This window comes from Phaseolus vulgaris, chromosome 5 (genome assembly GCF_051622355.1).
Source record: "Phaseolus vulgaris cultivar YP4 chromosome 5, ASM5162235v1, whole genome shotgun sequence".
NCBI classification, from domain to species: Eukaryota; Viridiplantae; Streptophyta; class Magnoliopsida; order Fabales; family Fabaceae; genus Phaseolus; species Phaseolus vulgaris.
The window spans coordinates 37,520,118-37,574,883 of record NC_143502.1 but is presented as its reverse complement, the minus strand read 5'-3'; the positions used below and the strand labels follow the sequence as shown (position 1 = coordinate 37,574,883).

General features: G+C 31.3%; 3 protein-coding genes and 1 pseudogene across 4 annotated transcripts; all 4 read left to right on the top strand.

Moving 5' to 3' along the window:
• Positions 1 to 9,914: 9,914 nt before the first annotated feature.
• Positions 9,915 to 11,325, top strand: LOC137835615 (F-box protein At2g27310). The gene has a single exon (XM_068644202.2). It carries the CDS (start codon positions 10,092 to 10,094, stop codon positions 11,085 to 11,087), a length of 996 nt encoding a protein of 331 aa, XP_068500303.2. The 5' UTR covers positions 9,915 to 10,091; the 3' UTR covers positions 11,088 to 11,325.
• Positions 11,326 to 14,323: 2,998 nt separating this feature from the next.
• LOC137835613 (NAC domain-containing protein 40) lies at positions 14,324 to 17,280 on the top strand. Its single transcript, XM_068644200.2, has 4 exons — positions 14,324 to 14,912; positions 15,912 to 16,165; positions 16,367 to 16,669; positions 16,761 to 17,280. The coding sequence occupies exons 1-4, from the start codon at positions 14,723 to 14,725 to the stop codon at positions 17,109 to 17,111; spliced, it is 1,098 nt and encodes a 365-aa protein (XP_068500301.2). The 5' UTR covers positions 14,324 to 14,722; the 3' UTR covers positions 17,112 to 17,280.
• A 365-nt stretch (positions 17,281 to 17,645) lies between these two features.
• Positions 17,646 to 20,880, top strand: LOC137835614 (uncharacterized). The gene is made up of 3 exons (XM_068644201.2): positions 17,646 to 17,928; positions 18,103 to 18,285; positions 20,510 to 20,880. The coding sequence occupies exons 2-3, from the start codon at positions 18,127 to 18,129 to the stop codon at positions 20,675 to 20,677; spliced, it is 327 nt and encodes a 108-aa protein (XP_068500302.2). The 5' UTR covers positions 17,646 to 17,928; positions 18,103 to 18,126; the 3' UTR covers positions 20,678 to 20,880.
• A 10,718-nt stretch (positions 20,881 to 31,598) lies between these two features.
• On the top strand, positions 31,599 to 32,456 carry LOC137835612 (protein GL2-INTERACTING REPRESSOR 1 pseudogene; annotated as a pseudogene). Its single transcript, XR_011085105.2, has 2 exons — positions 31,599 to 31,737; positions 31,832 to 32,456. The product of XR_011085105.2 is annotated as a protein GL2-INTERACTING REPRESSOR 1 pseudogene (transcript).
• Positions 32,457 to 54,766: the final 22,310 nt, after the last annotated feature.

Here is a 54,766-nt window from a genome sequence, read left to right as displayed (position 1 = left end):
GCAGGAAGGATTTGTCTCGCTATTTTATCTTGCAAAGAAAACTGGCAAAGTGTGGACTGTTTCTTTCTACAACTCCATTTGTTCTTGTGTCATCCTTTACAAAATATGAAAATACCTTTTTATCTTTCTTGTGCTACTCCATAAATTTATAAAATCTGGAAGCAATTTTAAAAATTATATGTATTCTGAATTACTTTGAAAGGTAATCTCATATTCTAAATAGCTTATAGATTATGTAATCAATAATATATTTTTTATAAAATGGTATTTCGGATTACATAATTTGGAAATAGCTTCTGGATTAATCTCATGTTATTTGGATTATGTAATCTGGAAACTAATCACACAAGAAAAAAAAAAATCTTTGAATTATGTAATTTAGAAGCTAATTTCATTTTAGGAAAGACTTTTAAATTATATAATCTGGAAACTAATTACGCATATGAAAAAAAAACTTTTAGATTACATAATCCGGAACCGGAAGCTAATTACAAATATGGAAAAAGACTTTCAGATTACGTAATCTGAAATATTACAGAAGAACATTTTTGGAATACAAAAATTTATGGGGTTGACAAAAGAGTGTATGGAGGTGCAGGAAGAAGCAGTCCAAAACGTGTCAGCTAGCCCAATTCAGCCTGTCCAATCTTTAGCCCGATATAAGCAGGCCTGTCCTTGGTGGGCTGGTCCACCAGTCAACAATATAAATGATTGGATTTCTAATAAAAGAAATTATTAGCATTCCATTTTTATATTGAATTTGATTATAATTAATTTAGAAGTAAATATTATTTATTAATTTTTATAAATTAGACAGTGACAAACAAACATTATATAAGAAATTGACTGTCTAAGTTATTATAAACACTATTCTGTTCGCATATATAGTGTAACTAAAAATTGTATATAAGTTTTCACTGAATTCATTAACAAATATAAGATATTAGAAAACACATAATAGCAAATTAAATGATATTTTGATAACCATTTAAATTGAAAGATATTTTTGGTGGTTTGTTTCTTTTTCATAAATAAATAATCAATTTGATCCTTTAACCATTGAGATGTAGATTGATAGGTTCTTAAATAAATCTTTTTTTTGACAAATGATTTTTTTTTTAAAAAAAATTCGAAACTCTTAACAAAAGTCTACATTAACATTTAAATATTATGGTGACACATCTCTCCCTCCTAAGTTTCTGCCTCCTGAGTATGACACATAATGAAACGAGTCTTAGATATACATTCTTCAATAATTGATTATTTTCATTATAAATTTTTCTGTCACTTTTAAATTATTTTCCAATAATCACTCTCGTAAACCAACCCAAATCTCTCATCACAAATTGATGTAATTTAAATGTTTAGAGTTAATTAAACTAAAATAAAATATACAAAATTAAGTGTTTCAATCTCAACTTCATAATATATAATTGGTGTAAATCTCCCTTTATAAGTCAAGTTTTATAAGATTGAGTTATACTTAAAATTCACTGTTTAATATAATATCATAGTCATTTAAAATTTATCACAATGAGAGTTTATTAAATCTATTATGTCACTCGCTATCGAATCACCTTAAATGTATAATTTCACACGAGTTGGTAGAGGAGAGTGTATTGAAAATTTCATCTAAATTAAATATTAAAACATTTTATAATATATAAGTGAAAACAAACTTCATTTTATAAATCAGTCGGTTGAGATCTACCTTTTAATATTAATTAATATTAAGTAATAAATAAAAAAACAAATTACTATTTAAATCATCGAAAATTGTATTGGTTTGGATTAGCTTTGTTTGGAAGAGGTGCTTCTTCAAAGAAAAAGTCCAATCCAACGTAGCAACATGCAGTGACAACTTTTTTGTGCAGGCATGGTTTCTTTGACTCTTCTTCCAGTTGCTTCACGGTCTGAATTAGTGTTTGAATAATTTAAAATTAACTGTAACTGATTGTAATCAAATTAATTTTGAATGGAAAAACATGATTAAAATGTGACTTTCAGTGTATCTCTAATAAAAACGCAACCATAATGATTTAAATTAAATCATCTCCCAACCAAAAAAAATCTTAATGAATACTGAATGAAAACTTTTTCAATGAATTCAAAGAATGATTCAGTGGTCAAATGATTATCCATGTATTGAAAGGTAGAATAGTTAATTGAGTATTTAAAAGAAAAAAAAAGAGTTGAGTCCATAAAGTACTACCATGCATAAATTTGCTCTCTCATTTCAAACGTCTTGAGTTCATTGAAAGTGTTGGTAAGTGCAAATTGGAAGGGTTTAGTAGGAACCCTAATTTTCAGAATTAAGATGAACTTGAAAGGGTTGGTAGATTAAAAAAATGAAAACACTTGACAAAGGAGTTTGAACAGAATGGATGAGATTTGCATTCGTAGTTGTGTTCTAACTCATTCCAACCTTTTGTGGTGACACAACAGCTGGTTGCATCATCATCATCAACTGTAGTGTAATTGACGAAAAAATATAAAAGGTTTTATGAGAACCGCCATTAAAAAAATGTTGAACACATATTCATATCTTAAAGTTTGAAAGAGATAGGTTGAATTTATTGAGGTGGTGTTGTCTAGAAGGATGATTCAATTCCAGTATGATGGTGCCGCTCGTTGTTCAAACAAGGGTCACAATTTTGGTAGTAGACAAATTAAGCACTTTACTTACTTTAATTATGTTTTAAAGATGTTTAAATTTTATTTTATAAGTAGATGTGAGATTGAGTTAGATTTAAATTTATTTTAGTAAAAAAAATTATTAAATGAAAATTATTTTTAAAAATTAAAATAATTAGTTATTATTTAATTAAATTAGAGATTATTATATAAATTGTACTGGTAGGCTAAAACCGAGAGGTTTAGGCCGAGAACAACATATTAAGTAACCAAGGAGGGATAAGGTTAAAACCGAGAGGTTTAAACCGAGAGCGAAAAAGATATATGTTAAAGAATAAAATAAAATATAAATATTATTATAAAAATGAAACCCAATTAAGTTAAAAACCTACAGGAGGGGTGTGTGAATAATAAAAAGGTATAAAAAGAAAGTCCAACAGAAAAGGGGAAAAGCCCATTAAGGAAACCCTATAAATAGAAGTTCAGAATAAGAAAAAGGTAAGAGTGATTTTATCTTATGAATATTAAACCTTTTCTAACTTTGGCATCGGAGCGACTTGCAGGTACCCCCACCTGTCGTGAGGAGAAGCCGAGAGCACCAGCCGAGAGGAGAAGCCGAGAGTTCATGTCATAAAGAGAAACCAAGCATCCAGCCCAAGATAGTATCCAACCCAAGATAGTGCCCAGCCCAAGATTGAAGGATTAGTCTTGTTAACCTAGTTCGAGTGTTCTTGGTCCCTGTTGTAAGAACATAAATTAAAAAATTATTTGTATGGAAAGTAGTTTTTATTATTAATAAAAAATTTATAAAATAATTTTTAAATTTTGTATCTATTTTAATTATTTATTATTTTAGATTTTAAATTAGTCTTTATTAATTTTTTAGAGATTAATAAAAAAATCTAATATTAATAACTAAAATTTTTGTAACTAATTCAAAAATCAATCTAAAAATTATTTTATATTAATAAATTTTTTAATTAATAATAAAAATCATTTTTTATATTAATAAAGTTTTAGTATTTAAGATAATATCTATTTTAGTAAAAAATACTAATTATTTTAGTCTTTAAGATAATATCTATTTTTATCTCTATGTTTGATTACTATTTCCTGATATTTTTTAATATTTAAAATTTATTCTAATGAAAATTTATTAAATTTTTTATATTATTATTTTTATTAGATTTATTATATCATTAGTTATTAAACTGTTATTAAATTATTCATAAATATTATATTTATCATATGTCATGTATAAGTGACTAGTCTTTTGAAAAATAAGTTAAATTTAAAATTAAAGATCTTTTAAAAAATTGTAATGTTACAAGTGAGTTTTCAAAACTAACAAGATGTGAGAGGAACTCAATAAGATATTAATGTCATTCTCAATTTAAAATCTAAAAAAAAAATAGGTTTATAAGTTTTTTATATACTATTTGACTTTTTACACGTGTAACTTAGAGTATAATTGAGTGAGTTACTAAACTTACATGTTAACAGTGTTTAATATTGGTTAATTAGATTTTGAAAATGGTGTTTCATTCATTAATTACTACTAATGGAACCGGTTTGGCCGACCACAAAAATCTACTCATCTCACATTTCTGACTTTTCATTGGTCCAAACAAACCTTAACCTCCTGCACTCAAAACATTCACATTCACATTCACATTACACCAATATTAAACACAAACACAAATTTAACACTTTGTTCCTTCTTCAACTCTTCTTCTCCATCTTTCTTACACCAGAAATTTCAAAAACCATACGCCTTTAACATCTGCTACAACTTGTAAATCAAAGATGCCTTACAAATACATACCAATTTTATCAGTTAGATTCCAAAGAAAAAAAAATCAAAAAATTAAATTAGTATATTTAGTTAATTTTTTTATGGTGATGTATGCCTTATTTTATTTTTATAACTACTGATGACATTGCTTTCTTATTATCTTATTTTATTCAAATATAAGTGCTCACTAATAATAAAGTAATAGTAATACTTACTAGTGTGACTTTTTTAATGAAATTACTTTTAGTAATACAATTTTTTTTCATAAACATGATTAACTAGTATCTAATTAAGATGAAACTTGGACACTGATAAATTCAATATATTAATCTTTTGTGTGCAACTTTTTATCGTTTTTAGAGGTATCATATATTTATTTGTGTAATTCTCTTAAACATTTTAGTGATACAGCGTGTAAGTGAAGTTTGATATGTCATGTATTTTTTTTTCAAAGTTAAAATATCATATGAAATTATATTCCAATCCATTTACAGTAACATAATAATATTTTTTATTATTTATGGATTGTTATTTTTAATAAAATATATTATTTTTTAATTTAGTATATATTAAGTATGGAAGTATCTTATCCTAATAAATTGTATTGTTTATATTTTTGAAATATAGTATTTTAAATGCTATGTTGCATAAATTTTAAGGAATTTGTTTGCGTGAAGTAAATCTCAATTTTTCGTTTGAGATTTAATAAAAAAATTCACGTATTTAGCTTCAAATATTTACTTTTTTTTTTATAAAAATAAGGGAAGGGAGTAGTAACACTTATTATAATACATTTTTAATAGTTTTTAGTATGAATGATAGTTTTTAGTATGAATGGTTAATCTATATTTCAAACTATAATCATTAATAATTTTAAAAAATTTCTAGTTGATATACATAAAAAAATAGTCTTACTAACATTGATTGAAAAAATCCTCACAAATATCAATCGATACTGAGATTTACATACATGTTGACAAACCTTAATTCCAATTAATCACATATAGAACATACATATGAATTAAAGTTGGATTAATTCAACAAAAAATAGTGATGATTATAAGAAATGAGTGGAAGAATTTATATAGTTTTCATAACGTAATGTGAATAGTAGTGATGATGAAGTAAGAACGATGTGTCCTTGCATGAATTGTTTGAATAGAAGAATGTTGCACATCACCAAACATATGGAGCACATTCTATGTGATAGTTTTCTTCAAGATTATATAACATGGAGATGACATGGTGAATTATTAAATTAGTCAAAAGTGTGTCAAACTAAGGACTTTAGTGACTTTACTATGAAAGCCAATTAGAGGACATAACTTGTGATGCTGGAATAGAATATTTTGTTCAAACACTTGTATATAAAATATATGTATAGATATGGAGAGACTCTATTGTATCCTAGTTTGACTAACTTCACACGATTATCAGTGATGTGAAAGATGATGGAGAGACAATCAACAAGTGGATGAGACAAGAAAGATACATGCATGTTTTAATGATAGTATTTTATGTACAAAAGAGTTTGAAGAGTTGAGTTAAAAGAATGTCCCAAATTGAATTTTCAATTTACAAGGTTAAAGAAAATTATCAAGACAACAATGAAAAGATGGCAAAGGATGGACCCTTTGTAAAAGTTTGTTCCTTTTCAATAATTCCAAGGTTTAAGTGTTTGTTTATGAATTCAAATGACGCTAAAAAACTTAAGTGACACATAGATGAGAGGAAATGTAAGGAACTACTCTGTCACTCAATTGATTTTTTTCAATGAAAGAACATTGAAAATGAACGTCTATAGTTTGGGAATAAATAAGTAAATCCTAAGTTTGGACTAAATATAAATGGAACGAATATGTTTGGTAATTTAAATGTTAATTATAGTTCATGACTTGTTTTTCTTATGATTTACAACTTAATTCTAGGTTTGTGTATGAAATGAAAATATATGATGATCTTTAGTGGAAAATAGTCAAGAAATGATATAAGTGTGTATTTTAGTTCTTTTATTAAAAATTATTGTTGTTGTGTGATGAGTAGATTAAATCACACTAGTAGTTCAAATTTAAATTGTCCTTATGATTTACTTTTTATAAAAACAAGGAAAGGTAGTAGTAACACTTAATTATAGTGAATATTGAATTATTCTGATGAATAATTTGGAAATATTAATATAATACATTTTTAATAATTTTTAGTAGGAATGGTTAATCTACATTTCACATATTTCATGATATTTAGATTGCACCACAAGAAATTGTCCATTTACATACCGATTATTACATACGGATTTGAATCCGTATGTAAAGTGAGAATTACATACGGATATTTACATACAGATTTAATTCAATATGTAAATAGACATTACATACAGGTTTTTCCGTATATAAGAATAAAAGTGATTACATACGATTTTTTTCGTATAAAAGAATAAAAGTGATTACATACAGATATTTACATACAAATTTAAATTAGTATGTAAATAGACGTTATATACAAATTTTTTCGTATGTAAGCCAAAAGCGATTACATACAGATTTAATCAGTATATAACTTTGGCCCCATGAAGCGGGAATAATTACATACGGATTGTATCCGTATATAAAGTATTACATACAAAATATTTTTAATAATTGTAATAATAATAATATTGATATTAATATTTTATTAATATTAACAATAACAATATTAATATTAATGATAATATTAATATTAATAATAATATTAATAATAATAATAATAATATTAATAATTATTTATTATAATATTATTAATGTTAATATTAATAATATTTATATTATGAATAATATTAATAATATAAATGATAATAATAATAATAATAAGTATAATAAAAATCATAATATGACAAAAGAACTTGTTTGGTGTAGTGGTGCAAAATAGTCAAGAAATGATATAAGTGTGTATCTTAGTTCATTTATTAAAAATTATTGTTGTTGTGTGATGAGTAGATTAAAATGTTGGATGAGTTTTTCAATGAGTCTTTTGAGATGTGTGTCATGTCATTTTGTATAATTAATGAATTTCCTACGTATTGGAACTTGTCAAATTACATCGTGAAAGATCATAAAGCATGCAATATGTGTGAAGAAAATACGTTGTATGAGTAGTTGAAACAGAAGGAAGACAAAAATCTTTAACAATCAAGATTTCTAAAAAGGTTTCATACATATTGAAAATTGTGAAAAACTTTGAATTGCCATAAGAGAATGACATTTGTAACATTCCATTAACCAATGTTAAGATTTATGAAAAGATCAACATATTATTGTTATTTTTGGAAAAGCAAAAAATAAGACAATTGCAATTAACATATGAAAGAAGATGTTCATCTTCTTTAATCTCTTGTATTGGTGCAAGTTACAAGTTAAATAAAGTATATATCTAATACACTTGGAGGAATATGTGTGTAATAACTTAATTAGAACATTTATCAACATCAAAGGTAAGACATAAGATAATTCAAATGCTTGTATGGATTTGAATATGCAAGAGGAGTTGATGCCAAGGGAAATAAGTAAGCATATATGTTTTCTCTAAAAAGAAGAAAACAAGTTTTGGTTAATATTTTAAAGGCATCAAAGTCCAACAATAATACTCTTCAAATATTAAGAGTCATGTATTTATGATGGATTTGAAACTAGCTAGTCTAAAGTTTCATAATTGTCCTAGTGTAACAATAATTGTTTGTGACTATTAGTAAAATTTTGATAAAATATTACAAAAAAAAATATTTTAATGACGGTTAAAAAGGTCATATAAAGAAGGTTTTGAACTGTCGTTATTGTGAGTGTCATTATAAATCAATTGTTTATAACGACGATTTTATGACTAATGTAAAAGCTATCATTTTGTCAAATAAATGATTTTTTTTTTAAAAAGACACATATAACGATAGTTCTGGTCTAGAATCGTAGTTATAAATGTTTTTAGTGGACTTTTAAAGATGAATCCAATTCGAATCGTCATTATAAATGTATTTTTTTAAAAATATTTTATTATTATATACTCACTCTAATCTTGCATAAAATATTAAATTTTCAGAACAATAATACATTAAATATCATAATTTAAATATAAAAATCTATAAAAAGTTCTATAAATTTAATTAATTAAATAAATTAAATATAAGTTATTTATATTTAAATCAATATAATTATAATTTAAAATATCCAGTCGTTAAAAAGGTATAAATTTAAAACAAGCTGAATTTGCATGATAATTAAGAAGGTTTTGAACCTCTATCTTCAAGCATAATTAATAGGAATTAACTTTATTAATTGTATATACTATACACCGAGTGAGTCCTCAAGTAACTCCATGAATATTAATGATCACAAAAATTGACTAAAATACTACAGAGAAATTATCAAATAAAAACTAAAAAGTTTCAGTAGCTATATACACAAATTCAGTTGCTAATTCCTTCCTTTTTGTGTCGCTGAAATCAAATCCGTTACTAATAGCAAGCAATTCTATGGTCACTGGAGTGATATTATATATGTTGCTAATTAATTGTTGAGTTACACTAATAACCAATCAATCGCGCTAGAAAATAGTAATGATAAACTTGTTAAGGTATTTATTTTATTCAAAAAATTGACAAAATAACACGATTGTTGTTGTTTTTAAAGAAATATTTATTATTAACAAAAATTAAATAATATATTTTTTTTCAAATGTATTATTAAAATATTTATTAATAAAAATAAAGATGAAGTATATATAGAATTAAAAAAAGAATGGGAACAAAAATGGATGACCGAAAGTGAGGTTGGATAAGGTTGGTTTCTTTTATTTTCTGGAAATGATGGAGGAGGTTGTTGGATGGACCATCATCATGTGTTGGAATAACAAACAAACATTTCTATAATTAACAATATATTTTTTTTTCCATCTCATTTCTGTTTTGCGTACTCATTCATATCCTTTATTCGAAAAAACTCAATAAAATCAAAATCTTATCTTATTTAAATTATATTACTTTAAAAAAATGAAATAAAAGGAAAAAATAAACAGAACAGAACATTAATACAGTTTATATTGATTTTAGATGTTTGAAAAAATAGTTTTATATACTGAATGACGTAGTTATCTGTTATTTAAATGTGATGATTCAGTTGAGTCAAACAAAATTACATTACGCAAGTTTATGAAAATAGAAATAGAGAAAGAAAAGGCACGCTGTAAAGCACAAACAAAATGTTTATTGTTATATAAATGAGTCCACTTGAGATGGCTTATAAAAAAGGTATAAAATATTGTAACATAAAATATTAAGAAAGGAAGTGAGACCCCTTATTTGGAGTTTGAAGAGTATCTAAAGAGAAATAAAAGTATGGTTTATAAAATAAAAAAATGTAGAAGCCAAATATGGAGTGGTTTGAATAGTTAGATGAGTATCTAGAATGACACACTTGATTTGACCCTACTCTCATCTCAACTTGTTGTTATGCTAAAAAAAAAGTCACCAAGACAACTCTATATATCACCAATCCCAATCCTAATCCTTCACATGCACACATTACACACACTCAAACATCAATCATAAAACTATATATCACTTATCCTTCTCACTGCAACCAATCAACTACACTTTCTATTTCCTTATTCTTACTTTTTTTCTCTTCCCATCACACCCATGGACACAACTTCTTTCTCTTCTTCTTCTTCTTCTTCTTCATCCAACATAACAACCCTCCACCCCGACATCATTCAATCCCACATCCTTAATCGCCTCGACGCTCCCACCCTCGCCTCCGCATCCTCCACCACCCTCCACCTGCGCCGGCTCTGCACCGATCAACACCTCTGGCGGAACATCTGCGCCGCCACCTGGCCCTCTCTCAACCAACCCCGTGCCGCTGACCTCATCGCTACCTTCCCCGCCGCCCACCGCTCTGTCTTCTCCGACTCCTTTCCCTCCATCCACCACTCCCCTTCTCCCCACCCCACCCCAACGCGGCCGCCGCCGGAGCTTGTATCCGCCGTGGACCTCTACTACAAGGGCAAACCCGTCTTTTCGCGCGTCATCACAACCGATACCCAAAAGGGCTGGTTCCTCTCCTCCCCGCTCTGGGTGGACCTCCTCGACCCCAACGAGGTGGTCCCCACTCCCTTGATATTCGCGAAGTGCGAGGAGGAATCTTCGCGGCTGGCCCACCTAGAGCAGAATCTGGGGCTGAGCTGGATCGTCATCGACCCGACGGGGAAGCGCGCGGCGAACCTCTCGAGCCGGCGGCCGGTGGCGGCGCGGCGGCACTGGCTGACGGGGGATCTGGAGGTTTCGTTCGCGGTGACCATGGAGACTGTCCAGTGCGTTATAAGGGTGACGTGCTTCGGGAAGGCCGGGGGGGCTATGCACGTGAGGGAGGTGGGCCTGATGATGGAGGACACGGAGGGGAGACACGTGATTGGCAGGGACAGTTTCGTAATTTTGCAAGACGCCATGGCGAACGGCGAGAGACGAAAACCTGATCCCGAAGAAGCCAGAGCAAGGTTCGAGAAATTCTGCCGCCTGAAGAAAGATATCAGAGAGAGAAAAGTACGGAGAGACAATGCAATGGACATGGTTGCCATGTTGGTCTCTTTCACCGTTTTCGTTTCACTCTTTTGGTTCATGGTCTTTGGCTTTTGACCAAAGAAACAGCTTTTGTGTTTGTTCTTTGGGGTTGGTCGGTTGCACTTACGCCAGCTTGGACGGAAAAGGTAAAGCAAAAGGGACACTTGAATAGAAACGTTAAGCGGAGAAGATACAGCATATACGACACAACAACGTGTGTATTTTATTCCACTTACTTAATTCATTTTTTCTTTTGACCAATACCATGTCACCTAATTCCTTTATATAAATTTATACATATTTTTACCATAAATTTATAAATTTAAATTCATTCAGGTTTACTGGTTTGAGGTTATAGATTAGTATTTTTTTTATGTGGGTTAAAAGTGCAATAACCTTTCTTAACTGATGATTTAATGATTAAGGTAAAACACATGGAAGTGTGTCTTGAATTCCTAAGAATTGCGATATTGTGGTGTTACGCGTCACTCTTTGACCGTTCAAAAATTTCTCCCTGGTTCGACTAGGATTTGGCTGATTGAGAAGTGGTGAATGTGGAAGTAACTAAGAAATTTTTTTCCCGGCCTTTATGCTGATCACGATATTTATGGTTCAAGTTCTGACTTTTAGTCTCCCTACAAGTTGGTGAAGTTTGAAGATGATTGAAAGGAAAAATATCTTTGACACTCTCAACACAACTTTCATTTGAAAATAAATAAATTGATATAATAATATTTTACCTTTGAAAATAAATTAAATATAATTAAAATATTAATTTATTGGATTGTAAAATTAAAATATTAATTTATTAAATTATGAAGCGGAAGAATTTTAAGTATCAACATTGAAAATATGGTAATACAAAAGAAAATATGAGAAATGATTTTTTAATAATCTTTAAAATTATATACAATTCTTATATTAAAATAATTATATTAAAATAATAGTATTAGAAGTTAAAACATGATTATATAAAAAATTGTAGTTGTCAGCATATCATTATTCAAAAGTGTGTTCATAATACTATACATAATATTATACATCCAATTAAGATGTTTGGTAAGATTTCGTTAAAATATAATGTCTTAAATTTAAGATTTAACCACTATAATTAATTATATATGTATTTTTAATCAAAATAATACATTAAATTATTTTATTAATTTAAAATATTTAACAAGTTTTCTTAAAAAAAAAAATAATGAAGTAAAATTGTACCTAATAAATACAAATTCAATACGATTCTATATAAATGAAGTTGTATATGAGAAATACAAGTTATTAACATCTTGCATAACTCCTTTTTTTTCACATGTATAATTTTAATTTTAGTGTAATTATTATTTGCTAATTAAAATTGTATAATTAAATACGATTTCCTTAAAAAAAAATACCCACTCAGCATTTACCCAAAGTTTATATATGTAATGTACGTTTTCTTTGTAAATTTGAAAAACCGTGAATGACAATTTCTTTAAAATTGATCGTATTTCCCATACACAATTTGTCCAATTCTAAAAAAAAAAAAAAGTTACTCATTTAAAAAAAATATGAAATCAAATTACACTATTTTTGAAAAAAAACCCTAAACAAATCAATAAACACATAAAACGTCTTACCTTTTATTATATTCTCTAAGAGCTTTTTCTTTATCATCTAGTTGTATCAGTCATGTTGCTTAACAAAACGTGTAACTGTATTTATGACTTTTGGGTTTATTACAACAAATATGTATGAAGTCTTTCAATAAATATTTTCTTTATACGTATTTAATTATTTAAATAGCAAAACACAATTTTGTAAACATTATTTTATCAACGAAATCTATCAATCTTAACCTTCATAAAATTATATATTTTTATTTTGCAAATACATTTATGTTATAAATTTCTTTAATACTTTCACTTATGTTGTAAATAACATATTATTCGACATAGATAATTGATTTTTGAAATTTAATATTATAGTATGATAATATTTATTGATTTTTTTTTTACCTTTGTCTCTTCATTTGATTATTTTTTAATATTTTATATAGGTCAAAATATTAAAACTTTTTAAAATAAACTATTTAAAAAATAAATTGTATAATAAAATAAAATAAATATTTATATTATTATAAACTCAACATACATCACACTATTTTATTCATAACATATACGGAAGTATCGCCTATAACTTTCATATCTCACATTTTGAGTTACTCTTCATAAACAATTTATTACTATTTTTTTTGGTGTTTTTTCATCAGCAAATGTGAATATAATTTCATATATACTAGAAAAAAGAGAGAAATATTTTCTGTAAAGATAGTTTCATCATGTTAAATTATTCATCATAGAATCTGTGTTAAATTTTTATAAACTACTTGAACTCCCATGCTTTGTGGTCCCTGACTTTGCCTTCGTCCAAACACTCCGTACGCACTTCTCACACAGGATTGTACGTGTCGCATCAAACACCTTTTTCTCTTTTTTTATTCCTTCTGGTACAATATTGATTGTTTCTTCCTCCACCTATTCAAGATATTGTTCTTCCACTTTCTTAAATTTTTGTATTTTTTAAAACTTTTTATATAATATTTTGGATTAACTAAAACTCATTTTTTAAATTTGTAATTAGCTTCTTAATTATGTAATCTAGAAGTTTGTTATTTAGATGCATGATTAGTTTTCAGATTATATAATTCAAAAGTTAGTGTAAAATTTAGAATTTTGGATTATATAATCTAAAATACCATTTTGGATTATGTAATTTGAGGTGACACAGGGATAAAAATATATTTTCATGTTTTGTATGGAGTGTTAGAATAACATATATGGAGGTGCAAAAAGAAACGGTCTACGACATTTGGTTATACATATATGCTATGGACCTACATCATATGTCCAAATTAAAACAGATCTTTATTCTCGATTTGGGCTTGCTATTCACATACCATCTTTTTGTTCGCACCGCCCAGATATTTTTGTAATCATTTTGAAAAAAATGTCCATCACCAAACTAATTTTTTACAGCATAAAACTGTAGCAAACATATTTAGGTTATTATTGTACGGTCACTCAGAGTAAAGACGAGTGAGCGTAAATACAGAAGCTGCTAATTTTTGGCTTCACGTGTAACGTTAAGTATTTTTTTGGAAGACAGAGAGAGATTTAGCAAGTTAAAATTGTTGATTTGAAACCTAGGACGCAAGCAAAGAGTAACCTTTGTTTAAGGTTAAGTTTTGTGCATGAAAAGTAAGTTTTGAATATGAACGAAGAGTGAGAGAAGAAAGAATAAAATATAAAAGAAGTGTGAGAATGAGGAAGTGCTAGAAGCAAGAAGAAGTGAAGTGAGTGTTGAATGAATAAAACGGTGGGAGAGTTTGAAGAGAGGATATAAAAAGAGAGAAAGAGGGAGGGCACGTGACAAGAAGGAGATGGAAGCGAACCTTGGTTACCTCACCTCTCCACTTCTTCATACATTCTTGGCCGACTCTCTCAAAAGCTCTACCACCACGCCAGAACCCGTGGCAGCTTGCGTGCCACACACAGCCAAGCAAAGCATTCAACCTCCCAAACACAGCCACCCCTCCTCCCAAGGAATAACTCCTCCACCACCAACCCTGTTCCTTTATAATCATGAACAACCTTAACCTTAAATCCTAGCTTCCTTTTCTTTACTCTTTTCTCTCGCCGATTGCTTCGCCACAAACACACCACTTGATCATGGAAGGGGTTTCCAGGGAAGCCCACATGTCAATCGCAGCTTCTTCCATGTTTCCTGGCTTCAGATTCTGCCCCACCGATGAGGAGTTGATTTCTTATTACCTTAGGAAGAAGTTGGACGGCCATGAAGAGAGTGTTCAAGTCATTTCTGAGGTTGAGCTCTGTAAATACGAGCCTTGGGATTTACCAGGTTAATACTCTCTCTCTTTCTCTCTCTGTTCATTTCTGAATCCAAGCTTTTTGTTCATTGTTTGCCCCTGATTTCATGTGTCTTCACTTATTACTATTAGTTTTCGCATAATGTGAAGCAGAGTCTTAGATTATTGTCTAGTTTTTTCAATACACCTTCTTAGGTAGAGAAATTGTTTGGTAATTTTAGTCTTAACTAATGTCTATATCCATATGACATGTAATAAGTCGGAAGCTGAAAAACTTGAATACTGTCATACACGTATTGGTCATAGTTATCGACGTATGGGGTCCAAGACAAGACAACCCTGTTAGGTTTAGATGGTAGATAATTTGATACCATTTTAGATTTTGAAACACATCTCATTTTCAAAAACTGAGGTTGGTGATTTCAGTACAAGTAAGTTAGTTTTGGTATAATTGAAAGAAGAGGTTTTCAATTGTTGACTAGAGACAGTTGGTGCTGAGAAATAGAAAATAAAAATAATCCATGTGGGGTGGGTGGGAACTTCTAGGTTGTGTTGTGTGTGAGTAGGACAGTGACAACTAAATCGAAATTTGTCAACTTTATATACTAATACAAGTTTTTCAAAACTTCTTTCTTATGCAAGGCTCAAGGTGAACAGGGGCATTCCACCTAATTTGAGCATTGCGTGAATTTGAATTGAAGTGCTGATCATTGTGTTGAACCCCTATGTAAAACCCACACATATTTTACATGAATCAATTTGCCTGCAGTGTTAAAATTGTTAAAAGCAAAATTGGGTTAATGCTAAAACACGTTTCTCCTTCATTATTGACTTCTTTCATGCTAAAGTGAAAACAGAACAACCAGAAAGAAACCAAGATATGTAAATTGAGTTTGTCTGTTTACACTGAAAAACTGATATTCATTTTCTAATAAATATAGAAAACAGCATGTAAAAGTTTAAAATTGTTAAGCATGTTTAGATCCGCCCCCAATTGATTTGACTTACTAATAATACTGGTTTGAAACCAGCCAAATCGTTCATTCAATCAGATAATGAATGGTTCTTCTTCTCTCCCCGTGGAAGAAAGTACCCAAATGGTTCACAAAGTAAAAGGGCAACTGAATGTGGATATTGGAAGGCCACCGGAAAAGAGCGTAATGTAAAGTCAGGTTCTAACTTTATAGGAACAAAGAGGACTCTGGTGTTTCACTTGGGGCGTGCACCTAAAGGGGAGAGGACTGAATGGATTATGCACGAGTACTGCATCAATGACAGGTCTCAGGTGAATACTTGTTACATTGTTCGAAGAGAAATGTTAGTAACATATTCCTTTAGAGATTGAATTTTTTTGAAAACTAGCTGCGAAACTCTTCGAATAAGAAATGAGACTCATAGTATACTGAATTTCAATCCTATTATGCGAAGACAGCATAAGTCACTTGACTCGGATTCATGGATTCTTTGTTGTACTATGTATTTGCAGGATTCTTTGGTCATTTGTCGGCTGAAGAGGAACACAGAATTCCGTTTGAGCGATCATTCGAACAGAGCTTCTTCAAGTCAAAGGCATCCCGTGAATTCACACGAAAGTGGTTGTGCCATCTCAGAAGGTGGTGGTATAGATCAAAGGGATGTTTGTGAGCAGGACAAAGAGGTAGGATGTAGCTCCAAGAGGAGCAGTAGCAGTTACGGTTCTCCTTCGAATGAGCAAATTGATTCTGTCTCGGAATCGAATCATCGACCAGTTAATGAAGCTACATTGACAGCATCTTCAGATCAACCAAAGGTACATATATATATATATTATTAGTAGAGAAGTTAATTGGTTTTACATTGATGGAGAATTTTATCCATTTGTTTGGGGTGTTACATTGCAGGAGGTGTATGAAGAGGATTGTTATGCTGAGATACTAAAGGATGATATCATAAAATTAGACGAATCATCAATCTCGGGAGAGGGTCACACACGAGCAGAGGAACCTGCACAAATGAATCCTGCACAAGGCACAGCACAGAGGAGAATAAGATTAAGAGTTAGGAATTCAAAGCGTTCTTCTCCTGCAGTAGTCGGTTTCCCAAGCACAGTAATGCAGTCGTCAAGGAGTAGCTTCTTCTTTGGAATAACAAACAGTTTGGTGGCACTTGTTTTCTTGCTTTTCACTTTGATATTTTTGGTGTTTGTTGGGTGGAGTGAAACAAGTGATTTGTTAACGGGGTGTAATTTATGATCAGTGCTAGTCTTTTAGATTTTGTGTACAAATGAATAGGGTTTGTAGTGGATGAGGTTTCGGAATTTGGGAAGGATTCTATATCATGAAAAGCATAAGGATCTTTTTCAATATATAAAAATATATTGCAAACGTGCCAACAAATCTATCACATCACAATTTTTGTTCACTCAATTTGTATATATGAAGTTGTAACATGTCTCTTGTCTCTTAAATAGTGTATTAGTGTATTCACAGTATTAAATATAAAAAACTAAAACATATATATATATATATATAAATATTTATTTATTTATATAGTTTTACATTTTAGAGATTAGAGATTATATATATATATATCGAGTGTCTGTCCTACATAAATTTCTATTTTATCAATAATTCAAACAATTGTTTTTTACAACAGTAAAATTATAAACTCTCATTTGTAAAATACAAATATTGATTTAACCTAAAGTAAAGGATTGTGGTGGAAATAATAAAAACAAATAATTAGTTAGAAGTGGGTATAGGGTAGCATTGGGTGTTCCCAGGCGCATCGAATCAGGGCTTTGATCTTACATAGTAAAATGGTAGAGAGAGAAAAGAGAAGTGGAAAGTTGAAAGAGAGAGAAGATCGAGGTGCAGTGCAGTTTTTGGGTAGACTTCTGGCCATTACTGGTAAAAAATCTCTTAACTTCCAAATTTGATTTGCCTACTGCGTCACTTCCTCTGTTCCCAATTCATTCGACAAATTGCTTTTTCCCATTTCCCCTAACCTCGCACTACCAACTGTTACCAACCGATAATGAATTTAGGGTTTTCTTCCTCACATCCATCTGTAAGTCTTCCTCTTCTTCCTCCTACTGCAAACTTAATTGCACTTATTTGCTCATAGTGATTTCTGTGTGATTCCACGATCGCAGTAACCCTAATTTCAATGCTAATTTTAGGAATCACGAATTGAACTAATTGAGTGTGTTTTTGTGGCTAATTGACTTTGAATGTTGAGCAGGTGCTAGCTCTGTAATCAGGAACCATGTCGAGGCCCATGTTGCTTGTCTTCTTGCTGATTATACTTATAATCACCTCGCAGTTCGAGTGGAAGCAGCAGCTTGTGGCCGAAGTTGACTCCAACCCCAACGTATCTCAGAAGCAGCATCAGATTTCTAAGGCTGAAGAAACCGTCAAGGAGAAGGTCTTATGCTTTAAATTATAACTCCATTGATATAACCAGTAGCTTGTGTTGTTTTACGTAGCATCTGTCTCGTGTGGTGTTCTTATTTTGGTCATTTGTCTACAGTTTTGATTTGTGCTGCTTTTTATTCTGTACCTTGCTTGACGTACATTTCAATTAAATAATCAAGTAAGGAAATTTTTCCCACTGAGAGAAGTGTTGAGATTGTAGCACAGGTTATTGTTGCTACGGTAATTTATTTGTTTGGATGAGTGTTTATGTACATGGTTGTGTTAGGTTGGATCTATTCATGCAGTTATGCTTTACATGAATTTTGTATTGCAGTAGGTTCAAAGTGCTCAACCATGTTCCTTTTGTTGTCACTCATTCTTTATTATCAAATATTTTGGTGATTTTTTCGAGGGATAAAGGGGAGTTTGGTGTTCACTTTTCAAGAATCGTTCTATTGTAGTCTTGTACTCTTTCCCCTTAAAAGAAGAATAACACCTGAAAAATCAGTTGAGACAATATGTATCCACAATTTTATAAATTTCATGAAATCAAGATGAGTAATCTGACCTTAGTAGCATGTAAGGAACCTGTAATTAAAAAATAACACAACTATATTCTTATCTGCACTTTTATTATTAATAATATCAATGAAGGAGTGCTTTCGAGTTGTAGAACATTGTATGTAGGAAGAAGATGCAGAAAGGAATTGGGTGAAGAAAGGGAGGGATAGTGGAATACTTTCCAAGCGTACTCTCTCACTTCCATTCATTTAGTGCTTTAACCCTCCCTGCATCAATCAAAATCCCTATCGTTGGTATTAGTTGCTTTGTTTTTTAGCAAAATAAAACACGGAAAGTTTTATGCCTTTTTGTGGTTTATGGGAGGTTTCCAACTTCCAACTTATCATTCTGTCTTAAAAGAGTTGCATTTTTAACGTGACACAAAATGAGATGACAGTTTTATTGTGGCTTATTTTCATTGTGCATAACTAACTAGTATTATATTCACAAACTGTCCTCAATTTTTACCCCATTTATCATGTTATAATTTCTCTATAATTCAGATTAAGAAGTGATGAGTATTATTTACTGAGAGAAACGGAGCTAAGCACCTCACAGCATAGAAAATAAACTAGGAAAGAATAAATTCCAACAATAGTACATGTAGTTGCTTATTCTGACACGTGGACTGGAAAAATCTGTTCTTCACACTGAAAAAACCTCCCCCAATACCCAACTTCAATCTTGCACCAGTTGAGCCAGCTTCATCAATGTCCCAGGTCTGCTGAACTACGGTTCAGATTTATATAGTTGTTTGTCATCCAGACAGCCTGGACATTACTAAGCACCTCTTAGTCAGCTTGACTTCGCAGAGCGATGAGCTTGAACTGCTCTTGTGCTCTTCATGGATTTTGTTTGCTTTAAGCTCATTAATAATTAATGTAATTGACCCAATAGTGATCTCTTGAAAGTGAGCAACGAGGCGCACTTAGTTCTCCCTCTTTTGAAACTAGCATCATATCCTCCAAACAAATTGCACCTGCCACCACCATGTCATCTGTATCACCCAGCCTGGTATATCCATATGGATCTTCACGTGTGAAATAAGGTACCTCAAGCCCTTTTACTCCAGTCCTTCTGATCTTTCTCTTTGAAATGAGCCAGACTCGCACATAGATTTTTCATAATCTCCCCCATTGACTTTCAAAGAGCTTCCTGCCACTTACCCTGTATATGTCATCCTTCATTTCAAAGCTTTAACTTGACCTTTCATCCTCATAGATACCATTCAGCTCCTAGGACCAGGAGCTCTGGTACCACACTCAACTGAGATTAAGAAGTGATGTGCATTATTTATTTTGATAAACGGAGCCTAACTCCCTATAGCGGTGAAAATCAACTAGAAACCAGGAAAGATCAAATTTTAGCTATTGTCACCCAACGGTGCACTCCACCAGTCTTGTATCCTGAATGCACGTGTCCCATTCAGTTATGATTCCTCCTTGTTTCCACAAATTGCGTTCCCGTTTTTCTCGTTTCTGTTATCTTCTTCATCTTCCAGATTCCCCAAATCTATCTCTAAACCAATATTACCATCGGCCATTTCCATCTATTAACATGAATTATGTGTCTATCCCTTGCTGCCAAAAATTACGACATAATTGTCCCATACTATGCTATTTTAATCGGATATTTACTGCTGTTTTTCTTGAAATGGATGTTCTTGGCCGCAGATTATTTTAGTTCAAGAGAAGAATATTCGAAGATTGAATGAGCTAGTGCGGCATCTCCGGGAACAACTGCTACAGTGTAGAGGACGCAATGGAACTATGAATGGCACTGTAAGCCCTCTAGCTGAGCGGATTCTTGAGCTTGAGCGACAACAAATTTTAGAGGGTTAATCAAACGCAGCAAGTGCGGTAACGATGTTCTTCGTTATGCTCAAGCTGTGAAGTTGTTCCTTAAATCATTTGGAGGGAACGTGGTAGAAGATTTGGTCCTTTGTTTGATTAACATTTTTAACTCTATACAATGAAAATTGCAGTGTTCGAATGTTGGTAACAAAGTTGTTGAATGGTATATAAATATTATCTTATACTGGTTAGATCGTTTCTGTTGTTTAACATTTTCATTTTCTCTCTTGATTTCTACTACTGCCATAGTACCATCCCTTTCGCACATATCAGGTTAGCAGTACATGAATAATCCAAATCTTATTAACCAAATATGGGTGGAAATACTGGTTAAATCAAACAGACGGACTTATTTCACCCATTTAACCCATCCAAAAAATGAAAACAAAATTGTTGGTTTGTCATTTTTTTATGATATTTTAGATTTAAAGTATTTTTCATTGATGACTAGTTCCTGCTTCTTACTGATCAACTTAATTGACTGTTTTTGATTAGATATCTTCATCAATAAGATTTAAGCTCATAATATTTCTTTAACAAATTTGAGTTTAGTTTTTATTTTATCTACGATATTTAAACTCCAAAGAGATCTTGTTTCAATATAGTTTCACTTCATCCTACAATATTTGATATGTTTGAGACAACTTCTCTATTCTTGGCGTTGTTTAATGTTTACTTTTGTCGCTGTAAATTTGTAATTAAATCAATGTAACGAACCTATTTACTTCTTCAATCTTTCGTCGATGATTTAAAAAAAAAGAAAATACTTCACATTATTCATTTTCGTGTTAGCAGGAAGAAAACATACATACATATAATGGCAGCCAATATCCAAGTAATTTGATTTTGATTTGTATTAGTATGAAATAATCCCAAGTGGGTATATATATATATATATACACACACACAAAGCTTCATTAAACTTTAGCTGTATAACCGTACAATGACTACCTGATCTCTCGGATTAACCATTGTGTATATAACGATAGACAAGAAATAAAATTAATATAAACGGAAAACGTGGAAAGATAATAAATTCTAAAATGGTAAATTCTGAAATTACAGTTTGATCACAGGGCAACTTTCAAATGACATAATTTTAGATTCAAACCTATGACACACAAAATTAGCAATTTATTTGGTGCATTCACAAAACATAAAAAAAATCATCATCAGTGCATTAATTATTCGACTACTAACAGTACTAAGTTTGCTAACGCATCAATTTTCAGTCTCGAAAAACTGTAAATACTAAAATAAGAAAAAGACAATTATTTTTCAGAAAGACGTTATATTGAAATAAAGAGTGTATGCCTGGCCATGTTTAAAGTAATATCTCCTATGAAAGGATGATGATTTTTTTTATCTTTTATCTGTTTATTGTTTAACCTTAATCGTTGAATATAAATGAGTGAGAATATTAATTTTGCCATTGTTTATTGGGATGAGAAGGAATGAAAACAATTTTTTGCCAGTGTCACATAAAAGAATCCCTTAAAAATGGGGGAAATTGTTGTTGTATTTTTGCTTTCTTATACTTAATGATTTTTCAGAAAAATAAAAAAAAAGTACATATAAATGTTCAATTTCTTTGGTTAATTTAAAACTTTAAATTTACTTATATATTTTCCTTCACTCTTCCACCTCATCTAGATCAATGAAGAGTAAAATGCCTCACTTTTTTTTTGTTTTATTTATTTCTATCTATATAAACAATATATTTTTTATTTTTTTTATTTCTTTCTTATTGATTTAACTGTTTTGGACCACTTTTCACACACTTGTCCATATTTGGATAAAAAAAGTAGATTCATGAACAAGCTCTAAAAGGTCGGGTTTAGTAACACATCAACGAACATTTCAATTTTGAAAAGACGTATGTTAAATAACATATCAACGAACATCTCAGTGCAATAAATTTTCTTTTCTATTTTCTCAGTTGTTTGAGACTCGTTCGTTTGATTCTCTGTATTTGCATTACAAGTTTGGTATAATAATGTAATTGGAAAAAAAGTGTGTTATCGAAAGCAAAGGAAAGAATGAGTGTATCACTTTTTGATTCCAAATCTCCTTTTAAACTTACGGGTGAAGTTTTAATTATTCTTAAATATGAACAAACTATAAATGGTTTTATGACCAAATAACTCTTATTTTATTATTTAAATGTGATTGAATTCATAAAGCAAATATGTGAATTACTCATAAAGCAAATATGTATAGTTAATAGCTATAAACATTTGTAAGCATTGTTTGAAATAAATGTATCATAAATTTCCAAGTCATCAAATTAACTCAATCTTGACTTCATATTCTCTGTCAAGTTTTTGGTAGAAATAAAGAAAAACATTATAAAATTTAAGAAATATTTAAGAGACTCAATTTAATGTTTTTCAGGATAATCATAGAATTAAGATACTTCTACTTAAAATAGAAAATAATAGAGTTTGTGAGTAAAATATAGAATTTATCAAATAGTTTATAAGTTTTCTTTTTGGAAGATGAGTATGGACCACCATAAAAATTTGATGGGTCATATATAATTTAGGAGATTCTTTATATAATTTACTTTTAATTTATTATTATATAAGTATGATTTGTTTCAAATGAGTTATAATCCGAAAGATGTAAATAAATTATACAACATCTAACATCTTGATTTATGAGGAAATAAGGCTTAAAAAAAAGTCAAATTATTCCGTTAATCATGTAAGACACCAAGAAAATCAAAGTGTTAAAAAGAAATTTATGAAGGAACATGATAAGGATAAATAGTCATTAAAAAGTAATGAGACTCGAGTACACATCCAAAAGAAAGCATAAAAAATAACAATTTCCATTTTTGTGAGAAATTAGGACCCTCCATGCAGTGGTCAGAGCACTGGGGAATGCTTTAACCTGTCACAATTGTTTGAAGAAACCCTCAGAACAGACAAAAGCGTGATTTTCCAAGCATTTGTACGTGGATTTTACCGTGAACTCTTCTGTAGGTTCCCCACCCCATACAAGGACGTCATCTTCCTCCCTATTAAGAGAATTCGAGGAGATACTCTTAAGCAATTCAAGTTCTTGTGTAGTTTCTCATTCAAAACTTTTCCTCCTCCACCTTAATCTCCAGCGCCACACTGATTCTTCCCATCCCCCAACCTCACCCACCATCAGTCTCCGATCCAGTGTTAGAGAATACAATCTAAGATACTGGGATAAAAGGTTATTCCTTCCAATTTTGGGTGGAGCTGCCTTTGTCCAGATTCTGCTCGATATTTTGAAACTTAGATATCCTTCCACTTTCCTTCTTCATTATTTGCTAACCTCCATTTCCATTTTTCCAGAAGAGCATAATTAAATTTTTTTATGTCTTTAATCCTCATACCACCTTCCTCTATGAGTTTACTGACATTTTTCCAGCTAACCCAAAAAATGAGTCTTTTATCTCTTCCCCAACCCCATAGAAACCTCCTTTAGATACTAGCAATGCGATTATACACTGATACATGAGTTTTGAAGAAAGATAAATAGAAGAGGGACACAACGGTTATAACCGACTTGATGGGAGAATTGTAAAAGAAACTATAAAATTAACTTGATGGGAGAATTAATTTTTAGATTTTTATATTAGCAAATAAGGTTTCTTTATTGACATAAGTATATTTTCATAAAGTTTTACCCATGAAAAAGAGAAGAGAAAGGATAAGAGAGAGAACGAGAGGGTATATAAAAGAGTCAATGAAATAAAATCTTATTTTTTTCTCTTAAAAAAATCAAAGAATATTTAAAAATGTAAGGTACAGTTCATCTATTATTTATGAAAATAATTAATTTCAAAATATGACCGAGTTTTCTATTTTATACTATGATTATTAGAAAAGTATTTAAGTTATATGGATTGCTTGAAGCATTGAGATGAAATTAAGCCACATAAATATTTTATAAGAGGATTATACTTCTATGTTTGTGAATTTAAAATGGGGTCACTTCACTTTGCCATGAAAGTGTCACTTTTTAATCATCTTATGTATAAGGTTAAGGTAAATACAAACTGCAATTTGAAATCACCTAAAAGTGAGTTACATGGGGTTTTTGAGAACGGCCGGTGGAGTGAGGATAAGGATGAGGTTAAGGTTAAGGTCAAAGATTTCTTTGAAGCCAGGTTTGTTGGAAATGAAGAGTTGTCGGTTAGGCTGGACAACGTTTGTTTTAATTCCATTTCCGTGGAGGATAATCAGATGTTGATTGGAGATTTTACTGAAAAGGAAATTAAGGAAGCGGTGTGGAGTTGTGATAGCTCGAAGAGTCCTGGTCCAGACGACTTTAATATGGGATTTATAAAGTTTTGTTGGGATCTCATCAAAGCAAATATTATGGTTGCAGTAAAGGATTTCGAATCCTTCGGAAAATGGCCTCAAGGCTCAAATGTGTCATTCTTATGCTTGATCCCTAAATGTGAAAATCCTCTGCAGCTTGGGGAGTTTAGACCTATCTCATTGGTCGGATGTCTGTACAAAATTATTTCGAAGGCTCTGTCGCTGCGTCTAAAAAAGGTGATTGGTAAAGTCATCGATGTCAGGCAGTCCGCTTTTCTTCAGGGGAGGGGTTTGTTGGATGGTGTGTTAGTCGCCAATGAAGTTCTGGATGAGATAAAGAGAAGGAAGAAAAGCTGTATTTTCTTCAAAGCCGATTTTGAAAAGGCGTATGACTCAGTAAGATGGGAGTTCATCTATTATATGTTAGAAAGGCTCGATTTTTGTGGTAAATGGATTCGTTGGATAAAAGGGTGTTTGGAGTCTGCTTCTGTGTCTGTGCTAGTGAATGGTAGTCCGTCTAAGGAGTTCTTCCCAAAAAAAGGACTTCGACAAGGCGACCCGTTAGCCCCTTTTTTGTTCCTTATTGCGGCGAAAGGCTTGGCAGACGTGTCTAGAATGGCAACTGAGAGGAAGATGATAGATAGTCTGGAGATTGGTAGAGAGAAGGTGAAGGTTAATATGTTGCAGTATGCTGATGATATTGCTTTCTTTTGTGAAGCTAATGTTAAAAGTATTTTCAATATTAAGGTGGCTCTGAATTGTTTTGAACTTGCGTCTGGGCTTAAGGTGAATTTTATGAAGAGCAAGTTAGGAGGTGTGGGGGTAAAACAAATATCGATTCAGCGTTTTGCGACAATTCTTAATTGTGAGGTGATGACAATTCCTTTTGTTTATTTGGGTTTGCCGATAGGAGGGTGTCATAAGAAAAAGGAGTTTTGGGCTGGGGTGATAGATAGAGTGAAAAGAAGACTGAGTAGTTGGAAAGGCAGGCTATTGTCTATGGCAGGGCGAATTTGCCTGATCAAGTCGGTTCTCTCTTCTATCCCTTTGTTTTACCTATCTCTTTTCAAAATGTCCGTTGGGGTGGCAAACGAGATAGTGAGTATTCAAAGGAATTTCCTATGGGGTTGGGGCTCTGATGGAAGAAAGGTAGCGTGAGCTTCTTGGAAAAAGGTGTGTGAAGCGCGGGAGGATGGAGGGCTTGGCGTCATTGACTTAGGATTTTTAACTCGGCTTTACTCGGTAAATGGATTTAGCGTCTGGGGTCGGATAAGGGTGGTTTGTGGAAGGAGGTAATTGATTCCAAGTACGGGGGCTGGAGAAATTTGAGAGCGGGAAGGGGAGGAAGTTCGGAATCCCTGTGGAAGAAAGATTTAAGGGAGGTGTGGAGCTTAGAAGGGTGAAGTCAGAATTTTGAAGATGTTGTAGCTTGGAAGGTGGGTAATGGGAAGGAAGTTATGTTCTGGGAAGACAATTGGGTGGGTAGGGGGGCTTTGAAAAGTGTTTTCCTGAGGCTGTTTTCACTTAGTGTCTCAAAAGATTCTACGGTGGCAGAGGTAGGGGCTTGGAACAACAATGTTTGGGTTTAGAAGTTTGGTTGGAGAAGGAATCTTTTTGAGTGGGAAAAGAATTTAGTGTGTCTACTGTCTCAGGAAGTTCAGGGTGGGAGCTTGAATTTGGAGAAGGAAGATAGCTGGGAGTGGAAGGAAGGGGAGGAGGTAGGGTATTCGGTTAAAGCTGGATATCTCCGTCTAAGGGAGGGCCGAGTAGGGGAGAGAGAGGGGGAGTTTATGAAGTTCTGGAAGTGTAAGGTTGTACCTTCTGCACATGTTACGGCTTGGAGGGTGTTGGAAAATAAGTTGGCTACTAAGGCTAACTTGGAAAAACATGGGATCACGGTAGTAACTTCTGTGTGTAGTCTTTGTGGGGTGGAGGAGGAATCTCACACTCATCTGCTCTTTGAGTGTAGTTTTGCATGGTGAGTGTGGAACCTTTGTTGTGCTTGGTTGGACGTGCAAAGTGTGTTTCATAATGTTCCACTGCTAAATTTCTCTCAGTTTAGGTTGAGCAACGAGTCTGTTTTGGTAAATGAGGTTTGAGGAGTGTAATAGATGTATTGGAAACATAGAAACAGAGTAATATTTAGAGGGGGTGTAATAGATGTATTGGAAGTATTCGCTTTGGTGCAACTAAAGGCATGTGCTTGGGTTACTTCCAAGTCGCATGATGCAATCATTTCCTTCTCTGATTGGTGTGTTGATCATTTGGTCTGTATGGAGATGATGTTTTGTTTGGGTATAAGAGTGAGGGTTGTAGGCGGTTCTCTCCGGATTTATTTAAGTATTTAGGAGTTGGCGGGGTGTGTGTTGTGGAAAAGATTAAAGGTAGTGTGTTTGGTATAAGGGTTGGATCACCCCTAAAGTGACTCACATTTATTCATTATTTATTGCTGATAAAAAAAACATTCAATACACGGAAAACATTAAGAAAAGAGAACATCACTATATCTCTTAAATAAGACTTATATTAAATAGAACAAGGTTCAATTATAAAGGATTTTTCTGAAAATTATTTACCCCTAACCTAATTAAATATAGCAAATCATAGAGGTAATAAATTAGGTCTAACTCAAATAATCCATACATAAGATAAGGGCCATTACATTCTTCACCCCATGGTTTGAAGGTGCACCCTCATGAGGATAGCAAAATGTAAAAAATACTACTGATGCAGATTTATAAAATCCAAGAAGTTTTATACAATCATTTTCGAATGGACATTTTCAAATGAATTTCTGCAACTAAAAATGTATTCTAAAATGTACTTTCAGATTTATAAATATATTTTAGAATCTGCATTCTAAAATGTATTAATACATTTTAATACATTAATACATTTTGAAATATACACTTTTAAATTTTATTTTCAGATCCTAAAATTGTTAAAAAATACATTTTAAAATGTGCAATTAAGATTATATTAATATATTTTATAATGTATTTTTAATTCAAAATATATATTCTAAAAATATATTTTCAAATCTATAAATAAATTTTAAAATGTATAATTTAAAATACATATTTTTAAAGAATAAAAATAAAAATTATTTTCATATGAATACATCATCAATATACAGAGGGCTTCTTCTTCCTGCACCCCTACATTTTTCTTCCTGCACCCCACAATTTTGTAAATCCCAAAACTGACCTTCACCTTTTATTTGAAAAACTAGAGTTTTTTAGGTTACCAGATATTGAGATCGGGGAGTGTGCTACGGATTCATCAATCCGAAAGTAATTCGTGTTCTTTTTCAAATAAAGGGGTGTTTCGAAAGAAACTTGTTGATTTCTGGATTGCTGAATCTGGGAGTCTAATTTTTGTAATGGATTGATGGATCTGGAAGATTTCCAGATTCACCAATCCGAAAGATTTATGGATTTCTCAATCCAGAATACAAAAAAATAAATGCGGATTTCCCATTCCGTAAAATTACTGAATTGCATTGTCCGGAAGAAGAAAGAGTAGTGTGGGTCTTATGTGTATTTTGGGGTTTTTAAAAAATAATAGAGATATTTTTGTCTTTGCATTACATCATGGGAGTGCATAAAGAAAAACATAGGGGTGCAGGAAGAAACTGCCTATACAGAGATGCAGAATACAATGGCAAAAACCAGGTTCAACTCTGGACAAGAAAGTCAGTCTAGTCTACCATGATGATTTAGGGGCAATTGCTTCCTGCATCATATAACTGCACCCAATCACAGGGGAAAAACCGAAAATACCCTTAAAAAAATGGGGTACATATAAAATTACATTCCGAACCCCCTTTTCCGGAACATAATAATTTCTTTCGGATAATTTTTTCTGGAATGTATTATTTTCAGTTCTGGATTTTTTTTATCCAGAATGGAATTTTGATTTTCTTTTTCCGGATTTTATATCTGAAACACAAAAATCTCTTCCGGATTTATTTTTCCAGAATGCATTCTTTTTAATTCCAGATTTTTATTTCCGGAATAAAGGATATTTTCAGAATTTTTAAAATTATGTTGGGTGCAGGTTCAAAAGGGTTGGGTGCAGGAGCATTTGCCTGATTTAGGTTCATTTCAGAAAATATAGGCCCATAAATAATTAAAGAGCAATGATATCTGGCAATTACTTCCTGCACCAAGTAGTTGCACCCAATTTTAATATAAAAAGACAAAATGCCCCTAAATAAAATGGGTACATGTAAAAAGACAATCCGGACCCCTTTTCCAAAATATGTTTCTTGTTTTTGTTAGTACGAATTTTTTATATTACCCATTTTTTTTTATTTGAAATGGGATTTTTGATTTTTGTTTCTAGATTTTTATTTCTATAACATAATAATCTCTTTTGGATATTCTTTTCCGAAATGTATTATTTCCCATTCCAAATTTTTATTTTCAGTAAGGTGCAGATTGAAAAAATTGGGTGTAGGAAGAATTTGGTATGATATCTTGATACAGTAAACATATTCATTTTATAATTTAATAAATTAATATTTTAATTATATTTATTTTGTTTTTTAATTTAAAATATTCTTATATTATTACAGAGAGTTGTTAAATGAAAGTAGGTTAGTGTTTGGTTGTCAAAGAAATCTTTTCCATAGTTAGATCTATTTGGTGTAGTGTTATTTGTTACTTTAAAACGGAAAATGTTGATGAGAGCATTGAATCTTGAGAGATTTTCTTCCAACCCTGAATCTTCAATAGATCGCTGATTGAAAAATGCCAAAAGTCAAACATTCAACTAGAGTTTGGAGAAGTTATAATCATACAAACGATAGTTGAAATAAAGAGATGATAGTGTGAACAAACAAAGTAAATAAAACTCAACGATTTCCATTGGTTTGACAAAAGAGAAGCATCTTACGTATTATTTATAACAATTCAGATAGTTTCTTAAGACTTTATGCTTTCAACTTTTTTCGTGGCTTGTCATTTTCCCCCTTAATGATTCTACTTGCTCCAAGCTATTATAACGACCCATTCAAGTTTCAAACTATAATTTGGTTTCAGACTTTTAATGTTTGTTTATATTTTTGTCATCAACAGTTTTTAATGGTCCGAAAAATAACACAAATCATACATTTCATTGCCAAAGGAGATTGGGTTCTTTATATCCAACTATTTTGTGTTTTTGGTCAAAGACACTATGTTTCTTTCAAAATCTTGTATTCATTCGCGTATAAATTAACTTGCTTTTAATATTAAAAGAAGTCTTCCGACATAAACTGCAGCATTTCCAACTCAATTTTAATGGAAATGAACATCATCTAAATCAAATTTGCAAATACTTGATCAAATAAACAGTGATTTAAATGGTAGGTTATGGTAAATATATTCTATGTTAGCATGTCAAAAATGTGTCATCTTCACTAGGACTTTTCTATATTTGTAATTTTTGAAAAAACAATCATATTTTTGTAAAAAAAATCCAACCTGTATATAAGAGGCATCAAGTGCCACACCAACCCAACCAGATTCGGACAGATGGAGTAGTCGAAAACTGACAGCAATATTTACGTTAGGGTACGTAGTAGTTGATCATTAAAAGATTCATATGGAAACGACAGAAAAGCATATAGGTTTTTGACAAGTTTATCTGCAGAGATAATACAGGTTTAATTTTTGAAAGGTAAGAATATATTGCTGAATTAGGAAAAACTCAATAGGAAATATGAACTGCAAATGAGACCTGAACGTTACAGTAACTGTTCGTTACATGACAGCTCCCATTCATAGCATCACCTGCACCCTGCACAGCACAATACAGCAGCATTTATTTCACCAAATCGTTGAACCAGACAAACAGTGGAGAAGGTTTTGTATGTGATAATTGTAACTATTCAACCAAATGAAGGAGTAAAATTAAAATAAGCTAATTAAGCTTTGGAAAATAGACTCATACTTCTCTATCAATTAGTGTTTACTAAATTTTTTATCTAAAATATCCTTCATAGTTATATAGATGATTGAATTAACATTTAGTGTTAAAATTTGATTTGACGATAATTTATAGTTCGTTCAACTGTTCAACTATACGCATGGAATAGTCAAATTTGGCAATTTATGGATCTAATTGGTTTCACCAAACAAAAAATATCGTGTGGATTGTATGGACCAAACAGCATTTCTGATTCAATATGGCCAAGCCGATCACTATTCTGCATCATTATTCAATGAAAGGAATAAATACGGATGAAAGACTTTTCAATCTATACTCAACAACGTAAACAAACACGCGTGTTACAAATCCTTTTTCCTCGTGTGTTAATTAGAACAAAGAAAAGGAACAGTAGTGTCTAACTGGATAATGGAATAGTGTCTTTTGCAGCCGAATTTCCATTGAATTCACATGATATATCACTGCTGTTCCTCATCCTGTTCCTGCAAGCTTCGTTGTTATAATTTTCTATCTTATGGTTGGCTCTTTCACTAACCACAATAATTAAATTTGACATTTGAAGTCAAACACATCCTCTCTCTATCTCTCTCGAATCTCTTTTCCTAGCTGCTTCCTTGCTCTTTAAATCCTCTATATAATCATCACTTTCACTTACCAAAAACAAACTAAAATAACCCTTTTGTTGCTCTATGCATGCTGTTTTGGCCATCTTATCAAACCCAATAAACCTAGCTATCTGAGTCTTCTGGGCTTCTCCTGTGATTCTTTTCAATCATTATTTCAGACTCATCAATTTATTTTAGTTATCTTATTGTAAGTGAATCTAGAACTTCTATACTTCTTTCATGTTAAGATGTATACAACTTTCATCTCTTACACTTCTTTGTTGTTAACATCATACTTATAGATCTACTTGGAAACAAAAAATCTTAACAAAAGGCAAAGATGAGTAATGAGAGAGGAAGGAGTCCGAAGCTGGAATTTGAGCTGAGCTTGTCCCCACCAACAACTGCAAACTCATCATTAGCCAACCCGACATCGTCATCATTATGTTTGTATTCATCGGATCCTGAGTCATGCGTGTCTTCTGAGACCAATGAAGAGATAACGTCCATGCTCCTCGTGGGTTGTCTTCGTTGCCTCATGTACGTTTTGTTTTCGAAGGATGATCCCAACCCCAAATGCCCCAAGTGCAAGAGTACTGTGTTGCTTGATTTCCTTAATAACAAGCAAAACACCAACCAAACAACCACCAAATTCTAGCGGATGCAACTCTGGCAGATTTACACTGTTTTGCATTGTTCTGGTGAAGAATACTACACACAATACTTTTATACATATGATTTATTCTGCCTTCTGTTATAAAAGAAAACTATATGTATCATGTAAAAATAAAATTCGCTACGTATGTTTAGGATTCCAATAATTTTACATTTACATTGTTTAGGGTAGCGTAATAAATAAGTTTCAGTTGTATAGATTTCTATAATTTTTAGTTACTATAATTTTTAAATTTCAATTGGTTATGGTAAGTTCTCTCTAGATATTCAACTATATTTCTTAAAAACTATTTCCGAATGAATTTTCTCTCTAATGTCATACAAAGTAGGGATTAAAATATTATTTTATAAAATAAATAAATTGATAATTAAATATCAATTTAGAAACTATTTAATAATAATATAAACTAATTTAAAAATTAATTTTTTTTTAATTTTTAAAATAATATTTAATTTAATTTAATTATTATAACAACTAATTATTTTTGTTATCTAAAATTTGATTTTAATTAATTCTTGAACAAGATCATATCTAGTCCCAAAATGGAACCATAAAAAACGTAAGGGCTACTCACGTAAATAGCATATAGCCTAAGAGATGAGTGTTATATCTGCATTCTTAGCGTATGCATGAATGAATTGGCCTATTCAGCTATCTTTTTACCAATCTTCCCTACAAATTATTTTATTGTTTTTATTAAAAGAAATAGTCATGCTCTTTTATGACTTTCATGTCATCTATAACATTCAAGGAATCGTGTTGTTATCATTCACTTGTTATTTAATATATTTTCGAAGTAATTTTTCTTATTCACTATAATATTATTTTATATTAATTACAAAATATTAATTTTTACTGACGATCAAAATTTGTTGATAATATGTTCATTGGTGTCAATGGAATTTTCTGTCAGTAATTAATAATGTTATTATTTATCAATTTTTTAGTCAATGTAACACTCACGTCACTCATTTAAGAAAAAAAATTATATGACATATTTTTCAATTAAAAAATATAAAATTTTAAATGTTCATTAAAAAAAATCAAATAAAAATTCAATTCACTACAAGAAAATCATGAAATAGAAACTAATTTTAGAGACAAAAAATAATTAATTTCTATAATGACTAAATTAGAGACATTTTAGAGACTAAAAAAATTTTGGTTTCTAAATTAGTTTATATTATTGTTATGTGATTTCTGTGAAAAGTTTCAGCCCAACCATTTTCATTTTTCTAAAAGAAAGAGAAAAGATGAAGGCTTTCCACTGAAAAATTTGGACAAACACCAAGGTGCAAGTTTAAACACACCGAATTCTGGTTATAATTATTGTACGATATTATACGATATTGTACATCAAACAACTTTAACTCTAAATGATGGATTGGGAGCACAAAGGAGGGACATCTTTCTTCTTCTCTAACTTTTCCTTTGATCTCAAAGAATCAGACCTATGGAAAATTTTCCAAAGATGGGGAAGGGTAAGTGATGTTTTCATATCTAGTAGATTGAATATAAAGAAACAAAGGTTTGGATTTGTTATATTTAAGGGAGTGCAGAATGTTAAGACGCTGGAGAATCAACTGAATACAATATGGATTGGGAGCTGGAAACTGAAGGCTAACAAACCAAAATACAACAAGGTAGCTGAAACAAAGGAGGAATGGAATGCTAAGATGAAATAAAAGGCAACAAAATCTGAGAAAGAGGTTAAACAAGTGTGGAGGGTAAAAGGTAGTAACTCATATGCAAACACTGTCAAGTATGGTAATAAAAACATAGCATAATCTAATAACAGGGCAAGTTTGCATGCTATTCACTTTAATGCAGAGGAAACTCCCAGAGAATGGTTAAAAATGTGCTATATTGGGAGAGTATCAGACTTAAGCAAAGTTTCAAGTTTGAACGAAAGCTTTATTCTGGGAGGACTTGGTCACATAAAGGTTAAGTACTTGGAGGGATTCCATGTGCTACTGAAGGGGGAAAATAAAACAAAAATCAAAGAAGCCATAGAGGAAAATAAAGAGTGGTTCGAAGAAATGTTTGACACAACCATACCATGGGAAGAGCATTTCGTAGCGGTGGACAGAATAGTATGGGTGAGATGTAGGGGCCTATCATTGAAGTTATGGAATTCCGATTGCTTCAAACACATAGCAGCGTTATTGGGATCCCTGGTTGAGGTTGATGAAGTAACATCAACACTGGAAAAGCTTGAGTACGCAAGGTTTAAAATTAGAGTGCCAGTGGGATGTGAAGCAAAATTAACAAGATATATGAAAATCAATGATGTATTGTATCAGGTATCGGAGGAGGAAGAATGTACTGTTCCAGATTATAAGCTTTGTCAATGCCAGTGGGACGAAGAATCTGCAAGTGTTGATACAGAGGTTGAATCAATTGGGACTTAAGCATCAGCTTGTTCGGGGAGCAGGGACTTCGAGGTAAGTAAAGTTGATAAGGAAGAGTTGACGGTGGAACCGCCACCGCTGGTATAGGGCCACCGCAGATCGGAACCAAGTTTACCGTTACGATGTTGTGAGTCCTTTTCGGTTAGACCTATAAGACCTACCTCTGTACCTAATCTCAACACAGCTTTAGGAAAGGAAACCCTTGGGTCAGTAACACCAACGACCCTGAGAAGGGCTGACGTGGCAAAAAGAATTGAGCCTGCAGAAATGGGCCAAAGCGCGGAGTTTCAAAACTCCTATGTGAAGGGAGTAGGGAGGTGCGGAGATCAAAACCCAAATCCGAAAATCAGCCCAGACGCCCATAGGGAGGAGTTTTTGTGGAATGGCACGCTTGGAAGCCCGACAATCTGTGAACGGTTTAATGTTATAGGCGAACTAGAACAAGCAGGACAGTCTTAGAACGACATAGACACGAAGCCATATACGAAACCCTGCAACGGAACAGCAACCGCAATTCTCTGGAACTCTCACAGGGACGCGGGGGAGAGAAGGAGGAAGACGAATTGCACGTCGAAATTGATAGAGCAAAGGGTTGGAACTCCTATTTCTCACACTGTTCCGTCGAAGGAGGTGGATGACGCGGGGAATCACGAACCAGGGACATCAATTTCGAGGTTGGAGGATTCTTTACCTTCGACACCTGAAGGGGAGGCTAGCCAATTACATAAGCAACAAGATGTTGACGTAGAGGAGCACAAATACACGCAGAGCAACTTCCTATTAGGATCGAGTTCGGGCAGAATAAAAAACTCCTATTTACCACTCGACGAACAAAGGAAAATGGGGGATCAACTGCTTGCGGAAGGTACAACTAACCTAACAAAGTCAGTATATAATTCCTTCACTAGTTGTTCTCCTGTTACAACCGAAAGAAGAGTCTTCTGGGTGGGCGAAACAAGCAAAAACAGTATGCGGGAAGATCGAAAACAATTAAGGTTAGTTCTATCTCAAATTAGTAATTCTGTTTCTGATAAGGCTATAAATAACTGTAACCGTTTATTCTAGTTAAAACATGGTAGCTTAGAAACGATTAGATTATGGGAATTGGGTAAACAGATTGGGGCGACTTGCGGGGAAGAAGGTAATGTTTTGATAAGTTTAGATGAACTGGAAATAAGGGATAGGTCTCTAAAATCCCGAAGGAAAGAAGGGGTTAATCTGGGTTTCTAATGAGAATCTTAAATTAAATGTGAGAGGGTTTGGGAATCCTGTGAAGTGGTGGTATGTTAAGGATTACATTAGAAAGGAAGGTGTTACGATGTTGTGTTTGCAAGAAGTAAGAATTGTAAGTTTTAATCTAATTAAGTGTTGCCAACTATGGGGGGATAACGATATTGATAATCTTTATAGCGAACCATCAAATTGGGCAGGGGGTATCCTTATGATTTGGAATAAAAAGTTTTTCTAGTGTTCTAACCACATTATTAATAGATGGTACATAGTGTTTTTTGGGCTTGCTAAGGAGAAAAATGTTCCTGTTGTTATTGTAAACGTGTATTCTTCGTGTTTTTTGCAAGTGAAAAGGAAAATGTGGGCAGATTTATTGGAGATTAGACAAAGGGAACCTTGTAACTCTTGGTGTGTATTGGGGGACTTCAATGCCGTAAGAAATGAAAGGGAACGAAGGGGGATAAGTCGATCCAGAGGTAATAACAGAGAAATGCAAGGTTTTAACAATTTCATTGATAGTATGGAAATGGTGTATTTACCCTGCATTGGAAGAAAACATACCTGGTATAGGCCTAATGGCAAAGCTAAGAGCAGGCTCGACAGGTTTCTAATCACTTTTGATTGGCTGCAACATTGGCCAGGATGTAAGCAATATGTTATAGATAGACAAATTTCGGACCACTGTTCACTGGTACTAAAATCAAATGTGGCAGATTGGGGGCCAAAACCTTTCAGGTTTCTTGACATTTGGCAGGAAGATAAAGAGTTTGAAATTTTTGTTAAAAGCAAGTGGGATTACTTGGTTCAGGGCAACGAAATTCTAGTGCTAAAAGAGAAACTGAAAATGCTTAAGAGCGACCTGAAAGGGTGGAATAAAGAAGTTTTTGGGCATACTGATAAGATCAAACTAGATATCGTGAAGAAAATACAAGAGTTAGATACGAGAGATGATGTAGAGGGATTGGATGAGAACAAGATTATGGAAAGAAGAGATATTCTGAGTCAGCTACAGGTTATAAATGTGAGGAATGAATCGTTATTACAACAAAATCCAGGAGCATTATGGATTAAGCAAGGGGATTCCAATTCAAAGTTCTTTCACACCTCGATTAAGTGGAGGAGAATGAGAAATGAGATAAAAGGAGTACACTGTTAGAACTCTGATACCTGGGTGGAAGAACCTAGTTTGGTAAAGGAGATGGTCAAAGAGTTCTACAAGAATAAAATGTCGGTTACCGAAGATATTGGAGTAAGGCTGGATAACGTGGAATTTAAGAAGATAACTGACTTTGACAATAGTTTCTTGACTGAACCTTTTCTTGAAAAAGAAATAAAGGAAGCTATTTGGAATTGTGATAGCCATAAAAGCCTGGGCCCAGATAGAGTTACCTTCAGCTTCATTAAAAACAACTGGGGCTTACTAGAAAGGGACGTGGTGGGTGCAGTAAAATATTTTTACAGTGAGGGAAAGATACCGAAGGGCTGTAATGCTTCTTCTTTAATGTTGATCCCAAAGACTGAGAACCCCCAATCTCTTAAGGAGTACAGACCCATCTCACTAGTTGGGTGTGTGTACAAAATTCTGACCAAATTGCTATCCAACCGGATTAAAAAAGTCATTGAGAAGGTGATAGATGGGACATAATCAACTTTTTTGTCCAATAGAGGATTATTAGACAATGTCCTCGTAGTGAACGAGGTTATGGATGAGTTGAGAAGAAGGAAGAAGAGCGGGGTGGTAGTGAAACTTGACTTTGAGAAGGCGTATGACTCGGTGAGTTGGGAGTTTCTATTTTACATGATGGGAAGACTAGGGTTTTGTGAAAAGTGGATTAGAGCTTGTCTAGAATCAGCTACGGTTTCAGTATTAGTAAACGGTAGCCCGACAAAGGAATTCAAACCATCTAGAGGTCTTAGACAAGGGGATCCGATGGCCCCTTTTCTTTTTCTGATCGTAGCACAAGGTTTGGCGGGGCTAGTTAAAGAAGCGACAAGGAAAAATTTGCTTTCAGGAATTAAAGTTGGGGGTAAAAAGGTGGATGTGAATTTACTCCAATTTGCTGATGATACCCTTTTTGTATGCGAATCTAAAGTGCATAATATCATGTGCATTAAGGCCATCTTAAGATGTTTTGAACTGAGCTTCGGTCTTAGAGTCAATTACCATAAGAGCAAAATTGGCGCAATTGGTGTAGATAGGTTTGAGGTGAAAACATATTCGGAAATACTTCACTGCAGTCTAATGGATATACCTTTCACATATTTAGGCTTACCCATAGGTGGTAATCCATCTAGATGCTCTTTTTGGGAGCCTCTGCTGTCAAAGGTAAGAAAAATACTTTCAGTATGGAAGGGGAGGAACCTGTCATTCGCGGGAAGAATATGCCTTATAAAATCTGTCTTAAATGCCATACCACTATTCTTCCTATCTTTTTTTAAAGTACCGATTGGAGTGTGTAAGGAGATTACAAAATTACAGAGAAGTTTCTTGTGGGGGTGGGGAGCAGATGGGAGAAAAATTGCTTGGACCAGTTGGGAAAATATTTGTAAAGCGAAAGAGGAGGGAGGTCTAGGTATTAGACGCATTGACTTGTTCAATAAGGCACTCCTGGAAAAATGGATATGGAGACTGGGTTCTCCAGAGATTGGACTATGGAAGGATGTCCTAGAATCAAAGTACGGTCAGTGGGGAATGACAAATTCATATGCACCGAATCGAAATAGTCATACATCTAGATGGTGGAGTGATTTAGCCAAAGCTAGTCTTTCAGACCAGGGGGACAACTGGTTCAATCCGAATATGGTTTGGAAAGTAGGATATGGGGAGAAGGTCAAATTTTGGGAAGATGACTGGCTACCCAATGGTCTACTCAAAATAAGATATGAAAGGATATATAACAACTCGGAGCTTAAAGACAAGCCGATTGGCAGTTTGGGAAGCTGGACTACGGAAGGGTGGGAGTGGAACTTCAGTTGGAGAAGAGATTGGTTTGAATGGGAGAAAAGCATGGTTGAGGATTTCATGGCTATTATAGCTCAAGTGCCTCTACAACCAGATAAAGAGGACTTACGGAGATGGGATGATCCCCTGTTATACACATTCTCGGTGAAATCAGCTTATAACAAGCTAGTAAATCACAGTACGGGGGGGGGGGGGGGGGGGGGGTACTATCATCGACGATATTTGGACTCCTTTGGAATGTAAAGGTAATGCCATCAACAAAGTTTTACGCGTGGAGGGCACTATCAGATAGACTAGCGACAAAACAAAATTTGCATAGAAGGGGTGTGTTATTGGGGGATACTCTATCCGTGTTTTGTGGTAGGGAGGAAGAGACAAGTTCACACATCCTCGTTTCATGTATAGAATCAATTAAAGTATGGAATATGTGCTTTAGCTGGATGGGTTTAAGTGGGGTGAATCACAATGATTTGAATCATCATTTCGAACAATTCTCGTGCATGTGTTTTAATAAAGAAGGTAATAGGTTATGGAAAAGTCTTTGGGTATCAGTAGTTTGGAGTATATGGAAGCACAAAAATAGGATTATATTCAACCAAGCTAAGTTAGATGTTGAGGAAATTTTCACTTTGGCACAAGTACAATCATGGGTTTGGATGAAACATAAAGAAAGGAAAGTTATTTTTTCTTTTTCTGATTGGATTGTATATCCTTTAACATGCATTAACATGGCAACTAGATAAAAGTCTAAAAGTGTTTTCATATTTTTGTCAATATTCTGCATGTAGGGTTGGTTGTAGTAACAACTAATATAAAATGCTTAAGATCAATGGGATGAATCTGTTTTGAATATCTGTATTACTTGTGAGGTGGGGAAGGTGTTTTCTCTTTGGTGCAGGTAAAAGAGGGAGGAAAGCAATTATAACATCAGTTAATATCACAAGTTAGAAGTGTATGAAGACCGAAAGTATGAAGAATGTTGTTGGAAAGTTGGGGAATAAGGTGAATATTCGAGCATTGACATGTCAAGCATTATCAATACTGTTCTGGTGTACCTTTAGAGTGGAAGATTGCTAATAGAGCTCGCTAAGTGGAATGGCAATATAAGAGCTGGTGCGCACGCCTCTTTGCTGGGTTTGGCACCAAGCAGAACTTTGGGGAGTGAACGTTGGTGTGGTGTGTATGGAAGGTAGGGTCAAACATGAGTTTGGGTACCTAATATTGTGTAATCATCTCAGGAGCATTAGGTAGTGTGCTTTATGCTGTCAAGTTGAAATAGTGGCTTTGGGAGCTACTTTGTTCTTTTATTTACGCTGCTGCCTTGCTTATAGTTTGTGTGGTTGCATAGGTTTTTGTTAGATGTGTCATGAGGGTCTTTACATGAATTGTAACAGGGTAAGTTCTTTTATTTCCAGCCAATTTTTAGTGGGTTTGTATAAGGGTTGAGACACCCCTAAAATGTTCCTTTAATTTAATTTATTTAATTCTTTGCTGAAAAAAAAAAATTGTTATGTGGTTTCTAAATTGGTATCTAATTAGTTACTAAGGTTTTTGCTACCAAATTTAGAATATAAAAAATTGGTAGTTAAAACCTTGGTAGCTAATTAGATATCAATTTAGAAAACTATTTAACAATATTAGAAAGTAATTTAGAAACATTTTTTTTTAGTTTCTAAAATGGTCTTAATCACTATAGCAACTATTTATTTATTTTTGTCTCTAGTTTTTATTCCATGATTTTCTAATTATATTGTTTAAAATACTTATATTTATGATGAACTTGAAACTTAATCTAACTATTAAATTTAAATTAATAACAAGAAATATAGATTTCTAAATAAGGAAAACAACTGAAATTAAGATTCGTTAATTAGTGATTAAAATTAGCCGAAAATTCAGTTACTAAATAATGTTATTGGGAACTATTTTTTTTCTTCTAATTACATTTCATTTCGTCTTCCTAAGCATTTTGGGGAAAAATATGTATAGATTCTTTTTAAACTTCATTAGTGATAGAAATTTAGTCTCTACTTATGTTTTCGTTAGGTTTTTTTAGTCGGAAGTTATAGTTTCGTTAGTAACTGATTGTCTATAAATAAATCTGTCAAATTTTTAAACCTCATTAGCAACCAAATTTCAATGTTTAATAACATTTGAAGTAGTAATAGAAAAATTGGTGCCTAAATAAATCAAATAAATTTTTAAACAATAATTAGGTACAAAAAATATCTAAATTTAAAATTATTTTATTTTTTTAATACTATTTTCTTACAAATTATTTTTTGGTCTCTAATTTAATTTCAGTAACTCAATTTTTAATTTTCAAAAATTCAATTAATATTCTTCTTTTATAAATTAGATAGTGTGGTAAATTTTTTATTGCACATGTCATTATGTTTTAAAATTCTGAAGTTGTGTTTTCAATATATGTTTACTACATACGACTTTTAAAACATAAAATTTAAATTAATAATTAAAAATAACTAAATTTAAGTTTTGAAAAACTTCGTTATGGATCCAATTCTCCAATATCTGTGTGTACCATAGCTACTTAGTGCTGATAAAAAAAACCATAGCTACTTAGTGCTGATAAAAAAAAAACCATAGCTACTTAGTATTAACAGGTATTCTCTAAGGATTTATCATACCTTGTATTTACAGATTGTAGTCTTTATTATTGATTTTTTTTTTGAATTTTTCAACAGATATTTTTTTATAAAGGTTGAAATAATTTCTAAAATACTCTATTTTATTCTATTTAATTTTTATTACTTTTTTTTGTCAAAATCTAAAGATATCTTTATTATTCATTAATCACACATCTATTAACAAACTTTCAAACACAATTAAATATATAAATCCTAAACAAATTAAGTAAGAACACAATGACATAATATACTTTTTACATTAGTTTAATATGTATGATGGCGGGTACTCTGTAAAAAAAAAAAGACAGTGGAAAAGGCCATACATAATTATAAGGAAATCATCTAATTTTTAGTGACAAAAAATAATTAGTTGCTATAGTGACTAAATTAGAGACTATTATAAACTAAATAAATTTTTATTTCTAAATTAGTTTCTATTATTGTTAAATGATTTTTATATTGTTATCTAATTAACAACCAAGGTTTTAACTACCAATAATTGGTAGTTAAAACCTTGGTTGTTAATTAGATACCAATTTAGAAATCATTTAACAATAATAAAAACTAATTTAGAAATCAATTTTTGTTTAGTTTCTAAAATGGTCTCTAATTTAGTTATTATAATAATTAATTTTTTTTATTTTTAAAATTAATTTCTATTTAATGTTTTTATTGTAATGATGTAAGCTGAATGTGATGAAGCTAAAACCATGAGAAAGTGTGGTAACAGTAGAGGAAGTGGCACATACATGGCAACAACTCTGGGTGTATTGTCTCTTTATGCATCACTACATGGGAAGGTATCAACTCCCTCATTTACTCTTGAATTGCTCAATTTTAGCAGAAGTTAACCAAATCAATAAGACATGATAAGTGGGGAGGTTTTTGCTGGTTTTTTGGAGTAAGTTTGCTGATGCAATATGTGTAATGTCATTGGTACTGCACTAGGAATTGTGTTAATTGGTGGAACTATAATGATCAATGTTGGTTAGTGTAGGTAATGTAATTATGGAAGATTAGATCAGAGAGTAACTGTAATAATCAATGTTAACTATCCTTATAAGGCATACTGGTATCTTGACTCGTACAATGTAAGGGAATTTTTTAAAAATATGATATTTACATATACTATATATATTACATTAAATTTATTTTTCTCACATATATATTAAATTATAATATTAATTATACAATAATTTATAAATTAAAATTAAATGAATTAAGAATGATATAAATTAAAAATAGATACGATTGGTATATTAAAAATACAATATAGAAAAAATTTAACAATAATTAATAATTTAAAACACTTAGAAGACAATCAAATGAAATGAACTATGAAGACATCTACATGATGATACAAATGCAGACTTATAGGCACACATTTCCACCACAAACGAATCACAAATGCTATTTACTCATTCCTCACCAACGAATCCACAATACTGGACTCCACCACAAACAACCCTCGTATATGTCAACACTCTCGTATCTGTGAAGAAGCTACCATCCAAAAACCTTTACGCCAAAACAAAAACCCTAACTATATAACACAATTTATTAATCCTATGTGAATCCAATTTCATACCCTCAAATCCTAAACACCCAATCTGATATGTCTTTTAATTGACAGTCGACATAACCCCTTCTCTCTGTCACATAAGCAACATTTGACGCCGTTTGGTGCAACTTAACAGAAAAAACCATTTTATATACATTTTTAAAACCATAGGGACCAAATTGATTTTTTTTAAAATACACTGTACTAAATTGAATATTGTCCCTAAATGTAGGGACGAATAAAATAATTATTTTCATTGGTAGTTAAAACCTTAATTGCTAATTAGATACCAATTTAGAAATTATTTAACAATAATAGAAACTAATTTAGAAACCAATTTTTTTTTTAATTTCTAAAATGGTCTCTAATTTAGTTATTATTGCAACTAATTATTTTGTTCTCTAAACATTGGTTTTTATTTCATAATTTTCTTGTAATGATTGAACATGACTCCACATACGAAAAAAATATAGAAATGTTACATTGGACATCACTCAACATTTTCTTTTATCTACAGAAAATATATAAATATAAAGATATCTCCAACCTTTATATGAAAAACATATGTTAAAAGACATTTAAAATTATGTGTTCCCACCAATGTTGACAAACTCTCTAGAGTCTAACCACCCAACCCAAAACATCACATATCTCTGTATAATCTCCCTAATCAAATAATGTAAGAATTGATGTGTTTTAAGAGAACGTTGCACACAACATGAAATAAAAAATCCTAATGTGGCTGTGACTCTAAAATAATACCAGTTTGTAGGCAACTAATCTCTCTTGTCACCATGTATAATCTAAGAATTTAAGGTTGATATGTTCTAACATATCAATGCACTAGTCATATACTTTCACATTTCTTTCTTTCCATTTTATATCTTTTTTTAAAGATAGCTCTGAGTGTAATATTAAGAGTTTTTATTCAGGCTCTCAGTGAATGTGAAATATATCAGTGAAACAGTCACTCTTAAGAAAGGATCTCTTGTAAAATTTCTATTAGACTAGGTGTGGTGTACTACATGTATATAACTATTTATATAAGGATATATATATTCCTTAAATACCCTATCTATTTAATTCTAAAAAAAAATAAAAAATCTTTCTTTACCTATGCACTCCAGTTACATGTCCAAACTAACATAACTCACTTCTTTTTCTTACTGTAACCAAAAGCAAATAAAGTGATACTGTGCTTACCCAAGGCAACTTCAAGAAAATGGCATTTATTACATCATTCATCTTTAATGCAACTGGTAGAAAATGATATTTATTACATTTTTTTTATCAACAAATAATAAACTAAAATTAAAAAGGGATACTTGAGGAATCCAAAGTGATGATATTTATTACATTATTCATCTTTAGTGTAACTTGTAGAAAATGATTTTTTTACATCGTTCATTCTTACTTTTTTATTGGAATTCAAATTTATTTATTCATTATTTATTAAAAAAAAATATTAAAAATATGAATATTTTATATCTTCCTTTTTTATTTAATATTTTATATATTAATTGTGAATCCATAACGAATGTGTAAAAAAAATCATATGTACTTCAATTAATGAATGATTCAGAGAAAATCCTATTTAATTCCATTAAATTAAAGTTTTAGCTAAAGAAAGAAAAATTTTAATTTTCTCTTTTTAAATTTTTTTGAAATTTCCGTTAAATTCAAAATAAGTGACCAACTTATTCTCATGCTAGAAATTTTAAGGATCAGAAACCATGCAAACTAGAAATACCTTTTCTTATTAAGAAATAAACTTTAAGTTTAACTCAACCTTATAAAATTAACTTATAAGGTGAGGGTTGTACTCACCCCTCAGGCTAAGGCAACCAACTCGTGTGTAAGACTATATATTTATAAGTGGTCTGATAACATCCTGATAACGGGTGACACGATAGGTCTAACAAACTCTCGCTAGAATAGTCTCGAGACGACTCTAATATCATATTAAAAAGTGAACTTTAAGTCTACCTCAACTTCATAAAACCAACTTATAAAGTGAGGTTTACACCCATTTATATATTATGAAATGTTATAATTTCTAACCTACATAACTTAGAATTAGTTATTTGAGAATTATAAAAAGTAATTTATTTCTTAATAATAAAACTTGCATAATTGTGAAAGGAATGGTGCTGAAAACACAAAGCTCTTCTTCCATCTGTTAAATACAGAAACGAAAAGACACAAACCACATCAACTGCATTATACAATGTAGACAACTTCTACGAAAGAAAAAGAAAGGACACACCCATCAAATGGCAACAGAAAAATCTTATACGTACATAAATGCTGTGAAATCAGCATTACACCTAGGTTTATCTTTTCTTACAAAATTTAAATGAGGAACAGTAGAGCCCAAAAAGCAGCAAATACTGAATTCATCCAAATAATTATGCATGCAAAAGCTGCACAAAAATTTTCAGCCAGAATCAACTATACGTTACTGACAACGCCTATTTACTAAAGATATAGATTTTTGGCTCAAATTTAATTTCAATTCAGATCTTTAGTATGATTTCGTAATAAATCAAGTGAATATATGAATAAATCGATACAATAATGTATTATGAACACATTTTAATGAATGTCACTACTATACTTGAAGATGAGAAGCAGTTCACAGCACACAAAAATAATTAAATGATAAATAAATGAAAAAAAATAATTAATTATTATATTAACTAAATTAGATATTATTATAAAATTAAAAAATTATTAATATTTAAAATATTTATTAATATTAATAAAAAATTAAATTCTTTTTTAAATTAGTATTTAAATTATCTACCAAGATTTTGGTTACTAATATTCTAATCAACAAATAGTTAAAATTTTGATAATTAATTATAAATACTAATTTAAAATTATTTTATAATTTTTATTAATAATATAAATTATTTTAAATATTAATATATTTTTTAATTTATAAAATGATATTTAATCTAATCAATATAATAATTAATTATTTTAATTTTTAAAATAAATTTATATTTAATGATTTTAAAAACTGTTTTAACACTTTTAGATCTGTTAAAATCTTTTAAAACAAGTTTCTATTTTTTAGATTATATTGTATATTGTTTTTTCAACTGGTTGTTTGATTAAACAATTAATTTAATTTTTGAACTAAAATAGCTTTGTTTCCAAATTCTGTTTTGTTTACAAAGTTGATCTTGTTCTTCAACTTCTCAAAAGTTAGTGTTGTTTCACTAAGTGTATTTTGAAAATACAATTTGGTTTCTTGACTTTTAATAAACTGTTTTTATAACTTGTTTGAAACTATCTTACCAAATCAGTTCTATTTTGTATATAGCTGGTTTACAGTGAAAATCATCCCTTGAATAGACATTTGCTTATTGTTTTCAAAAGAGTTTTTGAGAGGTTATTAAGAGAGTTCAATTTTGAAAGGTTTTGTGAAAATCTTTTAGAAGTTCTTGTGTTGTCATTTTCACATTGGGCGGTGATTAGGAGCTTCATGAAGGTGCTGCAAGTTTGGAGGTCCAGTTTGAGTCTCCAAGTCAACAAACAAGGTGTGTTTCCATACTTCATTTTCTTTCTAAAGTTGTGATTGTGTGCTTCCAAGATAGGATTTCTTGAATTAGTGAAATTTATGGTGTAAGATGATACTAGATGTAGCTCAGTTTTGACTGAATTAGTATAAAATCTTGTGTCTTTTTCTTCCATCATACTCACTATTTATAAAATCTGAAAAATAGTAAAACTAGTTTAAAAATGAAGCAGTTGTTTCAAGATTAAATCTGTTGTTTTACTGCAGCTCTTGGATTTGATGTTTTCTTTTAATAAAGTTCTTAAAAATTGTTAACTGGACTTAAAACTGCAAACTGTTTTGAATCTTTCAGGTTGTGAACCAAGGAGTTAATAAGACATCAAGCATTAAAATAGTTTTATCTCATAGTTTTATCTCTTTTGTGAGTGTACTGGATTTAAAATAGGTTCTATGTAAGTGTTTTGCTGGTTTATAAAAGAGACAAATATTTGCAAACTGGTTTTGGACTTTGGACTTTAGATCTTGCTTGTCAAATTAAAATAAAGACTTTTAAGACATTGTGCCTTAGAATTGATCAAGATATATCTTTTAAAAATTGTTTACAATCCTTATACTTTGTAAGCCTTTTAAAACTTTATCTCAATCTGTTAAAAATTTATAGGTGATCCGATAACATCCTGATAACGGGTGACACGATAGGCCTAACAAACTCTCGCTAGAATAGTAAACTTTAAGTCTAACTTAACCTTATAAAATTGACTTATAAGATGAGGTTTGCACTCACCCCTCAGGCTAAGGCTATCAACTCGTGTGTAGAACTATATATTTATAGGTTGTCCGATAGCATTCTGATAATAGGTGACATGATAGACCTAACAAACTCTCATTAGGATAGTCTCGAGATGACTCTGATATCATATTAAAAATTGAACTTTAAGCCTACCTCAACCTGATAAAATCGACTTATAAAGTGAGGTTTACGTTCACTTATATATTATGAAATATTCTAACCTACCTAACTTAGAATTAGTTATTTGAGAATTATAAAAAGTAATTTATTTCTTAATAATAAAAGTTGCATAATTGTGAAAGGAACGGTGCTGAAAACACAAAGCTCTTCTTCCATCTGTTAAATACAGAAACGAAAAGACACAAACCACATCAACCGCATTATACAATGTAGACAACTTATACTAAAGAAAAAGAAAGGACACACCCATCAAATGGCAACAGAAAATCTTATACGTACATAAATGCTGTGAAATTAGCATTACACCTAGGTTTATCTTTTCTTACAAAATTTAAATGAGGAACAGTAGAGCCCAAAAAGCAGTAAATACTGAATTCATCCAAATAATTATGCATGCAAAAGCTGCACAAAAATTTTCAGCCAGAATCAACTATACGTTACTGACAACGCCTATTTACTCAAGATTTTCGGCTCAAATTTAATTTCAATTCAGATCTTTAGTATGATTTCGTAATAAATCAAGTGAATATATGAATAAATTGATACAATAATGTATTATGAACACGCCATGAACTGATTAATTAAAAAAAAATCGTGTTAGTAGATGCTTAATTAGTAACATATATACGAAGTTTAAGTTTATAGTGTACTTACTTATCAATCATATTCTTTAGATGTGTGAATCACCTCTTTTATCAACCGTGGACAAGATAAGTAACTCCCAATGACCCCTATATCATCCATGAAAGGAGTTAGTAAATATTTAAAACATGAAATAGTAATAATTGACGACTTATAATTAAACTTACTCATTAATATAAAGACATAAATAAATTTGTTTTCCCTCTTTTTCTAGGTGTTAGTGATGTATGATTAGGTTTCACATTTTTTTTGTTCCAGTGAGATTAGTATATGAGGGATCTAAGAACCCGTATGCATCTTCATTCCCATTGATAGAAACTTCATGCAAATACCTACAAGTTATTAGTTAAAGCATAATCAATAATAATTTAACATAAAGTAAATTGAAATATAGGAAAGGATACTTACATCATAAAAACTTGAATTATATTTATATTGAGCTCCTCATCCCCAACTCCAAATTCTAAAAAAAATATTTTAAAAAATTTAAAACACCACCAACCTTGTGCATGAAGGCAACGATGGTGGTGAAGAGCAGCGACGGCGACAACAACGACGAAGCAATGGGGGCATAGCGAAAACCCAAAGAACAACGTTGAAGGCAATGAAGCAGTAGGAATGTGGTGACCTTCACAACAATGGCAGAAAAGAAACAAATAAGAGAAACAAAAAAAAAAAGTGATGTTGAAGAAGAAGTAGAGAGGTCAAAAGCAACTTACTTAATGGAAGAAGACAATTGCTCGAGAAAAACAAAGAAGAAGCATAAAGAAGAGGAAAATGAAGTGCTAGAAGACAAAGGAAGTATGAAAGCGTAATTGGTGCGCTCTGAGTTAGGGTAATAAAAAGCCTAAAAAAGGACGACTTTGTCGCCAAGTCGCCTTCTTACATCAAAGCACTTCGTGTAAGAAGGCGGCTATGAGATAAAGCCGCCCTCTTAGACGAAACGCTTTCTTCTAAGAAGGAGGTTTTACCAAATAGCCGCCTTCTTACCTGAAACGCTTTGATGTGATAAGGTGGTTTTACCACGTAGCCACTCTCTTAGAGAAATTTAATTTAAAAAATGTTACCACATTTTAAAGGACAACGTCTGATCGTAAAAACATCTTAAATGTAGTGTCTAAATAAGTCCTCTACTAGTGGTATCTTCTAACATAACAATGCACTAAAATCAAACACAAAATCATAATGTTCGTGTAGCTCCAAAATACGAGCTTGTAGGCCAAGAATTAGAATAAAAAGATTTCCACCAGATAATAAAAACATGCCCCCAATCATATGATCTAAAGCAAATATTAAAGTAAGCATTTAATCTAAAAACATGACCCCACAATCATCTAATCTAAAGCAAATATTAAAGTAAGCATTTAATTTTTTATGCATGGTAAAGGTAAGGATGTCTCCACTTTAAAGTCTCAACCAATTAGAAGATGGAAATTATAAATCTTCTTAGAAATTTAAGAAGTGTTAAGCACCTCATACATAAAAATTAAAAATTACATGATATATTTCTCCAAATTTTGAACTAGTATGGCATGTTTTACTCGCTTTTTTTTTGTGATGGAATTTGTTTTTGTCAGAAATAATGTTTTTTATTAGTTGTTTGAATGGTGTTAGAAAATCAGATTGTTCCTATTTGTTGTATAAGAGTTGAATCATCTTTGAAGTGATTTATATGTATATATATAATTTTTATTCTTGATAAAAAAAAAAACTAAACTCTTATACACGAGCATTCCAATTTTCTTGCAATATTTTTAGGGAGGATTTCCTGCATAGTTTTAAGATTGTTGTTAGACTTTTTTATGTATTTTTTTAAGAAAAAGGAAGATGGCCTAGATGAGATGTTTTGATATATCTTATAACTTAAATCGAGGTGTAATAACTGTTTCATTGAAAATACAATTATTTTTAATTAAAGATTTTGTATAATAGTAAACATTTCTAAAGTTCCTTTCTATGTAATTTATTTATTGCTTATAAAAAAAAGGCCTGTATTGTTCAGAATACAAAACCACCCATATATTTACAAATAATAGTACAGTTCCATAAGTATAGAATATTTTTTGCCAAAAAAACCAAATTTTAAATGTAAAAAAAGGAAAAATATAGATATAGCTTGTACTGAAGTTTTATTGTTGAATCATAAAAGTGTGTATGAGACGTTGTTATCAATGGTGGGTGGGATATGGAAGAGGACTGAAATTTGGCCATATAAAGACGTCATTGCAGCCCTTCACACATATTTGGAGCATTAATAACTCCTCACTCTTAACACATAGTTGAGAGACATCAAATAACTCTATATTGATACCGAATGTCAGTGGAATAATATTTCGAAAACAGATTTCAACGAACAATGGCAGTGCATTAAATTATGTCGCTGCATATTTAAATTTTATTTTGCTCCCCCAAAACCTTCTTCTGTACTTTTCAGGTGAATCCTCAGTTTGCTCTAGTGGGGTTTTCATTTGTTTCATCCAACTGGGTTTCATTCATATTGGCTTAAATCTGTGTTCAATTGGATGCGTGGGTGATACCCAGAATTTCTTAAGTGTTGAGAAAACGCTAAAACTGAACAGCATCAGAGCCCTCATTTTTTTATTTATTTCTCAGTATAGAAAAAGATAGAAAAAAAAATCTAAGAGTAAAGTAGTAAAATAACAGACGGGAAAAGGTAAAAAGAATATGTGCATCATAAAAACTTAAAAAAAGTTTGAGCCTTCGTTTGTGTGTTTCCTTCCATGATTAAAGAAGTTTTAACCATTATCACTTAATTTTATTATATTATATGATTATTATTATACTTATTAGTAAAATTATTAATATTAATATAATTAATAATATAAATATTATTAATATTATTAAATATTATTCATATTATTAATATAATACTAATAATATTATTTATATTATTATATTAATATTATTAATTTTATAATATTAATAATATATATATATATTAGTTATGATTATTGTTATTTATTATTATTATTTATGAATATTAGTTATGATTTTATAATTATTCATATTATAATAATATTTTTAATATTATGTATATAATTATTATGATAATAGTTGGTAGGTAATAGAGATTCGTGGGTAATAGTTGGTAGGTAATAGAGATCCGTGAGTAATAGTCGGTAGGTAATACAGATTTGTGGGTAATAGTAGGTAGGTAATTGAGGTTCGTGGGTAATAGTTGATAGGTAATAATTGGTATGTAATAAAGATCTGTGGGTAATAGTTGGTAGGTAATGCTAAATTTACCTACAAATTCAGATCTGTCGGTAATATTCGTAGGTAATGTTGTTCATAGGTAATGCTGAATTTACCTATGGATTTAGGTTTGTGGGTAAAAATCCGTAGATAATACTAATTTTTTTTTCATAGTGGGATTGAATAGGAAGGAGATGTAAGAGTTTGTGCTGTATTTTCTCACGAATCACATGGCAAGTCAATGTCAATGTGTTTCATTCTTTCATGGAAGCTAGGATTATGAGTTATGTGGTGAGTTGATTGATTATCATAATAGAGAGTAGCAAGATCAGGGGTTTGTACATGAAGGTCACGAAGTATGTAGTTGATCAATTGTAGTTCACGAGCAATAGCCATGAGTGCTTTGTATTCTGCTTCAGAAGAAGAGCGAGAAACAATGTGTTGTTTCTTTGTTTTCCAGGAGATAAGATAGTAGCCTCGGAAAAGGAAATAGTCGGTGGTAGAATGTCTTGTGTTAGGACAAGATGCCCAATCCGAGTAATTGAAGGCCTTAATGTGAACTTCAGATTCACTGTTAAAAAATAATCCATGCGCAAGATTAGCTTTGATGTAGCGTAGAATATCTTGCACAACTTGTTGATGATGAACTGTTGGTTCTTGAACAAATTGGCTAAAGAGTTCGACAACAAAGGTTATATTAGGTCTAATGTTGGTGAGATATAGGAATTTGCCAATTAGTCTTCTATAGGGATTGAGATTTTGAAGTTTATCTGTAGTTTCAAACAAAAATTTAGTGTTAGACATAAGAGGAGTAAAACAAGGTTTACTTCCTAGCATTCCAGTTTCTTCCAAAATGTCAAGAGCGTATTTCCTTTTTGACATAAATGAATTCCTTTCTTAGATTTAGCGACTTCAAGACCCAATAATTATTTTAGTTCACCAAGATCTTTTATCATAAAAGAATCATTTAGGAAATATTTGATTCTTTCAATTTCTTGTAATGAATCTCCTGCAAGAATAATATCGTCTACATAAACAAGTAAAACAGTAACCGAATTTTTTAGTTTTTCTAGTAAAAAAAGAATAATCAGACATAGATTGAGAAAAAACAAAAGAAATAAGGGAAGAAGATAGCTTTGCAAACCACTGTTTGTTGGTTTGTCTTAAACCATAAAGAGACTTTATAAATTTGTAAACTTGGTTTTGCCTTTCAGTTATTAGCCCTGGAGGTGGTATCACATATACTTCTTCTTCAAGGTTTCCATGTAAGAAATCATTGTTAACATCTAAATGATGTAAATGCCAATTTTTAACTATAGCAATGGTCAACAAAAGTCTAACAGTAGTAAGTTTAGCAATATGAGATAAGGTATTTAAATAGTCAATCCCTTGAAGTTGGGTATAACCCTTTGCAACAAGTCTGGCCTTATGTCTCTCAATAGTACCATCCGTTTGTGTTTGATCTTGTAAACCCATTTGCATCTAATGTGTGCTTTTCCAGATGGTAGATTAGTGAGATACCTTGTGTAATTTTCTTGTAGAACTCTTACTTCTTTATTCATAGCAGCAAGCCACTCTGTGTGTCTACATGCTTATTCAAAAGATTGTGATTCAGTATTAGAGGATATAGAAAAGGTATAATTTAAATGCTTTTCAGTCAAATGTTTATATGATAAAACTGATGATAAAGGATATGAGATTTTAAAACTTTTTATTATCATATTCATTGACTATGGAACTATTAACCAAATGATGATAGTCCTTTAAGAATGAAGGTATCTTCCTCTGTCTGGTAGATTTCGTTAAATGAGTATTTGTAGTTCTTCTATGACTTGTTTCTTGAACTTCACTTGCTTGATTGTGTGTCTCTTTTTCATTATTTTCGATGTCTCTTCTGTTGTTATTGTCCTAATTTTCATTGATAGACAATATATGATTTACAGAATTATTTAACCTTTTATCCATACCAGCAAAATTGATATTTTCATTGATAAAAAAATCTAGTAAAAGATTTGTACTGTTTTGAGTATCATAATTTTGGTTAATATTAGAAGTATGATCAGAATTTTTATAAGGAAAGATATTTTCATAAAAGATAGCATTTCAGTTGATAAAAATTTTCCTATTTTTAGTATCCAGTAAAATATATCCTTTTATACCTGATTTATATCCAAGAAAAACTCACTTTCTAGACATGGTTTCAAGTTTATTACGATTATTTTCAAGACTAGAAGCAAAACAAAGAGATCCAAAAACTTTTAAATCAAGATAAGTAGGAGGAATTTTATACAAAAGTCCATAAGGTGAAAAAGTTTTCAAAACAATCAAAGGTCTATTTATTAAGTAAACAACATGTGTAGCAGCATAAGACCAATATGATTTAGGTATTCCAAATTGAAAACTAAGACAACGAGTTGTGTTAAGGATGTGTTTATGTTTTATCTCAACAAACAAATTTTGTTTAGGGGTTTCAACACAAGATTTTTTTATGCAAGATCCCAAGTTTATCATATAATTCAATGAAATCAAACTCCTTACCATTATCATACCTTATAATTTTGATGTGAAGATTAAACTGTTTTTTAGCATACATGAAAAAATTGCATAAAAGGTTTCTAGTATCAATTTTTGATTTCATAAGATATATCCAAGTGTGTCTAGTATGATCATCAACAATAGTTAAAAAATACTTATGCCCATGAATAGAAGAAATCCGAATATGACCCCAAATATCAACATGAGTCAGATTAAAAACATTTAAAGAACATGTATTACTTTGTTGAAAAGGTAGTTTATGTTGTGTGACAAAATGACAAGTATCACAAGAAATTTTAGAAATAAAGTGTACATAAGGAAAAATTCTACAAATGTATTCAATAGTTTTGCTATCAGGATGACCTGATCTGTAATGGCAAAGATCAATATTGTGCTGTTCATTACAGTTAAGAACAATATTAAGAACAAAATTATTCTTGAATCCAATGTTAAAATCATGAAGGTAGTATAATCCTGTATGCAAATTAGCTTGTCCAATCATCTTGGATGAAATGTTGTACTGAATGTGACATTTCTAAAGGAAAAAATTAGTATGCAGTTTAAGTCTTTAATCAGCTTATGAACAAAAATAATATTGAATGAAAATTCAGAAAAATATATAACATTGAATATGATGAATTGTTCAAAAATTTGAACAGTTCCAGCTTAATGAGTAGTAATGAGAGATCCATTTGGTAATTTTATATTAATAGGTTTAATTTTGTAAAGAACACTTAATTGATTTTTTAGATAAATCTCTCTCTCAAATCTTCCTAAAGGTTTTGAGCAATGTCTATATACCCAATTATTTCTGCAATCTGTGGTGATAAGGTTCTTGATATCCAAGAAAGAACCATTAC

Coding starts and splice junctions, on each gene's coding strand:
- LOC137835615 (XM_068644202.2), top strand. CDS start 10,092: ATGGACACAACTTCTTTCTCTTCTTCTTCTTCTTCTTCTTCATCCAAC.
- LOC137835613 (XM_068644200.2), top strand. CDS start 14,723: ATGGAAGGGGTTTCCAGGGAAGCCCACATGTCAATCGCAGCTTCTTCC. Junction 14,913..15,911: donor CGAGCCTTGGGATTTACCAG/GTTAATACTCTC, acceptor GTTTGAAACCAG/CCAAATCGTTCATTCAATCA. Junction 16,670..16,760: donor CATCTTCAGATCAACCAAAG/GTACATATATAT, acceptor GTTACATTGCAG/GAGGTGTATGAAGAGGATTG.
- LOC137835614 (XM_068644201.2), top strand. CDS start 18,127: ATGTCGAGGCCCATGTTGCTTGTCTTCTTGCTGATTATACTTATAATC. Junction 18,286..20,509: donor AAGAAACCGTCAAGGAGAAG/GTCTTATGCTTT, acceptor TCTTGGCCGCAG/ATTATTTTAGTTCAAGAGAA.